Consider the following 72089-nt stretch of genomic DNA (forward strand, 5'->3'; position numbering starts at 1 on the left):
CCACCTACGCTGCCTCATATTCAGTTGTTTCTGATTAAATATGTGTTGAAGACTTTTGTGGTCGGTATATATAATACTTTTGACCCCATATAAGTAGTGCCTCCAAGTCTTTAATGCAAAAACAACCGCGCCTAATTCCAAATCATGCGTCGTATAATTTTGTTTGTGAATCTTCAATTGTCTAGACGCATAAGCAATCACCTTCGTTCGTTGCATTAATACACAACCGAGACCTTGCTTTGATGCGTTACAATAAATCACAAAATCATCATTCCCTTCAGGCAATGACAATATAGGTGCCGTAGTTAGCTTTTTCTTCAATAACTGAAACGCTTTCTCTTGTTCATCATTCCATTCAAATTTCTTCCCTTTATGCGTTAATGCAGTCAAGGGTTTTGCTATTCTGGAAAAGTCTTGGATGAACCTTCTGTAGTAACCAGCTAGTCCTAAAAACTGGCGTATGTGTTTCAGAGTTTTCGGGGTTTCCCACTTTTCAACAGTTTCTATCTTTGTCGGATCCACCTTAATACCTTCTTTGTTCACTATGTGACCGAGGAATTGAACTTCTTCCAACCAAAATGCACACTTTGAAAACTTAGCGTACAATTCTTCCTTCCTCAATACTTCTAACACCTTTCTCAAATGTTCACCGTGTTCTTGGTCATTCTTTGAGTAAATAAGTATGTCATCAATGAAAACAATGACAAACTTGTCAAGGTATGGTCCACACACTCGGTTCATAAGGTCCATGAACACAGCTGGTGCATTAGTTAAACCAAACGGCATGACCATAAACTCGTAATGACCGTAACGTGTTCTGAAAGCAGTCTTTGGAATATCATCTTCTTTCACCCGCATTTGATGATACCCGGAACGTAAGTCAATCTTTGAATAAATAGATGAGCCTTGTAGTTGATCAAATAAGTCGTCGATTCTCGGTAGTGGGTAGCGGTTCTTGATGGTAAGTTTGTTCAACTCTCGGTAGTCGATACACAATCTGAATGTACCATCTTTCTTCTTGACAAACAAAACAGGAGCTCCCCACGGTGATGTGCTTGGTCGAATGAAACCACGCTCTAAAAGTTCTTGTAATTGGCTTTGCAGTTCTTTCATCTCGCTGGGTGCGAGTCTGTAAGGAGCACGAGCTATTGGTGCAGCTCATGGTACAAGATCTATTTGAAATTCAACGGATCGATGTGGGGGTAATTGAAATGTCCCGTTCTTATTGATTAAAAACGTTCCATATTAATTGATTTCGTTGCGAGGTTTTGACCTCTATATGAGACATTTTTCAAAGACTGCATTCATTTTTAAAACAAACCATAACTTTTATTTCATAGATAAAGGTTTTAAAAAGCTTTACGTAGATTATCAAATAATGATAATCTAAAATATCCTGTTTACACACGACCATTACATAATGGTTTACAATACAAATATGTTACAACAAAATAAGTTTCTTGAATGCAATTTTTACACAATATCATACAAGCATGGACTCCAAATCTCGTCCTTATTTAAGTATGCGACAGCGGAAGCTTTTAATAATCACCTGAGAATAAACATGCTTAAAACGTCAACAAAAATGTTGGTGAGTTATAGGTTTAACCTATATATATCAAATCATAATAATAGACCACAAGATTTCATATTTCAATACACATTCCATACATAGAGATAAAAATCATTCATATGGTGAACACCTGGTAACCGACATTAACAAGATGCATATATAAGAATATCCCCATCATTCCGGGACACCCTTCGGATATGATATAAATTTCGAAGTACTAAAGCATCCGGTACTTTGGATGGGGTTTGTTAGGCCCAATAGATCTATCTTTAGGATTCGCGTCAATTAGGGTGTCTGTTCCCTAATTCTTAGATTACCAGACTTAATAAAAAGGGGCATATTCGATTTCGATAATTCAACCATAGAATGTAGTTTCACGTACTTGTGTCTATTTTGTAAATCATTTATAAAACCTGCATGTATTCTCATCCCAAAAATATTAGATTTTAAAAGTGGGACTATAACTCACTTTCACAGATTTTTACTTCGTGGGGAAGTAAGACTTGGCCACTGGTTGATTCACGAACCTATAACAATATATACATATATATCAAAGTATGTTCAAAATATATTTACAACACTTTTAATATATTTTGATGTTTTAAGTTTATTAAGTCAGCTGTCCTCGTTAGTAACCTACAACTAGTTGTCCACAGTTAGATGTACAGAAATAAATCGATAAATATTATCTTGAATCAATCCACGACCTAGTTTATACGTATCTCAGTATTGATCACAACTCAAACTATATATATTTTGGAATCAACCTCAACCCTGTATAGCTAACTCCAACATTCACATATAGAGTGTCTATGGTTGTTCCGAAATATATATAGATGTGTCGACATGATAGGTCGAAACATTGTATACGTGTCTATGGTATCTCAAGATTACATAATATACAATACAAGTTGATTAAGTTATGGTTGGAATAGATTTGTTACCAATTTTCACGTAGCTAAAATGAGAAAAATTATCCAATCTTGTTTTACCCATAACTTCTTCATTTTAAATCCGTTTTGAGTGAATCAAATTGCTATCGTTTCATATTGAACTCTATTTTATGAATCTAAACAGAAAAAGTATAGGTTTATAGTCGGAAAAATAAGTTACAAGTCATTTTTGTAAAGGTAGTCATTTCAGTCGAAAGAACGACGTCTAGATGACCATTTTAGAAAACATACTTCCACTTTGAGTTTAACCATAATTTTTGGATATAGTTTCATGTTCATAATAAAAATCATTTTCTCAGAATAACAACTTTTAAATCAAAGTTTATCATAGTTTTTAATTAACTAACCCAAAACAGCCCGCGGTGTTACTACGACGGCGTAAATCCGGTTTTACGGTGTTTTTCGTGTTTCCAGGTTTTAAATCATTAAGTTAGCATATCATATAGATATAGAACATGTGTTTAGTTGATTTTAAAAGTCAAGTTAGAAGGATTAACTTTTGTTTGCGAACAAGTTTAGAATTAACTAAACTATGTTCTAGTGATTACAAGTTTAAACCTTCGAATAAGATAGCTTTATATGTATGAATCGAATGATGTTATGAACATCATTACTACCTTAAGTTCCTTGTATAAACCTACTGGAAAAGAGAAAAATGGATCTAGCTTCAATGGATCCTTGGATGGCTCGAAGTTCTTGAAGCAGAATCATGACACGAAAACAAGTTCAAGTAAGATCATCACTTGAAATAAGATTGTTATAGTTATAGAAATTGAACCAAAGTTTGAATATGATTATTACCTTATATTAGAATGATAACCTACTGTAAGAAACAAAGATTTCTTGAGGTTGGATGATCACCTTACAAGATTGGAAGTGAGCTAGCAAACTTGAAAGTATTCTTGATTTTATGAAACTAGAACTTTTGGAATTTATGAAGAACACTTAGAACTTGAAGATAGAACTTGAGAGAGATCAATTAGATGAAGAAAATTGAAGAATGAAAGTGTTTGTAGGTGTTTTTGGTCGTTGGTGTATGGATTAGATATAAAGGATATGTAATTTTGTTTTCATGTAAATAAGTCATGAATGATTACTCATATTTTTTTAATTTTATGAGATATTTCATGCTAGTTGCCAAATGATGGTTCCCACATGTGTTAGGTGACTCACATGGGCTGCTAAGAGCTGATCATTGGAGTGTATATACCAATAGTACATACATCTAAAAGCTGTGTATTGTACGAGTACGAATACGGGTGCATACGAGTAGAATTGTTGATGAAACTGAACGAGGATGTAATTGTATGCATTTTTGTTAAGTAGAAGTATTTTGATAAGTGTATTGAAGTCTTTCAAAAGTGTATAAATACATATTAAAACACTACATGTATATACATTTTAACTGAGTCGTTAAGTCATCGTTAGTCGTTACATGTAAGTGTTGTTTTGAAACCTTTAGGTTAACGATCTTGTTAAATGTTGTTAACCCAATGTTTATAATATCAAATGAGATTTTAAATTATTATATTATCATGATATTATCATGTATGAATATCTCTTAATATGATATATATACATTAAATGTCTTTACAACGATAATCGTTACATATATGTCTCGTTTAAAAATCATTAAGTTAGTAGTCTTGTTTTTACATATGTAGTTCATTGTTAATATACTTAATGATATATTTACTTATCATAGTATCATGTTAACTATATATATATCCATATATATGTCATCATATAGTTTTTACAAGTTTTAACGTTCGTGAATCACCGGTCAACTTGGGTGGTCAATTGTCTATATGAAACATATTTCAATTAATCAAGTCTTAACAAGTTTGATTGCTTAACATGTTGGAAACATTTAATCATGTAAATATCAATCTCAATTAATATATATAAACATGGAAAAGTTCGGGTCACTACAGTACCTACCCGTTAAATAAATTTCGTCCCGAAATTTTAAGCTGTTGAAGGTGTTGACGAATCTTCTGGAAATAGATGCGGGTATTTCTTCTTCATCTGATCTTCACGCTCCCAGGTAAACTCGGGTCCTCTACGAGCATTCCATCGAACCTTAACAATTGGTATCTTGTTTTGCTTAAGTCTTTTAACCTCACGATCCATTATTTCGACGGGTTCTTCGATGAATTGAAGTTTTTCGTTGATTTGGATTTCATCTAACGGAATAGTGAGATCTTCTTTAGCAAAACATTTCTTCAAATTCGAGACGTGGAAAGTGTTATGTACAGTCGCGAGTTGTTGAGGTAACTCAAGTCGGTAAGCTACTGGTCCGACACGATCAATAATCTTAAATGGTCCAATATACCTTGGATTTAATTTCCCTCGTTTACCAAATCGAACAACGCCTTTCCAAGGTGCAACTTTAAGCATGACCATCTCTCCAATTTCAAATTCTATATCTTTTCTTTTAATGTCAGCGTAGCTCTTTTGTCGACTTTGGGCGGTTTTCAACCGTTGTTGAATTTGGATGATCTTCTCGGTAGTTTCTTGTATAATCTCTGGACCCGTAATCTGTCTATCTCCCACTTCACTCCAACAAATCAGAGACCTGCACTTTCTACCATAAAGTGCTTCAAACGGCGCCATCTCAATGCTTGAATGGTAGCTGTTGTTGTAGGAAAATTCTGCTAACGGTAGATGTCGATCCCAACAGTTTCCGAAATCAATAACACATGCTCGTAGCATGTCTTCAAGCGTTTGTATCGTCCTTTCGCTCTGCCCATCAGTTTGTGGATGATAGGCAGTACTCATGTCTAGACGAGTTCCTAATGCTTGCTGTAATGTCTGCCATAATCTTGAAATAAATCTGCCATCCCTATCAGAGATAATAGAGATTGGTATTCCATGTCTGGAGACGTCTTCCTTCAAATACAGTCGTGCTAACTTCTCCATCTTGTCATCTTCTCTTATTGGTAGGAAGTGTGCTGATTTGGTGAGACGATCAACTATTACCCAAATAGTATCAAAACCACTTGCAGTCCTTGGCAATTTAGTGATGAAATCCATGGTAATGTTTTCCCATTTCCATTCTGGGATTTCGGGTTGTTGAAGTAGACCTGATGGTTTCTGATGCTCAGCTTTGACCTTAGAACACGTCAAACATTCTCCTACGTATTTAGCAACATCGGATTTCATACCCGGCCACCAAAAATTTTTCTTGAGATCCTTGTACATCTTCCCCGTTCCAGGATGTATTGAGTATCTGGTTTTATGAGCTTCTCTAAGTACCATTTCTCTCATATCTCCAAATTTTGGTACCCAAATCCTTTCAGCCCTATACCGGGTTCCGTCTTCCCGAATATTAAGATGTTTCTCAGATCCTTTGGGTATTTCATCCTTTAAATTTCCCTCTTTTAAAACTCCTTGTTGCGCCTCCTTTATTTGAGTAGTAAGGTTATTATGAATCATTATATTCATAGATTTTACTCGAATGGGTTCTCTGTCCTTCCTGCTTAAGGCATCGGCTACCACATTTGCCTTCCCCGGGTGGTAACGAATCTCAAAGTCGTAATCATTTGTAATGACCCGGACTTTTTCGATCGATTTATACTTATAAGATTAATATTTACATAAATTAAACCTTACCAACATGATAAGCAATCCAAATTGTTGAGATTTATGTTTCCGAAAAGAGTTTTACACAACGTTTGACCGTCTAGTTTGACCGATGATATCACGAACTATACAATATACGATAATTATACGTTTGTGTATATATATGTATATATACATATTTAACATTATTAATGAATGTTTTAATACCTCATTTTGTATTAATAACAATAAGTTATAAGTATGTTTTGAAACTACTAACTTAAGTTTTCAAAACGATAACCATACGTAACGTTATTTGACATAAATACTTATAATCTATAATGTTTATACATATATCGTATAAGTAATGTATTTAATCACTTTTAAGGACTTAAATACATAAAACCATATAAGTTTATTCACAAAAGATAGCTATATTTGAATCCTCATTCCATTTTTCACAAAATTTCTATACGTATATCTAGAGTATAAGTACTCGTATCATACCTAGCTTCTATACGTATTTACTATTGGTATATACACATCAAATCACCACCAACCAGCCCTTGTTCAATGCCTTATGTATAAGGTAATTGCTTTTGTATGATTGTTTGACAAATACACAAGATTACAAACTAAAATTTTGTCCATGATCACCTTAAAATCACGTTTTTAAGGGAGGTAGGAGTATCATCATTTTGATTCATTTTCACTTCAATTATCTTAGCTAAAACACACACTCTTTCTTAACCTTTAAACTCCATAAACATTCAGCAAAGTTCCATGAAGATCTAGCTTCAAAAACCTTACTTAATCACCATAAGAAAACTCTTACAACAACACTTCAAGAAATCCTTCCAAGAACACAAACTTACTTCCAATCTTTCATCCAACTCCACCACTCTTTTGATTCTAGGTTTTTACTTCTCTTTTACAGCAACCTTGTCCAAGTAACTTGAGGTAGTAACTATGTTCATAACCTTATTCGATTCATATATATATAGCTATCTTATTTTGTGGTATAAAATTTTAACAACAAGAACATAGTTTGAATGTTTTCAAACTTGCTTGCAAACTAAATAGATCCTTCTCACTTAACTTTTAAAATACTTCAAGACCTGTAATATATCATAAATATATGCTAATTTAACAAGGTATAACTTGGTTTTTCAAAGAACACCTTAAAAACTGAATTTACGACGTCGGAGTGCAACCGGGGGCTGTTTTGGGTTGGATAATTAAAAACCATCTTAAACTTTGAATTGGAGGTTTATTTTCTGGAAAAATGATTTTTACTATGAATATGATAACACATAAAAATTTCATGATTTAACTCAAAGTATAAGTATTTTTAGAAAAATAATCATTTAAGGTTGTTTACATGATGGAAAATGATTAACTTCATAAGTTTCACTAAAGTTTGACCTATGACCTGTGATTTCGAATACAAACTAAGATATTTACAGTTCATAGTCTTAAAGAGGGACTCGATCCAAGGAAGTGGCAAGTTGAACCAACGAAAACGGAGTTGTAACGAAGAAATTACGACCAAAACAAAATCGGATATCTAAGACTAGTTTAGCTACGAAAATAATTGGAGAAAATTAAATAAATCACATTTTTTTAAAATAACATGATATTTTATATATATGTACTCATAATTTAATTTTATATGGTTCAGGATCACCCGTAAACAATACGAGAAGATTAATCATAAGATCCCATGATTGTACGCAACACGTCATTTGACAACACCGGTACTTTATGTACGCAACACGTCATTTGACAACACCGGTACCGTGGGTCAAGATTAATCTCGACCAATACATATACGATGGGGGTTTTTATTTATTTCATTGGGGGTTTATTAAACACCTAAAAATGAACCATTAAAATTGAATTACTAACATCGGACTGCTAACTACGGACTAAGGAATTATTAAAAGTATTAAAAGTATTATAAGTATATATATGTGACGTTTGTCTAAAAAGAAAAGGTATTGATATATTATATATGGATAGGTTCGTGATATCAATCGGAGACCAAGTCAAAATTACATATCTTCAAGACGAAAATGAGTATATAGTCCCACTTTTAAACTCTAAGTATTTCGGGATGAGAATACATGTATTTTATGTTTTACGTTATGGACACAAGTAACTGAAAAATATATTCTACGTTGAGTTGTACCACTGGCATACTTCCCTGTAGCTTGGTAACTGTTATTTACAGCGGTATTGTAAACGCGAATCCTGTTGATAGATCTATCGGGCCTGATAACCCCAACCGGACTGGACGACCAGTATTCAACGGTTGCACAGTACTTCGTTTTGTGACTACACTTGGTACGGTGTAGTAAGATTTCATAATAAAAGGAATATGCGACGTGATTAAATGTTAAGTATGGTTACCAAGTGCTCAACTACTTAGAATATTTTTATTAAAAAGTTTATATATGAAATCTTGTGGTCTATATATATATATATTGCTGCCGGCATTAAACCTATATCTCACCAACTTTATGTTGACGTTTTAAGTATGTTTATTCTCAGGTGATAACTAAAAGCTTCCGCTGCAACATGTTGAATTTAAGCAAGATCTTGAGTATGCATATTTGTGTCAAAAATAAAACTGCATATCCGAGGATTTGTAATGTAAAATATGCTAGAAATCGTATTGTTATCATCACATGTAAAGTTTGTAAGTCTAAGATTATCGCTAAACGATAATCATCTTTATATTGTCTAAATCTTGTATTAAAATAAGAGTTATGGTTTGTAATGTAAAATAAATGCAGTTGTTCTTTTAAAAATGTCGCATATAGAGGTCAATACCTCGCAATGAAATCATACGTTATTTAACTCGTTCTTATGGTTAAGGACGGGTTATGACATGTGGTATCAGAGCGGTGGTCTTAGCGAACCAGGTTTGCATTAGTGTGTCTAACTGATAAGTCGTTAGGATACATTAGTAAGTCTGGACTTTGACCGGGTCTGATTTAAAAACCATTGCTTATCATTGTTGGTTAAAATTTATATGTAAATATTATGTAGTACTAATGGGTTAGTTGTTATGTGATAGATGTCGGGCTCGAAACTTATTATCACATTCAGCGACTCCGAATCAGAATCTTCAGATGGCGTTTCAGTCATTAACCTATCCGATGACGAAAATAATATCTTTGGGGAAGACTCACAAATTCCGGATGAACCAACTATAGGGAACCCGGAAAGTGAACCCGAGGAGGAAAGTGAACCCGAGGAGGAAAGTGAACCCGAGGAAGAAATACAGGAAATTACGAAAGACAAGTTCGAATTAGGAAAGAAACGAAAGGCTAATGAATTAGAAAATTCAAATCCCGAGTTTAGTGAGGATGATGTGGCACCAACTCCACTAAACACTACCACCCCTATTCCCGCTATACCTATTCGTTCTATCCCGGCATCCAGTTCTTCAGCCCCACCGCCAAAATATAGGCAGACAGCTAGGATAAGCGTTAGGCCATTCCTTGAAACCTAAACGTCCTAGAAAATAGACCAAACGATGCGCTGCCGTATTAAACCATGGGATCATATAATGTTTTGTATAATATTATTAGAGTGGTTTGCTTAATGTTCGATGTAAGATAAGCATATGTAAAATAGTGAAGTATGAAATGCAATAATTTTCCATGGTTAAGTATTATTTAGATTGTAGTAATTGGTTCTGTACTAAGCTATTAAGTATGAACATTAACGGGTAGGTACTACCCTAGATATAATTATAAAATGCTAATAAGAAGAAAAGGCTTTTATAATAATACCTAGTTCATATTATTAACAAGCTATAATGTACTATAAATACACACTACATCTATAATATTCCATGTGAATAATTATTTTCTTTCATTAGGAAATGGCGCGATTGAATCGAATGACGGAATAAGAAGTCGAGGAATTCATCAACCAGCGAGTCAATGACAGAATGTTATGGGTCGAAGCTGCAAGTGCTGCTGCAGTTAACCCAAATCCTCGTGTAGGATGCACCTACAAGACATTTCAAGCTTGCAAGCCCTCATCATTCAGTGGAACGGAAGGACCGATCGGTTTAACCCGGTGGATAGAAAAGATGGAGACTGTGTTTAAAATCAGTGGTTGTGTTGAAAAGGACATGACCAAGTATGCATCGTGCACTTTACAAAATAGTGCACTCACGTGGTGGAAAAATTATGTGAAGGCTGTAGGAGGAGATGTAGCTTATGATACTCCATGGGAAGAATTCAAAACAATGTTAATCAACGAATATTGTCCAAGGAACGAGGTTAGGAAGTTGGAAGATGAATTACGAAGTCTGAAGGTTGTTGGTACTGAAATCACCAACTACAATCAGCGATTCATGGAATTAGTTTTGCTATGTCCTGAATTGGTTCCAACTGAAGAACGGAAGATTGAAATGTACAAAGATGGTTTGCCCACAAAGGTCAAGGCAAACGTTACAGCATCGAGACCTAAGATAATTCATGAAGCTATAACCATGGCAAACGAGCTAATGGATCAGGTCATCTTGGATAAGAAATCATCCAATACTGATGTGAAGGTATTGGGTAACAAAAGAAAGTGGAATGGAAATTATGATCGAGGTAACCAACAACAATCTTTTAAGAAACAAGAAATCACGAAAGGTGCGGGTAGTGGTTCAGGTTTTGGTTACAAAGGACAAAGTCCTTTATGCAACCGATGCCACAAACATCATTTTGGTTACTGTAGTGTGGTATGCAACAAGTGTAATCGACAGGGTCATCTTGCTGAAGATTGTAGGGCTCTCGTTACAAATACAAATGGTACCAAGACTCCTGCCACCAATGAAAATAGAACTTCTTTGGCTACCGTTACTTGTTTTGGGTGTGGAAAACAAGGTCACTATAAGAGCCAGTGCTCGAATCCAGAGAAGAATGTCGGACCTGCACGTGGGAGAGCATTTATTATTAATGCTAGAGAGGCACGTGAAGACCCAGAGCTTGTTACGGGTACGTTTACCATTAATAACTTATCAGCGTCTATTATATTTGATACTGGTGCCGATAGAAGTTACGTGTGTAGAAATTTTTACACTAAATTGAATTGTTCATCATTACCTCTAGATGCTAAGTACATGATTGAGTTAGCTAATGGTAAACTAATTAAAGCCGATAAAATTTGTCGTGATTGTGAAATAAATTTAGCCGGAGAAACGTTTAAAATTGACTTAATACCCGTAGAATTAGGAAGTTTTGATGTAATAGTCGGCATGGACTGGATGTCCAAAGTAGGAGCTGAAGTTGTGTGTGCCAAGAAGGCAATTCACATTCCTAGTAAGGATAAAATGCCGGTGATGATTTATGGAGAGAAGGGTAATTCAAAGCTAAAACTCATTAGCTGTTTGAAAGCCAAGAAGTGTTTAGAAAAGGGATGTTATGCTATTCTAGCACATGTTAATAAAGTCGAAAAGAAAGAAAAAGAGAAGTGCATCAACGATGTGCCTGTGGCAAGAGATTTTCCTGAAGTTTTTCCGGAAGAGTTGCCGGGATTACCTCCATTTAGATCTGTAGAATTTCAAATAGATTTAGTACCAGGAGCTGCACCAGTGGCTCGTGCTCCATATAGACTTGCACCGTCCGAATTAAAAGAACTTCAAAGTCAGTTAAAAGAATTACTAGACCGTGGATTCATACGACCAAGCACTTCACCGTGGGGAGCTCCAATTTTGTTTGTTAAGAAGAAAGATGGATCTTTTAGGATGTGTATAGATTATCGTGAATTAAATAAGTTAACTATCAAGAATCGGTATCCACTACCGAGAATTGATGACTTATTTGATCAACTGCAAGGATCATGTGTTTATTCGAAAATCGACCTAAGATCGGGTTATCATCAATTACGTGTCAAAGAAGAGGACATTCCGAAAACTGCTTTTCGGACACGTTACGGTCATTACGAATTTTTAGTCATGCCGTTTGGATTGACGAATGCGCCAGCTGTATTCATGGACCTCATGAATCGAGTTTGTAGTCCATATTTAGATAAGTTTGTTATTGTTTTCATTGATGACATTCTTATCTATTCCAAGAGTGAGCAAGAGCATGAGCAGCATTTAATTTTAATATTAGAGTTGTTGAGAAAAGAACAGCTATACGCTAAATTTTCTAAGTGTTCTTTCTGGTTGGAAGAAGTACAATTTCTTGGCCATGTTGTTAGTAGCAAAGGAATTCAGGTTGATCCAGCTAAAATTGAGGCCATTGAAAAATGGGAGACTCCTAAAACACCAATGCAGATACGCCAATTTTTGGGTTTAGCCGGTTACTATAGAAGGTTTATTCAAGATTTTTCCCGAATAGCTAAGCCGTTGACAGCATTAACGCAAAAAGGGAAGAAATACGAATGGACCTCGGAACAGGAGAACGCATTTCAATTACTGAAGAAGAAGTTAACTACGGTGCCTATTTTATCGTTACCTGAAGGGAACGATGATTTTGAAATATATTGTGACGCTTCGCGACAAGGTTTTGGTTGTGTTCTTATGCAACGAAAGAAAGTTATTGCATACGCATCCCGACAATTGAAGATTCACGAGTGGAATTATACGACGCACGATCTAGAACTGGGAGCAGTCGTGTTTGCGTTGAAGATATGGAGACACTACTTATATGGGGTTAGATGCACTGTGTTTACTGATCATAAAAGTCTGCAACATATTTTCGATCAAAAGCAGCTGAACATGAGGCAACGTAGGTGGGTCGAGCTGATAAACGACTACGATTGTGAGATTCGTTATCATCCCGGGAAAGCGAATGTGGTGGCTGACGCATTAAGCTGAAAGGAACGAGAACCAATTCGAGTACGAGCGATGAACATAAAAATTCGCATGAATCTCAACTCACAAATCAAAGAAGTTCAACGAGAAGCACTTACTAAAGAAAACATAAGAAATGAAATAATGAAGAAGTATGAGAAGTAACTCGTTATACGGGAAGATGGAATTCGATATTTTGCAAATATCGTATTTGGGTACCGAAGTTGGGTGGATTAAGGAAGTTGATATTGAACGAGGCACATAAGACAAGATACTCGATACATCCTGGAGTTGGAAAGATGTACCAAGATCTTAAGACACGTTATTGGTGGCCTAATTTAAAGACAGACGTTGCAACATATGTTGGGGAGTGTTTAACTTGTTCTAAGGTCAAAGCAGAACACCAAAAGCCGTCAGGGTTACTTCAACAACCAGAAATCCCAGAATGGAAATGGGATGGTATTACCATGGATTTCATCACGAAGTTACCAAAGACTGCCTGGGGATACGACACCATTTGGGTAATTGTTGATCGTCTTACCAAATCTGCACATTTCTTGCCTATAAAGGAAACGGATAGAATGGAGAAATTATTACGATTATATATAAAGGAAATAGTTTCAAGGCATGGAATACCTATTTCCATTATATCTGATCGTGATAGTAGATTTACCTTAAAGTTCTGGTAATCACTACAGGAGGCACTAGGAACTCGTTTGGATATAAGTACCACATATCATCCGCAAACCGACGGGCAGAGTGAAAGAACAATTCAGACTCTTGAAGACATGCTCAGGGCATGTGTGATCGATTTTGGAAACGGATGGGATAAATATTTACCATTAGCAGAATTCTCGTATAATAATAGTTATCATGCGAGCATTAAAGCTGCGCCATTCGAAGCATTGTACGAAAGGAAGTGTAGATCTCCTATTTGTTGGAATGAAGTAGGAGATCGACAATTAACTGGTCCCGAGATCATACACGAAACGACTGAGAAGATAGTACAAATTAAGGAGAGATTGAAAACAGCCCGTAGTCGCCAAAAGAGCTACGCCGATGTTTGAAGGAAACCATTAGAGTTTTAGATCGGTGACATGGTTATGTTAAAGGTGTCACCTTGGAAAGGTGTAATACATTTCGGTAAAAGAGGTAAACTGAACCCAAGGTATGTAGGCCCGTTCAAGATCATCGAACGCATTGGACCGGTAGCTTATCGACTCGAGTTACCGCAACAACTCGCCGGAGTACATAATACATTTCACGTCTCGAACCTTAAAAAGTGTCTTGCAAAGGAAGACCTCACCATTCCTCTTGAAGAAATTCAAGTTGACGAGAAACTACAATTCATAGAAGAACCAATCGAAATCATGGACCGTGAAGTTAAACGGCTCAAGCAGAGCAACATACCGATCATTAAAGTTCGTTGGAATGCACGAAGAGGTCCCGAGTTTACTTGGGAGCGAGAGGATCAAATGAAACAAAAATACCCGCATTTGTTTCCCGATGACGCAAAATAGGTACGATTTTAAAATTTCGGGACGAAATTTATTTAACGGGTAGGTACTGTAATGACCCGGACTTTTTCGATCGATTTATACTTATAAGATTAATATTTACATAAATTAAACCTTACCAACATGATAAGCAATCCAAATTGTTGAGATTTATGTTTTCGAAAAGAGTTTTACACAACGTTTGACCGTCTAGTTTGACCGATGATATCACGAACTATACAATATACGATAATTATACGTTTGTGTATATATATGTATATATACATATTTAACATGATTAATGAATGTTTTAATACCTCATTTTGTATTAATAACAATAAGTTATAAGTATGTTTTGAAACTACTAACTTAAGTTTTCAAAACGATAACCATACGTAACGTTATTTGACATAAATACTTATAATCTATAATGTTTATACATATATCGTATAAGTAATGTATTTAATCACTTTTAAGGACTTAAATACATAAAACCATATAAGTGTATTCACAAAAGATAGCTATATTTGAATCCTCATTCCATTTTTCACAAAATTTCTATACGTATATCTAGAGTATAAGTACTCGTATCATACCTAGCTTCTATACGTATTTACTATTGGTATATACACATCAAATCACCACCAACCAGCCCTTGTTCAATGCCTTATGTATAAGGTATTTGCTTTTGTATGATTGTTTGACAAATACACAAGATTACAAACTAAAATTTTGTCCATGATCACCTTAAAATCACGTTTTTAAGGGAGGTAGGAGTATCATCATTTTGATTCATTTTCACTTCAATTATCTTAGCTAAAACACACACTCTTTCTTAACCTTTAAACTCCATAAACATTCAGCAAAGTTCCATGAAGATCTAGCTTCAAAAACCTTACTTAATCACCATAAGAAAACTCTTACAACAACACTTCAAGAAATCCTTCCAAGAACACAAACTTACTTCCAATCTTTCATCCAACTCCACCACTCTTTTGATTCTAGGTTTTTACTTCTCTTTTACAGAAACCTTGTCCAAGTAACTTGAGGTAGTAACTATGTTCATAACCTTATTCGATTCATATATATATAGCTATCTTATTTTGTGGTATAAAATTTTAACAACAAGAACATAGTTTGAATGTTTTCAAACTTGTTTGCAAACTAAATAGATCCTTCTCACTTAACTTTTAAAATACTTCAAGACCTGTAATATATCATAAATATATGCTAATTTAACAAGGTATAACTTGATTTTTCAAAGAACACCTTAAAAACTGAATTTACGACGTCGGAGTGCAACCGGGGGCTGTTTTGGGTTGGATAATTAAAAACCATCTTAAACTTTGAATTGGAGGTTTATTTTCTGGAAAAATAATTTTTACTATGAATATGATAACACATAAAAATTTCATGATTTAACTCAAAGTATAAGTATTTTTAGAAAAATAATCATTTAAGGTTGTTTACATGATGGAAAATGATTAACTTCATAAGTTTCACTAAAGTTTGACCTATGACCTGTGATTTCGAATACAAACTAAGGTATTTACAGTTCATAGTCTTAAAGAGGGACTCGATCCAAGGAAGTGGCAAGTTGAACCAACGAAAACGGAGTTGTAACGAAGAAATTACGACCAAAACAAAATCGGATATCTAAGACTAGTTTAGCTACGAAAATAATTGGAGAAAATTAAATAAATCACATTTTTTTAAAATAACATGATATTTTATATATATGTACTCATAATTTAATTTTATATGGTTCAGGATCACCCGTAAACAATACGAGAAGATTAATCATAAGATCCCATGATTGTACGCAACACGTCATTTGACAACACCGGTACTTTATGTACGCAACACGTCATTTGACAACACCGGTACCGTGGGTCAAGATTAATCTCGACCAATACATATACGATGGGGGTTTTTATTTATTTCATTGGGGGTTTATTAAACACCTAAAAATGAACCATTAAAATTGAATTACTAACATCGGACTGCTAACTACGGACTAAGGAATTATTAAAAGTATTAAAAGTATTATAAGTATATATATGTGACGTTTGTCTAAAAAGAAAAGGTATTGATATATTATATATGGATAGGTTCATGATATCAATCGGAGACCAAGTCAAAATTACATATCTTCAAGACGAAAGTGAGTATATAGTCCCACTTTTAAACTCTAAGTATTTCGGGATGAGAATACATGTATTTTATGTTTTACGTTATGGACACAAGTAACTGAAAAATATATTCTACGTTGAGTTGTACCACTGGCATACTTCCCTGTAGCTTGGTAACTGTTATTTACAGCGGTATTGTAAACGCGAATCCTGTTGATAGATCTATCGGGCCTGACAACCCCAACCGGACTGGACGACCAGTATTCAACGGTTGCACAGTACTTCGTTTTGTGACTACACTTGGTACGGTGTAGTAAGATTTCATAATAAAGGGAATATGCGACGTGATTAAATGTTAAGTATGGTTACCAAGTGCTCAACTACTTAGAATATTTTTATTAAAATATTTATATATGAAATCTTGTGGTCTATATATATATATTGCTGCCGGCATTAAACCTATATCTCACCAACTTTATGTTGACGTTTTAAGCATGTTTATTCTCAGGTGATAACTAAAAGCTTCCGCTGCAACATGTTGAATTTAAGCAAGATCTTGAGTATGCATATTTGTGTCAAAAATAAAACTGCATATCCGAGGATTTGTAATGTAAAATATGCTAGAAATCGTATTGTTATCATCACATGTAAAGTTTGTAAGTCTAAGATTATCGCTAAACGATAATCATCTTTATATTGTCTAAATCTTGTATTAAAATAAGAGTTATGGTTTGTAATGTAAAATAAATGCAGTTGTTCTTTTAAAAATGTCGCATATAGAGGTCAATACCTCGCAATGAAATCATACGTTATTTAACTCGTTCTTATGGTTAAGGACGGGTTATGACATCATTCAACAATTCAATCCACCTACGCTGCCTCATATTCAGTTGTTTCTGATTAAATATGTGTTGAAGACTTTTGTGGTCGGTATATATAATACTTTTGACCCCATATAAGTAGTGCCTCCAAGTCTTTAATGCAAAAACAACCGCGCCTAATTCTAAATCATGCGTCGTATAATTTTGCTCGTGAATCTTCAATTGTCTAGAGGCATAAGCAATCACCTTCGTTCGTTGCATTAATACACAACCGAGACCTTGCTTTGATGCGTCACAATAAATCACAAAATCATCATTCCCTTCAGGCAATGACAATATAGGTGCCGTAATTAGCTTTTTCTTCAATAACTGAAACGCTTTCTCTTGTTCATCATTCCATTCAAATTTCTTCCCTTTATGCGTTAATGCAGTCAAGGGTTTTGCTATTCTGGAAAAGTCTTGGATGAACCTTCTGTAGTAACCAGCTAGTCCTAAAAACTGGCGTATGTGTTTCGGAGTTTTCAGGGTTTCCCACTTTTCAACAGTTTCTATCTTTGCCGGATCCACCTTAATACCTTCTTTATTCACTATGTGACCGAGGAATTGAACTTCTTCCAACCAAAATGCACACTTTGAAAACTTAGCGTACAATTCTTCCTTCCTCAATACTTCTAACACCTTTCTCAAATGTTCACCGTGTTCTTGGTCATTCTTTGAGTAAATAAGTATGTCATCAATGAAAACAATGACAAACTTGTCAAGGTATGGTCCACACACTCGGTTCATAAGGTCCATGAACACAGCTGGTGCATTAGTTAAACCAAACGGCATGACCATAAACTCGTAATGATCGTAACGTGTTCTGATTGCAGTCTTTGGAATATCATCTTCTTTCACCCGCATTTGATGATACCCGGAACATAAGTCAATCTTTGAATAAACAGACGAGCCTTGTAGTTGATCAAATAAGTCGTCGATTCTCGGTAGTGGGTAGCGGTTCTTGATGGTAAGTTTGTTCAACTCTCGGTAGTCGATACACAACCTGAATGTACCATCTTTCTTCTTGACAAACAAAACAGGAGCTCCCCACGGTGATGTGCTTGGTCGAATGAAACCACGCTCTAAAAGTTCTTGTAATTGGCTTTGTAGTTCTTTCATCTCGCTGGGTGCGAGTCTGTAAGGAGCACGAGCTATTGGTGCAGCTCCTGGTACAAGATCTATTTGAAATTCAACGGATCGATGTGGGGGTAATCCCGGTAATTCTTTCGGAAATACATCGGGAAATTCTTTTGCAATGGGAACATCATTGATGCTCTTTTCTTCAGTTTGTACTTTTTCGACGTGTGCTAGAACAGCATAGCAACCTTTTCTTATTAGTTTTTGTGCCTTCAAATTACTAATAAGATGTAGCTTCGTGTTGCCCTTTTCTCCGTACACCATTAAGGGTTTTCCTTTTTCTCGTATAATGCGAATTGCATTTTTGTAACAAACGATCTCTGCTTTCACTTCTTTCAACCAGTCCATACCGATTATCACATCAAAACTACTCTACTGGTATCAAATCAATCTTAAATGTTTCGCTAACCAGTTTAATTTCTCGATTCCGACATATATTATCTGCTGAAATTAATTTACCATTTGCTAATTCGAGTAAAAATTTTCTATCCAAAGGCGTCAATGGACAACTTAATTTAGCACAAAAATCTCTATTCATATAGCTTCTATCCGTACCCGAATCAAATAAAACGTAAGCAGATTTATTGTCAATAAGAAACGTACCCGTAACAAGCTCCGGGTCTTCCTGTGCCTCTGCCGCATTAATATTGAAAACTCTTCCGCGGCCTTGTCCATTCATGTTCTCCTGGTTCGGGCAATTTCTAATAATGTGGCCCGGTTTTCCACATTTATAACAAACTATATTGGCATAACTTGCTCCGACACTACTTGCTCCGCCATTACTCGTTCCGACACCATTTGTTCCTTTCGTTCTATTAACTCCTGGTCCGTAGACCTCACACTTCGCCGCGCTATGACCATTTCTTTTACACTTGTTGCAAAATTTGGTGCAGAACCCCGAGTGATACTTTTCACACCTTTGGCATAGCTGCTTCTGATTGTTGTTGTTGTTGCGGTTATTATTGTTGTTGGGATGATTGTTGTAGTTGCTGTTGCTGTTGTTGTTGTTGTTGTTGTTGTTGTTGTTGTTGGGCCGTTTGTTGTAGTTGCGATTGATGTTGCGATTGTTGGGATAATTGTTGCGATTATTGTTGTAATTGCTGTTGTTGTTGTATTGGTGATTCTTATCACCGTTTTCCTCCCACTTTCTTTTGACTTGCTTTACATTGGCCTCTTCAGCAGTCTGTTCTTTAATTCTTTCTTCAATCTGGTTCACTAGTTTGTGAGCCATTCTACATGCCTGTTGTATAGAGGCGGGCTCGTGTGAACTTATATCTTCTTGGATTCTTTCCGGTAATCCTTTCACAAATGCGTCGATCTTCTCTTCCTCATCTTCGAATGCTCCCGGACACAATAGGCACAATTCTGTGAATCGTCTTTCGTACGTGGTAATATCAAATCCTTTGGTTCGTAACCCTCTAAGTTCTGTCTTGAGCTTATTGACCTCGGTTCTGGGACGGTATTTCTCGTTCATCAAGTGCTTGAATGCTGACCACGGTAGTGCGTACGCATCGTTTTGTCCCACTTGCTCTAGATAGGTATTCCACCATGTTAACGCAGAACCTGTGAAGGTATGCGTAGCGTACTTCACTTTGTCCTCTTCAGTACACTTACTTATGGCAAACACCGATTCAACCTTCTCGGTCCACCGTTTCAATCCAATCGGTCCTTCGGTTCCATCAAATTCCAAAGGTTTGCAGGCAGTGAATTCTTTGTAGGTGCATCCTACACGATTTCCTGTACTGCTAGATCCAAGGTTATTGTTGGTATGTAGCGCAGCCTGTACTGCAGCTATGTTTGAAGCTAGAAAAGTACGGAATTCCTCTTCATTCATATTCACGGTGTGTCGAGTAGTCGGTGCCATTTCCTTCAAAATAGTTAAATGGAACAAATTAATCATACAGAATATTAAGAGTAGTTAATAGTATTTCGTAGCATAATATGAACTCATTTATAAAAGCTTTTTCTTCATATTAGCGTTTTATAAGTTTAAATTCGGGTAGTACCTACCCGTTAAGTTCATACTTAGTAGCTAATATACAATTCAACTACTACAATTCTATATGAAAAACTGATTATAATAATATTTCGCGTTCAAACTTTTACACAATATTTTACAAACATACAATACCGCTTATTTTACATATAGCATGAAATATAGCACACAATAAATTTGATACAAGATGGTTGTGAAGATAATTCTAGCTAGTACACAAGTCGTTCAGCAAAGGCAATAAAGACACGTAATTCATACGTCCAGAAACAAGTCATGCATTCTGGTTTTACTAGGACTACTTCCCATCCTTGGTCTTGTGGAACATAACTGTTATGGCCGTTGATAAGACAGCGTGTTGTAACGTCGTCAAAGGGACGAGGGTTACGTAATGTCCAACAGTCCCGTAATAATCTAAAAACCTCATTTCTTACCCCAATTACCGACTCCGTCACTTGTGGAAACGTTTTGTTTAATAGTTGTAGCCCGATGTTCTTGTTCTCACTTTGGTGAGAAGCGAACATTACTAATCCGTAAGCATAACATGCTTCTTTATGTTGCATGTTAGCCGCTTTTTCTAAATCACGAAGTCCAATATTCGGATATATTGAGTCAAAATAATTTCTTAACCCGTTGCGTAAAATAGCATTTGGGTTCCCCGCAATATATGCGTCAAAGTAAACACATCGTAACTTATGGGTTTCCCAATGTGATATCCCCCATCTTTCAAACGAAAGTCTCTTATAAACCAAGACATTCTTGGAACGTTCTTCGAATGTCTTACAAACTGATCTCGCCTTAAATAGTTGTGCCGAGGAATTCTGGCCGACTCTAGACAAGATTTCATCAATCATGTCTCCGGATAGGTCTCTTAAAATATTGGGTTGTCTATCCATTTTGTGTTTTTTAAACTGTAAAATAGACAAGAGTTAGATTCATAAAAAAATACTTATTAATACAAGCAATTTTTACATATATCATAAAGCATAAGAACACTATATTACATATATTACACCACACGAATACAACTATCTTATTCCGACTCGCTCGTTTCTTCTTCTTCAGTTTTGGTTAATTTTGCCAAGTTTCTAGGGATATATGATGTTCCCCTAATACTAACTGTCGTTTTCCACAACGGTTTAGAAAAACCTGGTGGTTTAGAGGTTCCCGGGTCATTGTTACAACTTAAGGACTTCGGGGGTTGACGATACATATAAAGTTCATCGGGGTTGGAATTAGATTTCTCTATTTTTATGCCCTTTCCCTTATTATTTTCTTTTGCCTTTTTAAATTCAGTTGGGGTAATTTCTATAACATCATCGGAATTCTCGTCAGAATCCGATTCATCGGAGAATTGGTAATCCTCCCAATATTTTGCTTCCTTGGCGGAAACACCATTGACCATAATTAACCTTGGTCGGTTGGTTGAGGATTTTCTTTTACTTAACCGTTTTATTATTTCCCCCACCGGTTCTACTTCTTCATCCGGTTCCGATTCTTCTTCCGGTTCCGATTCTTCTTCCGGTTCCGACTCTTCTTCCGGTTCCTCTTCGGGAACTTGTGAATCAGTCCACGAATCATTCCAATTTACATTTGACTCTTCATTATTATTAGGTGAGTCAATGGGACTTGTTCTAGAGGTAGACATCTATCACATAATATCAAACGCGTTAAGAGATTAATATATCACATAATATTCACATGTTAAAAATATATAGTTTCCAACAAAATTTGTTAAGCAATCATTTTTCAAGTAAACACGGTCGAAGTCCAGACTCACTAATGCATCCTAACAAACTCGATAAGACACACTAATGCAAAATTCTGGTTCTCTAAGACCAACGCTCGGATACCAACTGAAATGTCCCGTTCTTATTGATTAAAAACGTTCCATATTAATTGATTTCGTTGCGAGGTTTTGACCTCTATATGAGACATTTTTCAAAGACTGCATTCATTTTTAAAACAAACCATAACCTTTATTTCATAGATAAAGGTTTTAAAAAGCTTTACGTAGATTATCAAATAATGATAATCTAAAATATCCTGTTTACACACGACCATTACATAATGGTTTACAATACAAATATGTTACAACAAAATAAGTTTCTTGAATGCAGTTTTTACACAATATCATACAAGCATGGACTCCAAATCTCGTCCTTATTTAAGTATGCGACAGCGGAAGCTCTTAATAATCACCTGAGAATAAACATGCTTAAAACGTCAACAAAAATGTTGGTGAGTTATAGGTTTAACCTATATATATCAAATCATAATAATAGACCACAAGATTTCATATTTCAATACACATCCCATACATAGAGATAAAAATCATTCATATGGTGAACACCTGGTAACCGACATTAACAAGATGCATATATAAGAATATCCCCATCATTCCGGGACACCCTTTGGATATGATATAAATTTCGAAGTACTAAAGCATCCGGTACTTTGGATGGGGCTTGTTGGGCCCAATAGATCTATCTTTAGGATTCGCGTCAATTAGGGTGTCTGTTCCCTAATTCTTAGATTACCAGACTTAATAAAAAGGGGCATATTCGATTTCGATAATTCAACCATAGAATGTAGTTTCACGTACTTGTGTCTATTTTGTAAATCATTTATAAAACCTGCATGTATTCTCATCCCAAAAATATTAGATTTTAAAAGTGGGACTATAACTCACTTTCACAGATTTTTACTTCGTCGGGAAGTAAGACTTGGCCACTGGTTGATTCACGAACCTATAACAATATATACATATATATCAAAGTATGTTCAAAATATATTTACAACACTTTTAATATATTTTGATGTTTTAAGTTTATTAAGTCAGCTGTCCTCGTTAGTAACCTACAACTAGTTGTCCACAGTTAGATGTACAGAAATAAATCGATAAATATTATCTTGAATCAATCCACGACCCAGTGTATACGTATCTCAGTATTGATCACAACTCAAACTATATATATTTTGGAATCAACCTCAACCCTGTATAGCTAACTCCAACATTCACATATAGAGTGTCTATGGTTGTTCCGAAATATATATAGATGTGTCGACATGATAGGTCGAAACATTGTATACGTGTCTATGGTATCTCAAGATTACATAATATACAATACAAGTTGATTAAGTTATGGTTGGAATAGATTTGTTACCAATTTTCACGTAGCTAAAATGAGAAAAATTATCCAATCTTGTTTTACCCATAACTTCTTCATTTTAAATCCGTTTTGAGTGAATCAAATTGCTATGGTTTCATATTGAACTCTATTTTATGAATATAAACAGAAAAGGTATAGGTTTATAGTCGGAAAAATAAGTTACAAGTCGTTTTTGTAAAGGTAGTCATTTCAGTCGAAAGAACGACGTCTAGATGACCATTTTAGAAAACATACTTCCACTTTGAGTTTAACCATATTTTTTGGATATAGTTTCATGTTCATAATAAAAATCATTTTCTCAGAATAACAACTTTTAAATCAAAGTTTATCATAGTTTTTAATTAACTAACCCAAAACAGCCCGCGGTGTTACTACGACGGCGTAAATCCGGTTTTACGGTGTTTTTCGTGTTTCCAGGTTTTAAATCCTTAAGTTAGCATATCATATAGATATAGAACATGTGTTTAGTTGATTTTAAAAGTCAAGTTAGAAGGATTAACTTTTGTTTGCGAACAAGTTTAGAATTAACTAAACTATGTTCTAGTGATTACAAGCTTAAACCTTCGAATAAGAGAGCTTTATATGTATGAATCGAATGATGTTATGAACATCATTACTACCTTAAGTTCCTTGGATAAACCTACTGGAAAAGAGAAAAATTGATCTAGCTTCAACGGATCCTTGGATGGCTCGAAGTTCTTGAAGCAGAATCATGACACGAAAACAAGTTCAAGTAAGATCATCACTTGAAATAAGATTGTTATAGTTATAAAAATTGAACCAAAGTTTGAATATGATTATTACCTTGTATTAGGATGATAACCTACTGTAAGAAACAAATATTTCTTGAGGTTGGATGATCACCTTACAAGATTGGAAGTGAGCTAGCAAACTTGAAAGTATTCTTGATTTTATGTAACTAGAACTTGTAGAATATATGAAGAACACTTAGAACTTGAAGATAGAACTTGAGAGAGATCAATTAGATGAAGAAAATTGAATAATGAAAGTGTTTGTAGGTGTTTTTGGTCGTTGGTGTATGGATTAGATATAAAGGATATGTAATTTTGTTTTCATATAAATAAGTCATGAATGATTACTCATATTTTTGTAATTTTATGAGATATTTCATGCTAGTTGCCAAATGATGGTTCCCACATGTGTTAGGTGACTCACATGGGCTGCTAAGAGCTGATCATTGGAGTGTATATACCAATAGTACATACATCTAAAAGCTGTGTATTGTACGAGTATGAATACGGGTGCATACGAGTAGAATTGTTGATGAAACTGAACGAGGATGTAATTGTAAGCATTTTTGTTAAGTAGAAGTATTTTGATAAGTGTATTGAAGTCTTTCAAAAGTGTATAAATACATATTAAAACACTACATGTTTATACATTTTAACTGAGTCGTTAAGTCATCGTTAGTCGTTACATGTAAGTGTTGTTTTGAAACCTTTAGGTTAACGATCTTGTTAAATGTTGTTAACCCAATGTTTATAATATAAAATGAGATTTTAAATTATTATATTATCATGATATTATCATGTATGAATATCTCTTAATATGATATATATACATTAAATGTTTTTACAACGATAATCGTTACATATATGTCTCGTTTAAAAATCATTAAGTTAGTAGTCTTGTTTTTACATATGTAGTTCATTGTTAATATACTTAATGATATGTTTACTTATCATAGTATCATGTTAACTATATATATATCCATATATATGTCATCATATAGTTTTTACAAGTTTTAACGTTCGTGAATCACCGGTCAACTTGGGTGGTCAATTGTCTATATGAAACATATTTCAATTAATCAAGTCTTAACAAGTTTGATTGATTAACATGTTGGAAACACTTAATCATGTAAATATAAATCTCAATTAATATATATAAACATGGAAAAGTTCGGGTCACTACAGAAGCGGGTTTTGATCTTTGGCGTAGTTGATAAGTTTGTTCTCCTCATTCTTGGGTACACGGTGATACTAGTGGTAAGCTCTAACTCCGAATTTCATTTTCGTGTTCATCATTCAAATTTGGGGCTTTTGATTGTATGATTTGTAGATGGAACCCATTTAGTTGTTAATTGGAGATTAACACCAAGATTCGGGTTTGTAAGTGTTAAAGGCGGGTTTTGGGTTGGTTAATGATTTAACCACGTTTAAGACTTGAGAATGGTGTATAAATCACTAGTGTTAGTGATTATTGGTGTTTTGGAGACTTTTAGGGTTTTCGTGGTTGACTAACTTTGACTAGAGTCGAAATTAGGGTTTGTTGATGATTATAACCCGAATGTCAATTCGATGAGGTTTATAAACTTAAAATGGATTAAGTTGAAGTATAAAACAAAGTTAAATATGTTTTGGTGTCAAAACTTGTAATTGGTGAGATTTTGACTTAATGGGTCAAAATTAGGGTTTATTGTCAATTTTGAGAACGATAAGTGTTTAACACTTGTGTTCGGGTTTAATTGGCATATAAGGACCATTATCACTTGTGTTAGTGATTATTGGTTAGTTTGGGCGCGGTTTGTCCTTGGAAGTGCATTTGGGTCGAATTGCACTAAGTGTCGAATTGGGTTGGTTTGTAGATCTAATCTAAGTGTGTTGTTGAATTTGTGATAATGGATTAGGTACTTTCCATTGACGAGTTGAGAATTATTTGGAAGCGTTTCTTCAAGGTGACAAGGTGAGTGTTAATATCCTATATGCATATGTATGTGTAGGATGGGTGCGGGTCGGGTGAAGTGATTCTCGACTATTAGAGCTCACTTCACATATAGGTGGATTTGATAGAACTTTTGTATGAGTCCAATTGGCACGGTTGTGCGTTTTGGTTGACCACCTTTGGCGAGGTACATGTTTTGTGTGTACGTTATCACACGTGGTTGTGATGTGGATGTTATAACCCCAAATGGCGAAGGGTTGATATTGTCGTGACGTGGATAACCCCGATGTGGTGGATTTTATAATCCCGTGACCATGGGTTGAGTTGGAGAAGTGAATCGCGTGTAGTTCAGATTCACGATGACGCGTGTAGTTCGGTCATGTTATCTAAAATGAATCTCGTGTAGTTCGGATTCATGGTGAATTGTGTAGTTCGGTTATCTTATTGAGGTAGTAATCTCGTGTGGTTTCGGATTACTAAGGCTCGTGTAGTTCGGCCAACCTCGATGTTGTGAAGATAGTAATCTCGTGTGGGTTCGGATTACTAAGGCTCGTGTAGTTCGGCCAATCTTCATTGTGGCGTTTGGTATTCGGTAATGGGTTAAGGGGTTAACCTTATTCGTTTTATATTGTTCTATATATTAATGTAATGTTGTGTTGTAACTAACCCTCCGGGTGTAGCTTATTGGCGTTGTTCACATCATCGTTGGTGAACATATACTTTGTTGATATCTTTAGCTTGTTGCTTAGAGATCGTAAGGTATGCTTAGTGTAGTTGCCTTATACATGGATGCTTCGGTATGCGATATTTGATATTTGTGTGGCGTGTCCATTTTATACATATATATGTATGTAGTATATTATCATTCACTAAGCGTTAGCTTACCCTCTCGTTGTTGATATTTTTATAGGTTCGCATGCTTGGCGGCTCGGGTAAGCTTGGGGATTAGAGATCTTGGCTAGGTTGCTTAGAAGATCTTGCTTTTGCATTCGATTAGGATTTGGGTAGCGTAGTCCCAAATCACCATGCTCGATTTGGTTGGAAACTAAACTAGTCGGGTCGTGTATGTCCTTTTGGACAATAAATCAATGTATTAAATGTTTTAAGGTTATTAAACCTTCTATTGTAATTAAAGATGTTTAAGGAAACACAATTGGAACCTAAAGTATTATTTAACGCGTATTAAAAGGAAAAATTTTTATGGATCGGTTTTAATACGGGTTGGGTCGTTACAAGTGGTATCAGAGCATGGTCTAAGGGATTTAGGTGACTTGAGATAGGTGCCTAGACTTAGACTTTTGTGTGTGCTTATTTGTTGCGGGACTTGTAGGATTACGGGTCGGAATAGGTTATAGTTAGTGCCTTATTGTAGGTGGACTAACGTCGATATTGGTAATGCGGATATTATTAATATATTAATTGTGTTGTGATAATAATTCTCGCGTATGTGTATATCGCGTAGAATTTTGTTTGTGTTTGTTTATATCATCGAGCGAGACGGTCGTTGTACTAACGAGTTGATACGGCGTGTGTGCGTAATAAGGACTTGCAAACCTTATTACGGGTGCAAATCATGTCAAACAAGTGATGTACGATGAGTGTTTAGCAAGATGGACCGGTGTGGAGTGTGTGTTTTATACGTTCGTGATCTAATCGCTTTGCATTCCTTAGAATGGCGATGGGAAGTGGGATCGAGACGAACAATGCTGAGTTTAATACTAGAGTTGCGGCCGCTGTTGTGGAGCAAATGAGTGCATTTCGAGAAGAAATGGATAGGAAGTATTCCGAATCTCGGAGTAGTGGTGAAATGGAGCATTGTCTTAAGAGCTTCATGTGGAATAAACCCCCGATGTACGACGGAAAACCGGATCCTTTGGTGAGCACAACTTGGATCTCGGATGTCGAAGGGTGTTTTCGTACTATTGAATGCCCTCCTGAGAAGAGGACAAGACTCGCTACTAGTTTGTTGCGGGGTAGGGCGAATGATTGGTTGGATGGTAAGATTGATCTTGTCGGTGGTGAGTCGTTTATGGCTTTATCGTGGGACGAGTTTAAGAAGGTATTCTTCGAGGAGTTCCGAACTTCAGCCGATTTTTTAGAAATGCGTAATGAGTTGCGAAATTTGCAACAGGGTTCTATGGATTTGAATACTCTCAAGACGACCTTTATGGCGAAGGCTCGTTTTTTCCCGGAGTATTTGGGGAATGATAATTTGTTGATGCAGGATTTCTATCGAACCTTGAATGATGGCTTGAAGAGTAAGATTAGTCGGGGTTACGCGAAGTCGTTTGCGGAATTATTCGCAGTGGCTAGAGGTTTTGAGTCGTATTCGCGATCAAAGATTGGTGAACCTTCAAGTGAGAGAAGGGTTATTTCGTATGGTGCTCCGAGTAAGAGGACTAAGGGTCCGAGTGTGAGCACGGGTGGTACGCGGACGGGTATACCGGATTCTAGTTCGTCTCGATGTTAAAATTGTGGCGTGAGGGGTCACAAGTCTTGGGAATGTTCGGTGTAGTGACCCGAACTTTTCCATGTTTATATATATTAATTGAGATTGATATTTACATGATTAAATGTTTCCAACATGTTAAGCAATCAAACTTGTTAAGACTTGATTAATTGAAATATGTTTCATATAGACAATTGACCACCCAAGTTGACCGGTGATTCACGAACGTTAAAACTTGTAAAAACTATATGATGACATATATATGGATATATATATATACAGTTAACATGATACTATGATAAGTAAACATATCATTAAGTATATTAACAATGAACTACATATGTAAAACAAGACTACTAACTTAATGATTTTTAAACGAGACATATATGTAACGATTATCGTTGTAAAGACATTTAATGTGTATATATCATATTAAGAGATATTCATACATGATAATATCATGATAATATAATAATTTAAAATCTCATTTGATATTATAAACATTGGGTTAACAACATTTAACAAGATCGTTAACCTAAAGGTTTCAAAACAACACTTACATGTAACGACTAACGATGACTTAACTACTCAGTTAAAATGTATATACATGTAGTGTTTTAATATGTATTTACATACTTTTGAAAGACTTCAATACACTTATCAAAATACTTCTACTTAACAAAAATGCTTACAATTACATCCTCGTTCAGTTTCATCAACAATTCTACTCGTATGCACCCGTATTCGTACTCGTACAATACACAGCTTTTAGATGTATATACTATTGGTATATACACTCCAATGATCAGCGCTTAGAAGCCCATGTGAGTCACCTAACACATGTGGGAACCATCATTTGGCAACTAGCATGAAATATCTCATAAAATTACAAAAATATGAGTAATCATTCATGACTTATTTACATGAAAACAAAATTACATATCCTTTATATCTAATCCATACACCAATGACCAAAAACACCTAAAAACACTTTCATTCTTCAATTTTATTCATCTAATTGATCTCTCTCATGTTCTATCTTCAAGTTCTAAGTGTTCTTCATATATTCTACAAGTTCTAGTTACATAAAATCAAGAATACTTTCAAGTTTGCTAGCTCACTTCCAATCTTGTAAGGTGATCATCCAACCTCAAGAAATCTTTGTTTCTTACAGTAGGTTATTATTCTAATACAAGGTAATAATCATATTCAAACTTTGGTTCAATTTCTATAACTATAACAATCTTATTTCAAGTGATGATCTTACTTGAACTTGTTTTCGTGTCATGATTCTGCTTCAAGAACTTCGAGCCATCCAAGGATTCGTTGAAGCTAGATCCATTTTTTCTCTTTTCCAGTAGGTTTATCCAAGGAACTTAAGGTAGTAATGATGTTCATAACATCATTCGATTCATACATATAAAGCTATCTTATTCGAAGGTTTAAACTTGTAATCACTAGAACATAGTTTAGTTAATTCTAAACTTGTTCGCAAACAAAAGTTAATCCTTCTAACTTGACTTTTAAAATCAACTAAACACATGTTCTATATCTATATTATATGCTAACTTAATTATTTAAAACCTGGAAACACGAAAAACACCGTAAAACCGGATTTACGCCGTCGTAGTAACACCGCGGGCTGTTTTGGGTTAGTTAATTAAAAACTATGATAAACTTTGATTTAAAAGTTGTTATTCTGGGAAAACGATTTTTATTATGAACATGAAACTATATCCAAAAATTATGGTTAAACTCAAAGTGGAAATATGTTTTCTAAAATGGTCATCTAGACGTCGTTCTTTCGACTGAAATGACTACCTTTACAAAAACGACTTGTAACTTATTTTTCCGACTATAAACCTATACTTTTTCTGATTAGATTCATAAAATAGAGTTCAATATGAAACCATAGCAATTTGATTCACTCAAAACGGATTTAAAATGAAGAAGTTATGGGTAAAACAAGATTGGATAATTTTTCTCATTTTAGCTACGTGAAAATTGGTAACAAATCTATTCCAACCATAACTTAATCAACTTGTATTGTATATTATGTAATCTTGAGATACCATAGACACGTATACAATATTTCGACCTATCATGTCGACACATCTATATATATTTCGGAACAACCATAGACACTCTATATGTGAATGTTGGAGTTAGCTATACAGGGTTGAGGTTGATTCCAAAATATATATAGTTTGAGTTGTGATCAATACTGAGATACGTATACACTGGGTCGTGGATTGATTCAAGATAATATTTATCAATTTATTTCTGTACATCTAACTATGGACAACTAGTTGTAGGTTACTAACGAGGACAGCTGACTTAATAAACTTAAAACATCAAAATGTATTAAAAGTGTTGTAAATATATTTTGAACATACTTTGATATATATGTATATATTGTTATAGGTTCGTGAATCAACCAGTGGCCAAGTCATACTTCCCGACGAAGTAAAAATCTGTGAAAGTGAGTTATAGTCCCACTTTTAAAATCTAATATTTTTAGGATGAGAATACATGCAGGTTTTATAAATGATTTACAAAATAGACACAAGTACGTGAAACTACATTCTATGGTTGAATTATCGAAATCGAATATGCCCCTTTTTATTAAGTCTGGTAATCTAAGAATTAGGGAACAGACACCCTAATTGACGCGAATCCTAAAGATAGATCTATCGGGCCCAACAAGCCCCATCCAAAGTACTGGATGCTTTAGTACTTCGAAATTTATATCATATCCGAAGGGTGTCCCGGAATGATGGGGATATTCTTATATATGCATCTTGTTAATGTCGGTTACCAGGTGTTCACCATATGAATGATTTTTATCTCTATGTATGGGATGTGTATTGAAATATAAAATCTTGTGGTCTATTATTATGATTTGATATATATAGGTTAAACCTATAACTTACCAACATTTTTGTTGACGTTTTAAGCATGTTTATTCTCAGGTGATTATTAAGAGCTTTCGCTGTCGCATACTTAAATAAGGACGAGATTTGGAGTCCATGCTTGTATGATATTGTGTAAAAACTGCATTCAAGAAACTTATTTTGTTGTAACATATTTGTATTGTAAACCATTATGTAATGGTCGTGTGTAAACAGGATATTTTAGATTAACATTATTTGATAATCTACGTAAAGCTTTTTAAACCTTTATTGATGAAATAAAGGTTATGGTTTGTTTTAAAATGAATGCAGTCTTTGAAAAACGTCTCATATAGAGGTCAAAACCTCGCAACGAAATTAATTAATATGGAACGTTATTAATCAATAAGAACGGGACATTTCAGTTGGTATCCGAGCATTGGTCTTAGAGAACCAGAATTTGCATTAATGTGTCTTATCGAGTTTATTAGGATGCATTAGTGAGTCTGGACTTCGACCGTGTTTACTTGAAAAATGATTGCTTAACAAATTTTGTTGGAAACTATATATTTTTAACATGTGAATATTATGTGATATATTAATCTCTTAACGCGTTTGATATTATGTGATAGATGTCTACCTCTAGAACAAGTCCCATTGACTCACCTGATAATAATGAAGAGTCAAATGTAAATTGGAATGATTCGTGGACTGATTCACAAGTTCCCGAAGAGGAACCGGAAGAAGAGTCGGAACCGGAAGAAGAATCGGAACCGGAAGAAGAATCGGAACCGGATGAAGAAATAGAATCGGTGGGGGAAATAATAAAACGGTTAAGTAAAAGAAAATCCTCAACCAACCGACCAAGGTTAATTATGGTCAATGGTGTTTCCACCAAGGAAGCAAAATATTGGGAGGATTACCAATTCTCTGATGAATCGGATTCCGACGAGAATTCCGATGATGTTATAGAAATTACCCCAACTGAATTTAAAAAGACAAAAGAAAATAATAAGGGAAAGGGCATAAAAATAGAGAAATCTAATTCCAACCCCGATGAACTTTATATGTATCGTCAACCCCCGAAGTCCTTAAGTTGTAACAATGACCCGGGAACCTCTAAACCACCAGGTTTTTCTAAACCAATGTGGAAAACGACGGCTCGTATTAGGGGAACATCATATATCCCTAGAAACTTGGCAAAACGAACCAAAACCGAAGAAGAAGAAACAAGCTAGTCGGAATAAGATAGTTGTATTCGTGTGGTGTAATATATGTAATATAGTGTGCTTATGCTTTATGATATATGTAAAAATTGCTTGTATTAATAAGTATTTTTTTTATGAATCTAACTCTTGTCTATTTTACAGTATAAAAACACAAAATGGATAGACAACCCAATATTTTAAGAGACCTACCCGGAGACATGATTGATGAAATCTTGTCTAGAGTCGGTCAGAATTCTTCGGCACAACTATTTAAGGCAAGATCAGTTTGTAAGACATTCGAAGAACGTTCCAAGAATGCCTTGGTTTATAAAAGGCTTTCGTTCGAAAGATGGGGGATATCACATTGGGAAATCCATAAGTTACGATGTGTTTACTTTGACGCATATATTGCGGGGAACCCAAATGCTATTTTACGCAATGGGTTAAGAAATTATTTTGACTCAACATATCCGAATATTGGACTTCGTGATTTAGAAAAAGCGGCTAACATGCAACATAAAGAAGCATGTTATGCTTACGGATTAGTAATGTTCGCTTCTCACCAAAGTGAGAACAAGAACATCGGGCTACAACTATTAAACAAAACGTTCCCACAAGTGACGGAGTCGGTAATTGGGGTAAGAAATGAGGTTTTTAGATTGTTACGGGACTGTTGGACATTACGTAACCCTCGTCCCTTTGACGACGTTACAACACGCTGTCTTATCAACGGCCATAACGGTTATGTTCCACAAGACCAAGGATGGGAAGTAATCCTAGTAAAACCAGAATGCATGACTTGTTTCTGGACGTATGAATTACGTGTCTTTATTGCCTTTGCTGAACGACTTGTGTACTAGCTAGAATTATCTTCACAACCATCTTGTATCAAATTTATTGTGTGCTATATTTCATGCTATATGTAAAATAAGCGGTATTGTAAGTTTGTAAAATATTGTGTAAAAGTTTGAACGCGAAATATTATTATAATCAGTTTTTCATATAGAATTGTAGTAGTTGAATTGTATATTAGCTACTAAGTATGAACTTAACGGGTAGGTACTACCCGAATTTAAACTTATAAAACGCTAATATGAAGAAAAAGCTTTTATAAATGAGTTCATATTATGCTACGAAATACTATTAACTACTCTTAATATTCTGTATGATTAACTTGTTACGATTTGACTATTTTGAAGGAAATGGTACCGACTACTCGACACACCGTGAATATGAATGAAGAGGAATTCCGTACTTTTCTAGCTTCAAACATAGCCGCAGTACAGACTGCGCTACATACCAACAATAACCTTGGATCTAGCAATACAGGAAATCGTGTAGGATGCACCTACAAAGAATTCACTGCCTGCAAACCTTTGGAATTTGATGGAACCGAAGGACCGATCGGATTGAAACGGTGGACCGAGAAGGTCGAATCGGTGTTTGCCATACGTAAGTATACTGAAGAGGACAAAGTGAAGTACGCTACGCATACCTTCACAGGTTCTGCGTTAACATGGTGGAATACCTATCTAGAGCAAGTGGGACAAGACGATGCGTACGCACTACCGTGGTCAGCATTCAAGCACTTGATGAACGAGAAGTACCGTCCCAGAACTGAGGTCAATAAGCTCAAGACAGAACTTAGAGGGTTACGAACCCAAGGATTTGATATTACCACGTATGAAAGACGATTAACAGAATTGTGCCTATTGTGTCCGGGAGCATTCGAAGATGAGGAAGAGAAGATCGACGCATTTGTGAAAGGATTACCGGAAAGAATCCAAGAAGATATAAGTTCACACGAGCCCGCCTCCATACAACAGGCATGTAGAATGGCTTACAAACTAGTGAACCAGATTGAAGAAAGAATTAAAGAACAGACTGCTGAAGAGGCCAATGTGAAGCAAGTCAAAAGAAAGTGGGAGGAAAACGGTGATAAGAATCACCAATACAACAACAACAACAATTACAACAATAATCGCAACAATTATCCCAACAATCGCAACATCAATCGCAACTACAACAAACGGCCCAACAACAACAACAACAACAACAACAACAACAACAACAACAACAGCAACTACAACAATCATCCCAACAACAATAATAACCGCAACAACAACAACAATCAGAAGCAGCTATGCCAAAGGTGTGAAAAGTATCACTCAGGGTTCTGCACCAAATTTTGCAACAAGTGTAAAAGAAATGGTCATAGTACGGTGAAGTGTGAGGTCTACGGACCAGGGGTTAATAGAACGAAAGGAACAAATGGTGTCGGAACGAGTAATGGCGGAGCAAGTAGTGTCGGAGCAAGTTATGCCAATGTAGTTTGTTATAAATGTGGAAAACCGGGCCACATTATTAGAAATTGCCCGTACCAGGAGAACACGAATAGACAAGGCCGCGGAAGAGTTTTCAATATTAATGCGGCAGAGGCACAGGAAGACCCGGAGCTTGTTACGGGTACGTTTCTTATTGACAATAAATCTGCTTACGTTTTATTTGATTCGGGTGCGGATAGAAGCTATATGAGTAGAGATTTTTGTGCTAAATTAAGTTGTCCATTGACGCCTTTGGATAGTAAATTTTTACTCAAATTAGCAAATGGTAAATTAATTTCAGCAGATAATATATGTCGGAATCGAGAAATTAAACTGGTTAGCGAAACATTTAAGATTGATTTGATACCAGTAGAGTTAGGGAGTTTTGATGTGATAATCGGTATGGACTGGTTGAAAGAAGTGAAAGCAGAGATCGTTTGTTACAAAAATGCAATTCGCATTATACGAGAAAAAGGAAAACAATTAATGGTGTACGGAGAAAACGGCAACACGAAGCTACATCTTATTAGTAATTTGAAGGCACAAAAACTAATAAGAAAAGGTTGCTATGCTGTTCTAGCACACGTCGAGAAAGTACAAACTGAAGAAAAGAGCATAAATGATGTTCCCATTGCAAAAGAATTTCCCGATGTATTTCCGAAAGAATTACCGGGATTACCCCCACATCGATCCGTTGAATTTCAAATAGATCTTGTACCAGGAGCTGCACCAATAGCTCGTGCTCCTTACAGACTCGCAACCAGCGAGATGAAAGAACTGCAAAGCCAATTACAAGAACTTTTAGAGCGTGGTTTCATTCGACCAAGCACATCACCGTGGGGAGCTCCTATTTTGTTTGTCAAGAAGAAAGATGGTACATTCAGGTTGTGTATCGACTACCGAGAGTTGAACAAACTTACCATCAAGAACCGCTACCCACTACCGAGAATCGACGACTTATTTAATCAACTAAAAGGCTCGTCTGTTTATTCAAAGATTGACTTACGTTCCGGGTATCATCAAATGCGGGTGAAAGAAGATGATATTCCAAAGACTGCTTTCAGAACACGTTACGGTCATTACGAGTTTATGGTCATGCCGTTTGGTTTAACTAATGCACCAGCTATGTTCATGGACCTTATGAACCGAGTGTGTGGACCATACCTTGACAAGTTTGTCATTTTTTTCATTGATGACATACTTATTTACTCAAAGAATGACCAAGAACACGGTGAACATTTGAGAAAGGTGTTAGAAGTATTGAGGAAGGAAGAATTGTACGCTAAGTTTTCAAAGTGTGCATTTTGGTTGGAAGAAGTTCAATTCATCGGTCACATAGTGAACAAAGAAGGTATTAAGGTAGATCCGGCAAAGATAGAAACTGTTGAAAAGTGGGAAACCCCGAAAACTCCGAAACACATACGCCAGTTTTTAGGACTAGCTGGTTACTACAGAAGGTTCATCCAAGACTTTTCCAGAATAGCAAAACCCTTGACTGCATTAATGCATAAAGGGAAGAAATTTGAATGGAATGATGAACAAGAGAAAGCGTTTCAGTTATTGAAGAAAAAGCTAACTACGGCACCTATATTGTCATTGCCTGAAGGAAATGATGATTTTGTGATTTATTGTGACGCATCAAAGCAAGGTCTCGGTTGTGTATTAATGCAACGAACGAAGGTGATTGCTTATGCGTCTAGACAATTGAAGATTCACGAGCAAAATTATACGACGCATGATTTGGAATTAGGCGCGATTGTTTTTGCATTAAAGACTTGGAGGCACTACTTATATGGGGTCAAAAGTATTATATATACCGACCACAAAAGTCTTCAACACATATTTAATCAGAAACAACTGAATATGAGGCAGCGTAGGTGGATTGAATTGTTGAATGATTACGACTTTGAGATCTGTTACCACCCGGGGAAGGCAAATGTGGTAGCCAACGCCTTGAGCAGAAAGGACAGAGAACCCATTCGAGTAAAATCTATGAATATAATGATTTACACTAACCTTACTACTCAAATAAAGGAGGCGCAACAAGGAGTTTTAAAAGAGAGAAATTTAAAGGATGAAATACCCAAAGGATCAGAGAAGCATCTTAATATTCGGGAAGACGGAACCCGGTATAGGGCTGAAATAATTTGGGTACCAAAATCTGGAGATATGAGAGAAATGGTACTTAGAGAAGCTCATAAAACCAAATACTCAATACATCCTGGAACGGGGAAGATGTACAAGGATCTTAAGAAATATTTTTGGTGGCCAGGTATGAAAGCCGATATTGCTAAATACGTAGGAGAATGTTTGACATGTTCTAAGGTCAAAGCTGAGCATCAGAAACCATCAGGTCTACTTCAACAACCCGAAATTCCAGAATGGAAATGGGAAAACATTACCATGGATTTCATCACTAAATTGCCAAGGACTGCAAGTGGTTTTGATACTATTTGGGTAATAGTTGACCGTCTCACCAAATCAGCACACTTCCTGCCAATAAGAGAAGATGACAAGATGGAGAAGTTAGCACGACTGTATTTGAAGGAAGTCGTCTCCAGACATGGAATACCAATCTCTATTATCTCTGATAGGGATGGCAGATTTATTTCAAGATTCTGGCAGACATTATAGCAAGCATTAGGAACTCGTCTAGACATGAGTATTGCCTATCATCCACAAACTGATGGGCAGAGCGAAAGGATGATACAAACACTTGAAGACATGCTACGAGCATATGTTATTGATTTCGGAAACAGTTGGGATCGACATCTACCGTTAGCAGAATTTTCCTACAACAACAGCTACCATTCAAGCATTGAGATGGCGCCGTTTGAAGCACTTTATGGTAGAAAGTGCAGGTCTCCGATTTGTTAGAGTGAAGTGGGGGATAGACAGATTACGGGTACGGAGATTATACAAGAAACTACCGAGAAGATCATCTAAATTCAACAACGATTGAAAACCGCCCAAAGTCGACAAAAGAGCTACGCTGACATTAAAAGAAAAGATACAGAATTTGAAATTGGAGAGATGGTCATGCTTAAAGTTGCACCTTGGAAAGGCGTTGTTCGATTTGGTAAACGAGGGAAATTAAATCCAAGGTATATTGGACCATTCAAGATTATTGATCGTGTCGGACCAGTAGCTTACCGACTTGAGTTACCTCAACAACTCGCGGCTGTACATAACACTTTCCACGTCTCGAATTTGAAGAAATGTTTTGCTAAAGAAGATCTCACTATTCCGTTAGATGAAATCCAAATCAACGAAAAACTTCAATTCATCGAAGAACCCGTCGAAATAATGGATCGTGAGGTTAAAGGACTTAAGCAAAACAAGATACCAATTGTTAAGGTTCGATGGAATGCTCGTAGAGGACCCGAGTTCACCTGGGAGCGTGAAGATCAAATGAAGAAGAAATACCCGCATCTATTTCCAGAAGATTCGTCAACACCTTCAACAGCTTAAAATTTCGGGACGAAATTTATTTAACGGGTAGGTACTGTAGTGACCCGAACTTTTCCATGTTTATATATATTAATTGAGATTGATATTTACATGATTAAATGTTTCCAACATGTTAAGCAATCAAACTTGTTAAGACTTGATTAATTGAAATATGTTTCATATAGACAATTGACCACCCAAGTTGACCGGTGATTCACGAACGTTAAAACTTGTAAAAACTATATGATGACATATATATGGATATATATATACAGTTAACATGATACTATGATAAGTAAACATATCATTAAGTATATTAACAATGAACTACATATGTAAAACAAGACTACTAACTTAATGATTTTTAAACGAGACATATATGTAACGATTATCGTTGTAAAGACATTTAATGTATATATATCATATTAAGAGATATTCATACATGATAATATCATGATAATATAATAATTTAAAATCTCATTTGATATTTTAAACATTGGGTTAACAACATTTAACAAGATCGTTAACCTAAAGGTTTCAAAACAACACTTACATGTAACGACTAACGATGACTTAACTACTCAGTTAAAATGTATATACATGTAGTGTTTTAATATGTATTTACATACTTTTGAAAGACTTCAATAAACTTATCAAAATACTTCTACTTAACAAAAATGCTTACAATTACATCCTCGTTCATTTTCATCAACAATTCTACTCGTATGCACCCGTATTCGTACTCTTACAATACACAGCTTTTAGATGTATATAATATTGGTATATACACTCCAATGATCAGCTCTTAGTAGCCCATGTAATTCACCTAACACATGTGGGAACCATCATTTGGCAACTAGCATGAAATATCTCATAAAATTACAAAAATATGAGTAATCATTCATGACTTATTTACATGAAAACAAAATTACATATCCTTTATATCTAATCCATACACCAACGACCAAAAACACCTACAAACACTTTCATTCTTCAATTTTCTTCATCTAATTGATCTCTCTCAAGTTCTATCTTCAAGTTCTAAGTGTTCTTCATATATTCTACAAGTTCTAGTTACATAAAATCAAGAATACTTTCAAGTTTGCTAGCTCACTTCCAATCTTGTAAGGTGATCATCCAACCTCAAGAAATCTTTGTTTCTTACAGTAGGTTATCATTCTAATACAAGATAATAATCTTATTCAAACTTTGGTTCAATTTCTATAACTATAACAATCTTATTTCAAGTGATGATCTTACTTGAACTTGTTTTCGTGTCATGATTTTGCTTCAAGAACTTCGAGCCATCCAAGGATTCGTTGAAGCTAGATCCATTTTTTCTCTTTTCCAGTAGGTTTATCCAAGGAACTTAAGGTAGTAATGATGTTCATAACATCATTCGATTCATACATATAAAGCTATCTTATTCGAAGGTTTAAACTTGTAATCACTAGAACATAGTTTAGTTAATTCTAAACTTGTTCGCAAACAAAAGTTAATCCTTCTAAATTGACTTTTAAAATCAACTAAACACATGTTCTATATCTATATTATATGCTAAATTAATGATTTAAAACCTGGAAACACGAAAAACACCGTAAAACCGGATTTACGCCGTCGTAGTAACACCGCGGGCTGTTTTGGGTTAGTTAATTAAAAACTATGATAAACTTTGATTTAAAAGTTGTTATTCTGGGAAAACGATTTTTATTATGAACATGAAACTATATCTAAAAATTATGGTTAAACTCAAAGTGGAAATATGTTTTCTAAAATGGTCATCTAGACGTCGTTCTTTCGACTGAAATGACTACCTTTACAAAAACGACTTGTAACTTATTTTTCCGACTATAAACCTATACTTTTTCTGATTAGATTCATAAAATAGAGTTCAATATGAAACCATAGCAATTTGATTCACTCAAAACGAATTTAAAATGAAGAAGTTACGGGTAAAACAAGATTGGATAATTTTTCTCATTTTAGCTACGTGAAAATTGGTAACAAATCTATTCCAACCATAACTTAATCAACTTGTATTGTATATTATGTAATCTTGAGATACCATAGACACGTATACAATGTTTCGACCTATCATGTCGACACATCTATATATATTTCGGAACAACCATAGACACTCTATATGTGAATGTTGGAGTTAGCTATACAGGGTTGAGGTTGATTCCAAAATATATATAGTTTGAGTTGTGATCAATACTGAGATACGTATACACTGGGTCGTGGATTGATTCAAGATAATATTTATCGATTTATTTCTGTACATCTAACTGTGGACAACTAGTTGTAGGTTACTAACGAGGACAGCTGACTTAATAAACTTAAAACATCAAAATGTATTAAAAGTGTTGTAAATATATTTTGAACATACTTTGATATATATGTATATATTGTTATAGGTTCGTGAATCAACCAGTGGCCAAGTCTTACTTCCCGACGAAGTAAAAATCTGTGAAAGTGAGTTATAGTCCCACTTTTAAAATCTAATATTTTTAGGATGAGAATACATGCAGGTTTTATAAATGATTTACAAAATAGACACAAGTACGTGAAACTACATTCTATGGTTGAATTATCGAAATCGAATATGCCCCTTTTTATTAAGTCTGGTAATCTAAGAATTAGGGAACGGACACCCTAATTGACGCGAATCCTAAAGATAGATCTATCGGGCCCAACAAGCCCCATCCAAAGTACCTGATGCTTTAGTACTTTGAAATTTATATCATATCCGAAGGGTGTCCCGGAATGATGGGGATATTCTTATATATGCATCTTGTTAATGTCGGTTACCAGGTGTTCACCATATGAATGATTTTTATCTCTATGTATGGGATGTGTATTGAAATATGAAATCTTGTGGTCTATTATTATGATTTGATATATATAGGTTAAACCTATAACTCACCAACATTTTTGTTGACGTTTTAAGCATGTTTATTCTCAGGTGATTATTAAGAGCTTCCGCTGTCGCATACTTAAATAAGGACGAGATTTGGAGTCCATGCTTGTATGATATTGTGTAAAAACTGCATTCAAGAAACTTATTTTGTTGTAACATATTTGTATTGTAAACCATTATGTAATGGTCGTGTGTAAACAGGATATTTTAGATTATCATTATTTGATAATCTACGTAAAGCTTTTTAAACCTTTATTGATGAAATAAAGGTTATGGTTTGTTTTAAAATGAATGCAGTCTTTGAAAAACGTCTCATATAGAGGTCAAAACCTCGCAACGAAATCAATTAATATGGAACATTTTTAATCAATAAGAACGGGACATTTCATTCGGTGCCAAAGGGTGATGGCATGGTGTGCTTCAATTGCCACGAAGAAGGACATCGTAAGTCGAAATGTCCCAAGTTAGCGGGGACAGGTGTGGCAAGGAGACGTTAAGGTACGTTTCGTTTTAATAAATATGTTCTTTGATTATTTATTAAGTGCTGTTGAATTTGAGTTTGTAAAATGCCTTGTGTTGTGCATATTGTTGTTATGGGTGACGTTCCTAATGGAAGTACCCTATAGTGATGTTGTGATTAATGGGCGAAGGGCGTAAGACTTGGTGCAACCAAGCATTCCTTAGTATTTGGGAGATGTTTCTACCAAGCCATGGAAATGGGTTTTGGTGTTCGATTGTTAAGCGCGTGTTCGCTATAGTGTGGAAGTTGATGAACCATGAGGTTCGTCGGGTGGTTGGAAAACCTTGAGATCGAGTGTTTTGAATCTCGATGTATGTTGGTAATGGAGTATATAAGACGCGACATTAGGTGCCACTTTTATACCTACTAGCGTGGAGTTCAACTCCGATAGTGTTGTGGTTACATTGTACTTAGGGTACCGGAGTGAAACCCTTAGGTACATATATATATATGTGTATATATATATATATATATATATGTATATATATATATATATATATATATATATATATATATATATATATATATATATATGTATATATATGTATATATATGTATATATGTATATATGTATATATATATATATATATATATATATATATATATATATATATATATATATATATATATATATGACTAGGTGGAAATTGACAAACTAGAGCAATTGGATGATTGCAGGGTGTGGTTTGTGTAATCGTGGTACACTTTTTGTTCGAAGTGTTTAAGGATTGATTGAAATCCTTCGTGTGCTCAAGGCTGGAGCAAGATATGGTGATGGGTCGTGTGAGCCCAATCGTTTGTAAAGTCTACCTTTGGTAGCGTTATACGGTTGTACGAGTTGTGGATATGGAATGTAGTTCCAAGTGGGGGAGTTACACTCCCGCACTAGGAAGTTTTAGTGTGAGATTTCGGATGATGCTTTTGGTAGATCCGGAAAATGATGTCGAGACCTGGATTTGGTCGATTTGTGGTAGATTACAATTTCGGATAAATTGTACTTATGGTTTGGATTTAAATTACCACCGAGGTGGTAATGTGGAAAATCTCGTTGAGAGATAAAGGACGTGTTTGGCAAGCAGGGTGAAATCCCTCGGTTAAGGGATGTGCGTGCCAGGTTCTCTTATGGAGAATTGTTGTTTTGTGCCTATGTGCGATATAGGTGGTTCTTGCTTGATTGTGTTGGCGTTGTGTACGCGTACGTATGGTGATGGTTAGTGGTATCCGTTAGGATTCACTATGGTGTAGCAGTGCGTTATGTTATACTACTCGTTGATCGAGGCCAAAAGAGCGTGTGTTGATGGTTAGTGTATTCCGTTAGGATGCACTATGGTGTAGCTGTGCGCGATGTTACACTACTCGTCGTGATGGAGGCCAAAAGAGCGTGTGTGATGGGAGTAGTGTTATATCGGCATGGTATAACATTATCGGGAAATGCGAGTACCGGTGGGAAATGCGAGTACCATTCCTGTGTTGAGATTGTGGATCGCGTGTGTTTGCGGATTCACGATGACGCGTGTGGTTTCGGTCATCTTATTGTGGAAGTGAGTCGCGTGTAGTTCGGATTCACAAATGACTCGTGTGGTTTCGTTCATTGTATTGAGGAGTGAGTCTCGTGTAGTTCGGATTCACAAATGACTCATGTAGTTCGGTCATTCCTCTGGGATAGTGACTCTCGTGTAGTTCGGATTCACTAAGGCGCGTGTAGTTCGGCCAATCCCGATTGTTGTTGTGGTGAAGGTAGTGAGTCACGTGTAGTTCGGATTCACTAAGACGCGTGTGTTTTCGGCCAGCCTTCGTGTTGTTGATCTGTCAGTTGTTTTATACACCAATGGTGGGGTCGTGAGGACCGTGCGTTGTGGGAACTATCAGTTATTTATACGCCGATGGTGGGGTCGTGAGGACCATGTTGTATGATTAGTGAGGCGATAGCCGTGTTTCGCTCACATGATGTTACAGGTGTGACGATAGTTGATTTTGTACACCTTGAGATTTGCATTCCCATAGTCGTTTTGGGCGCTATCGGTTTTAGCCGTTGGATTATGATGTTACGATAGTTGCGTATTGGTCGTATTGCGCACTACAAGGGATGTTTAGTGATTGGTGTTATCCGTCAGGATTCGTTTGGTTCGGTCTTCATCGCTTCGGGTTGTTGACCTTAGGTTGAGACTTGGTTGTTTTTAGCGTCGTACTCGGTAAGGGTATGCTAAGGAATTGGTATCTCGATACGAGATTGGTTGAGTTTTCCCAATGTGAGGGATTGAGCAAGTTTTAGTACTCGGATTGTGGATTTGATAAATCGCGGGTGACGATTTAGTTGTTAAAGGCAATTCAGTGGGAAGAATTGCTTAGGAAAGTCGGTTGGGACTTATGTTTGAGGACCGTGAAGTGTGGTCCGTTTGGTTAAGTGACGAGGATCACGAGGACGTGATTGAATCTAAGTGGGGGAGAGTTGTAACACCCCGTTTTCCCCGTATATGATTTATAGGTAAATTGGGTATGTACGAATGGTGTAAGAAAGGTTCGGGGCATTTTCTAGTATTAAAGCTTTGGGTGCGAGAAGTTATGACAGGTCACGCCTTGGGTCGCGGCGCGACACAGAAGGCCGCGGCGCGGCATTACACTAGAATCAGGATCAGAAAGCTTGTAAACAAAGTCACCAGTTCGAGACAATCGTCGCGGCGCGGCAATACGGGCAGACTGGCATTTTAGTCTTTTTGCGTTTGAGCCAGATTTGGGGTTTTAACCTCATCCACTCATTCTTTTTCTTATTTTCTTTTATCTTTTCTTTTCATTTTCTCTCAAGAAAACTCAAACACCCAAGTGATTCAAGTGGGATTTTGGAAAGGAAGAAGCGGGTTTTGATCTTTGGCGTAGTTGATAAGTTTGTTCTCCTCGTTCTTGGCTACACGGTGATACTAGTGGTAAGCTCTAACTCCGAATTTCATTTTCGTGTTCATCATTCAAATTTGGGGCTTTTGATTGTATGATTCGCAGATGGAACCCATTTAGTTGTTAATTGGAGATTAACACCAAGATTCGGGTTTGTAAGTGTTAAAAGCGGGTTTTGGGTTGGTTAATGATTTAACCACGTTTAAGACTTGAGAATGGTGTATAAATCACTAGTGTTAGTGATTATTGGTGTTTTGGAGACTTTTAGGGTTTTCGTGGTTGACTAACTTTGACTAGAGTTGAAATTAGGGTTTGTTGATGATTATAACCCGAATGTCAATTCGATGAGGTTTATAAACTTAAAATGGATTAAGTTGAAGTATAAAATAAAGTTAAATATGTTTTGGTGTCAAAACTTGTAATTGGTGAGATTTTGACTTAATGGGTCAAAATTAGGGTTTATGGGCAATTTTGAGAACAATAAGTGTTTAACACTTGTGTTCGGGTTTAATTGGCATATTAGGATCATTATCACTTGTGTTAGTGATTATTGGTTAGTTTGGGCGCGGTTTGTCCTTGGAAGTGCATTTGGGTCGAAATTGCACTAAGTGTCGAATTGGGTTGGTTTGTAGATCCAATCTAAGTGTGTTGTTGAATTTGTGATAATGGATTAGGTACTTTCCATTGACGAGTTGCGAATTATTTGGAAGCGTTTCTTCAAGGCGACAAGGTGAGTGTTAATATCCTATATGCATATGTATGTGTAGGATGGGTGCGGGTCGGGTGAAGTGATTCTCGACTATTAGAGCTCACTTCACATATAGGTGGATTTGATGGAACTTTTGTATGAGTCCAATTGGCACGGTTGTGCGTTTTGGTTGACCACCTTTGGCGAGGTACACGTTTTGTGTGTACGTTATCACACGTGGTTGTGATGTGGATGTTATAACCCCAAATGGCGAAGGGTTGATATTGTCGTGATGTGGATAACCCCGATGTGGTGGATTTTATAATCCCGTGACCGTGGGTTGAGTTGGAGAAGTGAATCGCGTGTAGTTCGGATTCACGATGACGCGTGTAGTTCGGTCATCTTATCTAAAATGAATCTCGTGTAGTTCGGATTCATGGTGACTCGTGTAGTTCGGTCATCTTATTGAGGTAGTAATCTCGTGTGGTTTCAGATTACTATGGCTCGTGTAGTTCGGCCAACCTCGATGTTGTGAAGATAGTAATCTCGTGTGGGTTCGGATTACTAAGGCTCGTGTAGTTCGGCCAATCTTCATTGTGGCGTTTGGTATTCGGTAATGGGTTAAGGGATTAACCTTATTCATTTTATATTGTTCTATATATTAATGTAATGTTGTGTTGTAGCTAACCCTCCGGGTGTAGCTTATTGGCGTTGTTCACATCGTCGTTGGTGAACTTATACTTTGTTGATATCTTTAGCTTGTTGCTTAGAGATCGTACGGTATGCTTAGTGTAGTTGCCTTATACATGGATGCTTTGGTATGCGGTATTTGATATTTGTGTGACGTGTCCATTTTATACATATATATGTATGTAGTATATTATCATTCACTAAGCGTTAGCTTACCCTCTCGTTGTTGATATTTTTATAGGTTCGCATGCTTGGCGGCTCGGGTAAGCTTGGGGATTAGAGATCTTGGCTAGGTTGCTTAGAAGATCTTGCTTTTGTATTCGATTAGGATTTGGGTAGCGTAGTCCCAAATCACCATGCTCGGTTTGGTTGAAAACTAAACTAGTCGGGTCGTGTATGTCCGTTTGGATAATAAATCAATGTATTAAATGTTTTAAGGTAATTAAACCTTCTATTGTAATTAAAGATGTTTATGGAAACACAATTGGAACATAAAGTATTATTTAACGTGTATTAAAAGGAAAAAATTTTATGGGCCGGTTTTAATACGGGTTGGGTCGTTACATAAAGGAGGCGCAACAAGGAGTTTTAAAAAGGGAAATTTAAAGGATGAAATACCTAAATGATCGGAGAAGCATCTTAATATTCGGGAAGATGGAACCCGGTATAGGGCTGAAAGAATTTGGGTACCAAAATTTAGAGATATGAGAGAAATGGTACTTAGAGAAGCTCATAAAACCAGATACTCAATACATTCTGGAACGGGGAAGATGTACAAGGATCTCAAGAAACATTTTTGGTGGCCAGGTATGAAAGCTGATGTTGCTAAATACGTAGGGGAATGTTTGACGTGTTCTAAGGTTAAAGCGGAGCATCAGAAACCATCAGGTCTACTTCAACAACCCGAAATCCCGGAATGGAAATGGGAAAACATTACCATGGATTTCATCACTAAATTGCCAAGGACTGCAAGTGGTTTTGATACTATTTAGGTAATATTTGATCGTCTCACCAAATCAGCACACTTCCTGTCAATAAGAGAAGATGACAAGATGGAGAAGTTAACACGACTGTATTTGAAGGAAGTCGTCTCCAGACATGGAATACCAACCTCTATTATCTCTGATAGGGATGGCAGATTTATTTCAAGATTCTGGCAAACATTACAGCAAGCATTAGGAACTCGTATAGACATGAGTACTGCCTATCATCCACAAACTGATGGGCAGAGCGAAAGGACGATACAAACGCTTGAAGACATGCTACGAGCATGTGTTATTGATTTCGGAAACAGTTGGGATCGACATCTACCGTTAATAGAATTTTCCTACAACAACAGCTACCATTCAAGCATTGAGATGGCGCCGTTTGAAGTACTTTATTGTAGAAAGTACAGGTCTCCAATTTGTTGGAATGAAGTGAGGGATAGACAGATTACGGGTCCGGAGATAATACAAGAAACTACCGAGAAAATCATCCAAATTTAACAACGATTGAAAACCGCCCAGAGTCGACAAAAGAGCTACGAGGACAGTAAAAGAAAAGATATAGAGTTTGAAATTGGAGAAATGGTCATGCTTAAGGTTTCACCTTGGAAAGGTGTTGTTCGATTTGGTAAACGGGGGAAACTAAATCCAAGGTACATTGGACCATTCAAGATTATAGATCGTGTCGGACCAGTAGCTTACCAACTGGAGCTACCTCAACAACTCGCAGCTGTACATAACACTTTCCACGTCTCGAATTTAAAGAAATGTTTTGCTAAAGAAGATCTCACTATTCCGTTGGACGAAATCCAAATCAATGAAAAACTTCAATTCATTGAAGAACCCGTCGAAATAATGGATCGTGAGGTTAAGAGACTTAAGCAAAACAAGATACCGATTGTTAAGATTCGATGGAATGCTCGTATAGGACCCGAGTTCACCTGGGAGCGTGAAGATCAGATGAAGAAGAAATATCCGCATCTATTTCCAGAAGATTCGTCAACACCTTCAACAGCTTAAAATTTCGGGACGAAATTTATTTAACGGGTAGGTACTGTAGTGACCCAAAATTTTCCATGTTTATATATATTAATTGAGATTGATATTTACATGACTAAATGTTTCCAACGTGTTAAGCAATCAAACTTGTTAAGACTTGATTAAATGAAATAAGTTTCATATAGACAATTGATCACCCATGTTGACCGGCGATTCACGAACGGTACAAAATTTTAAAAACTACATGTTGTGGTATATATATAGACATATATATATGGTTGACATAAGATTATGATGAGTAAGTATCGCACTAAGTATATTAACAATGTGTGATATACATAAGAAATGAGATTACTAAGTTAAGAAACTCGAAATGATATATATAACGATTATCGTTATGATAACGTCTACTAAATACATATGTATCATATTAAGATATTTATACACTATATTTAACATGATAAAATGATATTTAAATATATCATAAAGTGTCTTAACAATGAACTACATATGTAAAAACAAGACTACTAACCCAAGAATTACGAAACGAGACTTATATGTAACGATTATCTCTGTAACGATATTTTAATGTATATATCATATTAAGAGATATTCATACATCATAATATCATGATAATATAATAATTTAACATCTCATTTGATATAATAAACATTGGGTTAACAACATTAATTGAGATCGTTAACTTAAAGGTTTTAAAACAACACTTACATGTAACGACTAACGAAGACTTAACGACTCCATCAGAATGTATATACATGTTGTGTTTTGATATGTATTCTTACACTTTTGAAAGACTTCAAGACATATATCAAAATACTTCTACTTAACTAAAATGCTTAAAATTACATCCTCGTTCAGTTTCATCAACAATTCTACTTGTATGCACCCGTATTCGTACTCGTACAATACACAGCTTTTAGATGTATGTAATATTGGTATGTACACTCCAATGATTAGCTCTTAGCAGCCCATGTGATTCACCTAACACATGTGGGAACCATCATTTGGTAACTAGCATGAAATATCTCATAAAATTACAAAAATATGAGTAATCATTCATGACTTATTTACATGAAAACAAAATTACACATCCTTTATATCTAATCCATATACCAACGACCAAAAACACCTACAAACACTTTCATTCTTCAATTTTCTTCATCTAAGTGATCTCTCTCAAGTTCTATCTTCAAGTTCTAAGTGTTCTTCATAAATTCCATAAGTATAGTTTCATAAAAATCAAGAATACTTCCAAGTTTGCAAGTCTACTTCCAAGCTTTCTAATCCATTCCAAGTAATCATCTAAGATCAAGGAACCTTTGTTATTTACAGTATGTTATCTTTCTAATTCAAGATAATATTCATATTCAAACTTTGATTCAATTTCTACAACTATAACAATCTTATTTCGAGTGAAAATCTTACTTGAACTGTTTTCGTGTCATGATTCTGTTTCAAGAACTTTCAAGCCATCCAAGGATCCTTTGAAGCTAGATCCATTTTTCACATTTCCAGTGGTTTTATCCAGAAAACTTGAGGTAGTAATGATGTTCATAACATCATTCGATTCATACATATAAAGCTATCTTATTCGAAGGTTTAAACTTGTAATCACTAGAACATAGTTTAGTTAATTCTAAACTTGTTCTCAAACAAAAGTTAATCCTTATAACTTGACTTTTAAAATCAACTAAACACATGTTCTATATCTATATGATATGATAACTTAATGATTTAAAACCTGGAAATAAGATGAACACCATAAAATCGGATATACGCCGTCGTAGTGAAATCGGGGGCTGTTTTGGTTTAGTTAATTAAAAATTATGATAAACTTTGATTTAAAAGTTTTTCTTCTGGGAAAATAATTTTTCTTTTGAACATGAAACTATATCCAAAAATCATGATTAAACTCAAAGTGGAAGTATGTTTTCTAAAATGGTCATCTAGACGTCGTTCTTTCGACTGAAATGACTACCTTTACAAAAATGACTTGTAACTTATATTTCCGACTATAAACCTATACTTTTTTCTATTTAGATTCATAAAATAGAGTTCAATATGAAACCATAGCAATTTGATTCACTCAAAACGGATTTAAAATGAAGAAGTTATGGGTAAAACAAGATTGGATAATTTTTCTTGTTGTAGAACGCGAAAATTGGTAACAAATCTATATTAATCATATCCTAGCTAACTTATATTGTATTATACATGTATTCTAATATATTATGTAATCTTGGGATACCATAGACACGTATGCAAATGTTTTGACATATCATATCGACCCATGTGTATATATTATTTGGAACAACCATAGACACTCTATATGCAGTAATGTGGGAGTTAGCTATACAGAGTTAAGGTTGATTTCAAAAATATATATACTTTGAGTTGTGATCTAGCCTGAGACGTGTATACACTGGGTCGTGGATTGATTCAAGATAATATATATAAATTTTTTTCTGTACATCTAACGTTGGACAACTAGTTATAGGTTACTAACGAGGACAGCTGACTTACTAAACTTAAAACATCAAAATGTATTAAAAGTGTTGTAAATATATTTTGAATATACTTTGATATATATGTACATATTTGTTATAGGTTCGTGAATCGACCAGTGGCCAAGTCTTACTTCCCGATGAAGTAAAAATCTGTGAAAGTGAGTTATAGTCCCACTTTTAAAATCTAATATTTTTGGGATGAGAATACATGCAGGTTTTATAAATGATTTTTATCTCTATGTATGAGATGTATATTGAAATATGAAATCTTGTGGTCTATTATTATGATTTGATAACATATAGGTTAAACCTATAACTCACCAACATTTTTGTTGACGTTTTAAGCATTTTTATTCTCAGGTGATTATTAAGAGCTTCCGCTGTTACATACTAAAATAAGGACAAGATTTGGAGTCCATGCTTGTATGATATTATGTAAAAACTGCATTCAAGAAACTTATTTTTGATGTAATATATTCTTATTGTAAACCATTATGTAATGGTCGTGTGTAAACGGTATATTTTAGATTATCATTATTTGATAATCTACGTAATGATTTTAAACCTTTATCGATAAAATAAAGGTTATGGTTGTTTTAAAAATGAATGCAGTCTTTGAAAAACGTCTCATATAGAGGTCAAAACCTCGCGACAAAATCAATTAATATGGAACGTTTATAATCAATATCAACGGGATATTTCAAGCACTACCGTTGGAGTTGGTAAAACAATATGCTTCTCATCGATCGTTTTTGTTGGTTCAACGGTTTTGGTTGGTGGAGATTTAGACTTTCGACTTACAAAGGTGATCGATTTTTCATCATTACTAAGTGTCATTCTACCCTCTCTTACATCAAATAATGCCCCGATGGACGCTAAGAATGGTCGACCTAAAATTAGAGGAATGTTTGAGTCCTTTTCTATGTCAATGACAATAAATTCGACTAGAAAGGTTAAATTACCTACTTGAACGGGTAGGTTGTCAGCAATTCCAACTGGGTGCCTAATGGTTTGATCAAAGAGTCGGACACTCATATCTATTGGACTTAACTCACCTACTCCTAATCTCTTATATAATGAAAGAGGCATAACACTCACACTCGCACCTAAATCTGCTAGTGCATCATACATGACATAATCACTAAGTAGACAAGGAACAATAAATTCACCCGGATCACCTACCCTGGGTGGAGGTTTTGGTGGAACTGTCTTCACCGGGTTTATCTTTACGGTTTTTATTTCTTGTACTTTCTTATTCTTCTTCTTCTTTCCAGAGGTATCACAAACTTTATTACCTATTACTTGCTTATACTTAACTCCTTTTCTTGGAAACGGGATGGGTGGTCTGTATGGTGCCACCACTGGCTTTACATATTTGGGTGGTGGTGGTGTTGTAACTTCATCATTGTTACTCACATCTAAAACCTTCCCATCTTCTGATGCTGGTTTTTCAGAATTCGTTGAAACCATATTAACATTCTCATTCTGAGGATTTACTTCAGTATTACTCGGTAGCTTTCCTTGTTCCCTCTCACTCATTATGCTAGCAAGAGTACCTACGTGTTTTTCTAGATTCAAAATGAAAGCTTGTTGAGTTCTTAATGACTGATCAAACCTCTCATTTGTTTGGGTTTGAGTTGTAATAAATTGTGTTTGAGATTCCATTAGCTTTGCCATCATTTCTTCTAGATTTGGCTTTTTCTCTTCGGTTTGTTGTGGTGATTTATACAAGCCAGGTCTTTGTTGATTGAAAGTGTTGTTTTGAGTTGGTTGGTTATTCGGACCTTGTTGGTTGTACGAGTTATTGTTGGGTCCATTTGGATTGTAAAGAATGTTTTGATTTCGATTGAAGTTTGGCCTTGGCGGTTGATAATTATTTCCCGGCCTTTGGTTCATGTTGGAAACATTCTCTCGTTGTTCCATCGTTTGTTCAATGTGACAATCTTTCGTTAAGTGTGGTCCACCGCATTGCTCACAACTGATTCGTATTGCGTGAATATCTTTATTCATCTTTTCCATTCATCTCTCGAAAGCATCTATTTTTGCGGAAACGGAATCAAAGTCATGGCTAGAATCGGCTCTAGCCGCTTTAGATGAACGAAAGATATATTTTTCTTGGTGCCACTCATGTGAGTGGGAGGCTGTGTTATCAATAATTTTGTGAGCTTCGGTTGCGGTTTTATTCATAATGGAACCACCAGCTGCTATGTCGATGTCTTTTTGTGTAGTAATGTCGCATCCTTGTTAGAATATTGTACTATTTGATAAGTGTCTAAACCATGTTACGGACATCCTCTTAACAACTTTCCAAATCTTGTCCACGCCTCATATAAAGTTTCATTTGGCTTTTGCGTGAATATAACTATTTCTCCTTGAAGTCTCACGGCCTTAGATGCCGGAAAGAATTGTTTAAGAAAATTTTCAACTAAAACATTCCTTGTATCAATCGCCCCTTCAGGTAACGATTCTAACCAATCTTTGGCTTCTCCCTTTAAAGTCCAGGGAAATAACATGAGATAGATCTGTTCATCCTCAACTTCTCTGATTTTGAATAGAGTACAAATCCTATTAAAGGTTCAAAGATGTTCGTTTGGATCTTCCTTCGGCGTACCACTATATTGGCATTGATTAGTTACCATGTGTAGGATTTGTCCTTTGATTTCATAATCTGGTGCATTAATGTCTGGCTTAATAATGGCGTGTCCTTGGCCCGTACGTTTGGCTCTCATTCGATCTTCCATACTTAGAGGTTCCGTTACTTTTATAATTGAAATTGTTGAATACGAATCACTAGAGGATTCTGATTTAATGGTTTCTTCCTCGACAATCTCTGGATGAGTAATTTGTGGTTCAGAAGGAATGATTAGTGGTTCAGGATCTCTGAATTGTCCCTGAATATCCTCCGGATTCTCAATTGTGAGGTCGGGTTCAAAAAATGGATTATCGAAAATTTGAATTGGAGTACTTGGTCGACTTGATGACGATTCTAAAGAAAAATCAACGGCGACAATATTGGCTAGATGTCTTGATCGAGTTATAGGTGGTGAACGTATGAAAGGTGGTGAACGTTTTGCTCGGTGCATTCACAGAATATCCTATTAGTTATAAAAATAAAAAAAATTGGTGAACGTATGAAAGGTGGTGAACGTTTTGCTCGGTGCATTCACAGAATATCCTATTAGTTATAAAAATAAAAAAAATTATATAAGTTATCAAATTAATAGACTTTTCTGATTTTGATCACGTTTCGAATAGCCAAAAGATGCAGCAGGTAGCCAGGACCCTTTAAATCGGAAGCCCACAACTCGCCACTAACAAATCCAACTATTACTACGAACCAGAAAATTTTGGATGTCTATTAATTTAACCACTTAAAATAATTTTTGGTCGAAATTTTGAAATAAAAATCTATGTCCTAAAAACTAGAGCGTAGAAATGAAAAAGAAAAAGCGCGTCGAAAAATAAGAGGTCGAAAAATAATCGTCGAAAAATAAAATAAACTTACAAATTAAAGTTTTACGTCTAAAGCTTAGCGTCTACAAACTTACAACTAAAAGTTGCGACTAAAGTCTAAAAATCTAAAGGTAATAAAGCTTAAATTAAAAACACTTTTTAATTTTATAGACAAAATCTTAAAAATATATTTTATTACAATTTTTTTATTTTTATATTTTTAAAATTTTTTTTAACGATTTTAATATTTTTTTTTAAAATTTTTTTTCTCCTTTTTTTTACGAAATTAATAATTTATTTTTTTTATTTTTTTACGTTTTAATTTTTTTTAAATTTTTTTTTATTTTTTTAAAAAAACGAGATTTTTTTTCTTATTATTATTTTTTTAAATAATTTTTTTTTAAATTTTTCGATTTTATTTTTTAAAAATTTTTTTAATTATTTTTTTTTAATAACCACGAGTCCCCGGCAGCGGCGCCAAAAACTTGATGTTAAAGCGAAGGTGTACGAAATATATTATTATTTTAATATGAAATATGATACAAACTACACAAGTTTTATTTAATTTACGGATGGGATATACTTAAACCTTGCTACAACACTTATAGGCTGTGTACCTAATCGTAGAGTAGTTTAGCTTTTAGTAAGTCCGATTCGTTCCACAGGGAGCTAGTGATTACGTACTATATTTTTAACAACTATATTTATACAAATATACATATATTTATACATAGTAATAATAATATAAAAAGGGGGGCTTTACTGTTTAATGACCGTTTTGTCGATTTAATATTTTTAAGTGTAAAGATAAATGACAATAATTAAAGTGCGTAAAATAAATAAATAAAGATAAATAAAATAACAGTAAATAAAATTGCGATAGAATATGAAATAAAAGAATTATGCTTATTTAAACTTCCGTAATCATGATTTTGACGTTTTGATTTTAATTAATTGTTACCCGGGTTAATTGTTCTTTGTCATGGTTTATTTGATACCTATCTGGTTTTTGTCCATAATAGTTCGGTCATAAATATAAAGTGCGAGTGTCCTCGTCAAATTACCCTTATACCCGAAGTCAAATATTCTCACTAATTAAGGATTTAAACTGTGACGCAGTTATCACTTCTGTCAACAATTACACCAGTTATCACTGTAAGTAATCCACCCCTGTTTTAATTATATATGAGTATTAATTTACCCACTTGATCAGTTTGAATAATCAATTACCCAACCCGAATAATTAATTAAATGATTATAATAGATTCCATATGAACGTCACTAAATAGGACAACAATAATCATTATTAATTATTAGGTTAATTAATTTTAAGATAGGTTCGAAAGACTCCAATGAGTTGTCACTCAATTAGACAATACCCCCATCTATTAATAGTCAATAGTACAATTTCCACAAGTGTCGGTCTTTTGCCCAAACCTTAATTATGGTCCAAAGTTCAATAACTGTAGTGACCCGAACTTTTCCATGTTTATATATATATATTAAATAAAATTGTTATTTACATGATTAAGTGTTTCCAACATGTTAAGCAATCAAACTTGTTAAGACTTGATTAATTGAAATAGGTTTCATATAGACAATTGACCACCCAAGTTGACCGGTGATTCACGAACGTTAAAACTTGTAAAAACTATACGATGACATATATATGGTTATATATATAGTTAACATGATTTTATTATAAGTATGTATCTCATTAGTTATTTTAACAATGAGTTATATACATAAAAATGAGACTATTAATCTAAGAAACTCGAAAACGATATATATAACGATTATCGTTATAACAACGTCTTACTAGGTACATATGAATCATATTAAGATATTGATACACTTGGTTAATTATGTTAAATGATAAGTAAATATATTATTAAGTGTATTAACAATGAAATACATATGTAAAAATAAGACTACTAACTTAATGATTTCGAAACGAGACATATATGTAACGATTATCGTTGTAAAGACATTTACCTGTATATATATCATACTAAGATATATTATATATCATAATATCATGATAATATAACAATTAACATCTCATTTGTTATAATAAATAATGGGTTAACAACATTCAACAAGATCGTTAACCTAAAGGTTTCAAAACAACATTTACATGTAACGACTAACGATGACTTAACGACTCAGTTAAAATGTATATACATGTAGTGTTTTAATATGTATTCATACACTTTTGAAAGACTTCAATACACTTATCAAAATACTTCTACTTAACAAAAATGCTTACAATTACATCCTCGTTCAGTTTCATCAACAATTCTACTCGTATGCACCCGTATTCGTACTCGTACAATACACAGCTTTTAGATGTATATACTATTGGTATATACACTCCAATGATCAGCTCTTAGCAGCCCATGTGAGTCACCTAACACATGTGGGAACCATCATTTGGCAACTAGCATGAAACATCTCATAAAATTACAAAAATATGAGTAATCATTCATGACTTATTTACATGAAAACAAAATTACATATCCTTTATATCTAATCCATACACCAACGACCAAAAACACCTACAAACACTTTCATTCTTCAATTTTCTTCATCTAATTGATCTCTCTCAAGTTCTATCTTCAAGTTCTAAGTGTTCTTCATAAATTCCAAAAGTTCTAGTTTCATAAAATCAAGAATACTTCCAAGATTGCAAGTTTACTTCCAAGTTTTCTAAATCCATTCCAAGTAATCATCCAAGATCAAGAAACCTTTGTTACTTATAAAAGGTTATCTTTCTAATACAAGGTAATAATCATATTCAAACTTTAATTCAATTTCTATAACTATAACAATTTTATTTCCAGTGGAAATCTTACTTGAAATTGTTTTCGTGTCATGATTCTGCTTCAAGAACTTTCAAGCCATCCAAGGATCCTTTGAAGCTAGATCTATTTTTCTCATTTTCAGTAGGTTTATCCAAGGAACTTGAGGTAGTAATGATGTTCATAACATCATTCGATTCATACATATAAAGCTATCTTATTCGAAGGTTTAAACTTGTAATCACTAGAACATAGTTTAGTTAATTCTAAACTTGTTCGCAAATAAAAGTTAATCCTTCTAACTTGACTTTTAAAATCAACTAAAAACATGTTCTATATCTATATGATATGCTAACTTAATTATTTAAAACCTGGAAACACGAAAAACACCGTAAAACCGGATTTACGCCGTCGTAGTAACACCGCGGGCTGTTTTGGGTTAGTTAATTAAAAACTATGATAAACTTTGATTTAAAAGTTGTTATTCTGGGAAAATGATTTTTATTATGAACATGAAACTATATCCAAAAATTATGGTTAAACTCAAAGTGGAAGTACGTTTTCTAAAATGGTCATCTAGACGTCGTTCTTTCGACTGAAATGACTACCTTTACAAAAACGACTTGTAACTTATTTTTCTGACTATAAACCTATACTTTTTCTGTTTAGATTCATAAAATAGAGTTCAATATGAAACCATAGCAATTTGATTCACTCAAAACGGATTTAAAATAAAGAAGTTATGGGTAAAACAAGATTGGATAATTTTTCTCATTTTAGCTACGTGAAAATTGGTAACAAATCTATTCCAACCATAACTTAATCAACTTGTATTGTATATTATGTAATCTTGAGATACTATAGACACGTATACAATGTTTCGACCTATCATGTCGACACATCTATATATATTTCGGAACAACCATAGACACTCTATATGTGAATGTTGGAGTTAGCTATACAGGGTTGAGGTTGATTCCAAAATATATATAGTTTGAGTTGTGATCAATACTGAGATACGTATACACTGGGTCGTAGATTGATTCAAGATAATATTTATCGATTTATTTCTGTACATCTAACTGTGGACAACTAGTTGTAGGTTACTAACGAGGACAGCTGACTTAATAAACTTAAAACATAAAAATATATTAAAAGTGTTGTAAATATATTTTGAACATACTTTGATATATATGTATATATTGTTATAGGTTCGTGAATCAACCAGTGGCCAAGTCTTACTTCCCGACGAAGTAAAAATCTGTGAAAGTGAGTTATAGTCCCACTTTTAAAATCTAATATTTTTGGGATGAGAATACATGCAGGTTTTATAAATGATTTACAAAATAGACACAAGTACGTGAAACTACATTCTATGGTTGAATTATCGAAATCGAATATGCCCCTTTTTATTAAGTCTGGTAATCTAAGAATTAGGGAACAGACACCCTAATTGACGCGAATCCTAAAGATAGATCTATTGGGCCTAACAAACCCCATCCAAAGTACCAGATGCTTTAGTACTTCGAAATTTATATCATATCCGAAGGGTGTCCCGGAATGATGGGGATATTCTTATATATGCATCTTGTTAATGTCGGTTACCAGGTGTTCACCATATGAATGATTTTTATCTCTATGTATGGGATGTGTATTGAAATATGAAATCTTGTGGTCTATTGTTACGATTTGATATATATAGGTTAAACCTATAACTCACCAATATTTTTGTTGACGTTTAAAGCATGTTTATTCTCAGGTGCATACTAAGAGCTTCCGCTGTTGCATACTAAAATAAGGACAAGATTTGGAGTCCATGTTTGTATGATATTGTGTAAAAACTGCATTCAAGAAACTGATTTCGATGTAACATATTTGTATTGTAAACCATTATTTAATGGTCGTGTGTAAACAGGATATTTTAGATTATCATTATTTGATAATCTACATAAAGCTTTTTAAACCTTTATTTATGAAATAAAGGTTATGGTTTGTTTTAAAAATGAATGCAGTCTTTGAAAAACGTCTCATATAGAGGTCAAACCTCGCAACGAAATCAATTAATATGGAACGTTTTTAATCAATAAGAACGGGACATTTCAGTTGGTATCCGAGCGTTGGTCTTAGAGAACCAGAAAATTTGCATTAGTGTGTCTTATCGAGTTTGTTAGGATGCATTAGTGAGTCTGGACTTCGACCGTATTTTCTTTAAAATGATTGCTTAACATTTTTGTTGGAAACTATATATTATTAACATGTATATATTATGTGATATATTAATCTCTTAACATGTTTGATATTGTGTGATAGATGTCTACCTCTAGCACAAATCCCATTGACTCACCTAATAATAATGAAGAGTCAAATGTAAATTGGAATGATTCGTGGACTGATTCACAAGTTCCCGAAGAGGAACCGGAAGAAGAGTCTGAACCGGAAGAAGAATCAGAACCGGAAGAGGAGGAACCGGAGGAGGAAATAGAACCGGTGGGGGAAATAATAAAACGGTTAAGTAAAAGAAAATCCTCAACCAACCGACCAAGGTTAATTATGGTCAATGGTGTTTCCGCCAAGGAAGCAAAATATTGGGAGGATTACCAATTCTCCGATGAATCGGATTCTGACGAGAATTCCGATGATGTTATAGAAATTACCCCAACTGAATTTAAAAAGGCAAAAGAAAATAATAAGGAAAAGGGCATAAAAATAGAGAAATCTAATTCCAACCCCGATGAACTTTATATGTATCGTCAACCCCCGAAGCCCTTAAGTTGTAACAATGACCCGGGAACCTCTAAACCACCAGGTTTTTCTAAACCAATGTGGAAAACGATGGCTCGTATTAGAGGAACATCATATATCCCTAGAAACTTGGCAAAACGAACCAAAACCGATGAAGAAGAAGAAACGAGCGAGTCGGAATAAGATAGTTGTATTCGTGTGGTGTAATATATATAATATAGTGTGCTTATGCTTTATGATATATGTAAAAATTGCTTGTATTAATAAGTAATTTTTTTTATGAATTTAACTCTTGTCTATTTTACAGTTTAAAAACACAAAATGGATAGACAACCCAATATTTTAAGAGACCTACCCGGAGACATGATTGATGAAATCTTGTCTAGAGTCGGTCAGAATTCCTCGGCACAACTATTTAAGGCGAAATCAGTTTGTAAGACATTCGAAGAACGTTCCAAGAATGTCTTAGTTTATAAGAGACTTTCGTTTGAAAGATGGGGGATATCACATTGGGAAACCCATAAGTTACGATGTGTTTACTTTGACGCATATATTACGGGGAACCCAAATGCTATTTTACGCAACGGGTTAAGAAATTATTTTGACTCAATGTATCCGAATATAGGACTTCATGATTTAGAAAAAGCAGCTAACATGCAACATAAAGAAGCATGCTATGCTTACGGGTTAGTAATGTTCGCTTCTCACCAAAGTGAGAACAAGAACATCGGGCTACAACTATTAAACAAAACGTTCCCACAAGTAACGGAGTCTGTAATTGGGGTAAGAAATGAGGTTTTTAGATTGTTACGGGACTGTTGGTCATTACGTAACCCTCATCCCTTTGACGACATTACAACACACTGTCTTATCAACGGCCATAACGGTTATGTTCCACAAGACCAAGGATGGGAAGTAGTCCTAGTAAAACCAGAATGCATGACTTGTTTCTGGACGTATGAATTACGTGTCTTTATTGCCTTTGCTGAACGACTTGTGTACTAGCTAGAATTATCTTCACAACCATCTTGTATCAAATTTATTGTGTGCTATATTTCATGCTATATGTAAAATAAGCGGTATTGTAAGTTTGTAAAATATTGTGTAAAAGTTTGAACGCGAAATATTATTATAATCAGTTTTTCATATAGAATTGTAGTAGTTGAATTGTATATTAGCTACTAAGTATGAACTTAACGGGTAGGTACTACCCGAATTTAAACTTATAAAACGCTAATATGAAGAAAAAGCTTTTATAAATGAGTTCATATTATGCTACGAAATACTAATAACTACTCTTAATATTCTGTATGATTAACTTGTTCCATTTGACTATTTTGAAGGAAATGGCACCGACTACTCGACACACCGTGAATATGAATGAAGAGGAATTCCGTACTTTTCTAGCTTCAAACATAGCCGCAGTACAGGCTGCGCTACATACCAACAATAACCTTGGATCTAGCAGTACAGGAAATCGTGTAGGATGCACCTACAAAGAATTCACTGCCTGCAAACCTTTGGAATTTGATGGAACCGAAGGACCGATCGGATTGAAACGGTGGACCGAGAAGGTCGAATCGGAGTTTGCCATAAGTAAGTGTACAGAAGAGGACAAAGTGAAGTACGCTACGCATACCTTCACAGGTTCTGCGTTAACATGGTGGAATACCTATCTAGAGCAAGTGGGACAAGATGATGCGTACGCACTACCGTGGTCAGCATTCAAGCACTTGATGAACGAGAAGTACCGTCCCAGAACCGAGGTCAATAAGCTCAAGACAGAACTTAGAGGGTTACGAACCCAAGGGTTTGATATTACCACGTACGAAATACGATTCACAGAATTGTGCCTATTGTGTCCGGGAGCGTTCGAAGATGAGGAAGAGAAGATCGACGCATTTGTGAAAGGATTACCGGAAAGAATCCAAGAAGATATAAGTTCACACGAGCCCGCGTCTATACAACAGGCATGTAGAATGGCTCACAAACTAGTGAACCAGATTGAGGAAAGAATTAAAGAACAGATGGCTGAAGAGGCCAATGTGAAGCAAGTCAAAAGAAAGTGGGAGGAAAATGGTGATAAGAATCACCAATACAACAACAACAACAATTACAATAATAATCGCAACAATTATCCCAACAATCGCAACATCAATCGCAACTACAACAAACGGCTCAACAACAACAACAACAACAACAACAACAACAACAACAACAACAACAACAGCAACTACAACAATCATCCCAACAACAATAACAATCGCAACAACAACAACAATCAGAAGCAGCTATGCCAAAGGTGTGAAAAGTATCACTCGGGGTTCTGCACCAAATTTTGCAACAAGTGTAAAAGAAATGGTCATAGCGCGGTGAAGTGTGAGGTCTACGGACCAGGGGTTAACAGAACGAAAGGAACAAATGGTGTCGGAACGAGTAATGGCGGAGCAAGTAGTGTCGGAGCAAGTTATGGCAATGTAGTTTGTTATAAATGTGGAAAACTGGGCCACATTATTAGAAATTGCCCGAACCAGGAGAACACAAATGGACAAGGCCGCAGAAGAGTTTTCAATATTAATGCGACAGAGGCACGGGAAGACCCGGAGCTTGTTACGGGTACGTTTCTTATTGACAATAAATCTGCTTACGTTTTATTTGATTCGGATGCGGATAGAAGCTATATGAGTAGAGATGTTTGTGTTAAATTAAGTTGTCCATTGACACCGTTGGATAGTAAATTTTTACTCGAATTAGCAAACGGTAAATTAATTTCAGCAGATAATATATGCCAGAATCGAGAAATTAAACTGGGTAGCGAAATATTTAAGATTGATTTGATACCAGTAGAGTTAGAGAGTTTTGATGTAATAGTTGGCATGGACTGGCTGAAGAAGGTGAAAGCAGAGATCGTATGTTATAAAAATGCAATTCGCATTGTACGAGAAGAAGGAGAACCCTTAATGGTGTACGGAGAAAAGGGCAACATGAAGCTACATCTTATTAGTAATTTAAAGGCACAAAAACTAATAAGAAAAGGTTGCTATGCTGTTCTAGCACACGTCGAGAAAGTACAAACTGAAGAAAAGAGCATCAATGATGTTCCCGTCGCAAAAGAATTTCCCGATGTATTTCCAAAAGAATTACCGGGACTACCTCCACATCGATCTGTTGAATTTCAAATAGATCTTGTACCAGGAGCTGCACCAATAGCTCGTGCTCCTTATAGACTCGCACCCAGCGAGATGAAAGAACTGCAAAGCCAACTGCAAGAACTATTAGAACGTGGTTTCATTCGACCAAGCACATCACCATGGGGAGCTCCTGTTTTGTTTGTCAAGAAGAAGGATGGTACATTTAGGTTGTGTATTGACTACAGAGAGTTGAACAAACTTACCATCAAAAACCGTTATCCACTGCCGAGAATTGACGACTTATTTGATCAACTACAAGGCTCGTCGGTTTATTCGAAGATCGATTTACGTTCTGGATATCATCAAATGCAAGTAAAGGAGGATGATATTCCAAAAAATGCTTTTAGGATGCGTTATGGTCATTACGAGTTTATGGTTATGCCGTTTGGATTGACTAACGCACCAGCTGTGTTCATGGACCTTATGAACCGAGTGTGTGGGCCATATCTTGACAAGTTTGTCATTGTTTTCATCGATGACATACTTATTTACTCAAAGAATGATCAAGAGTACGAAGAACATTTGAGAAAAGTGCTAGAAGTATTGAGGAAAGAAAAACTGTACGCTAAGTTTTCAAAGTGTGCATTTTGGTTGGAAGAAGTTCAATTCCTCGGTCACATAGTGAACAAAGAAGGTATCCAGGTGGACCCGACAAAGATCGAAACTGTTGAAAAGTGGGAAACCCCAAAAACTCTGAAGCATATACGTCAATTTTTAGGATTGGCTGGTTACTACGGAAGATTCATCCAAGATTTCTCCAAAATAGCAAAACCCTTGACTGCATTAACGCATAAAGGGAAGAAATTTGAATGGAAGGATGAACAAGAGAAGGCGTTTCAATTATTGAAGAAAAAGCTAACTACGGCACCTATATTGTCATTGCCTGAAGGGAATGATGATTTTGTGATTTATTGTGACGCATCAAAGCAAGGTCTCGGTTGTGTATTAATGCAACGGACGAAGGTGATTGCTTATGCGTCTAGACAATTGAAGATTCACGAGCAAAATTATACGACGCATGATTTGGAATTAGGCGCGGTTGTTTTTGCATTAAAGACTTGGAGGCACTACTTATATGGGGTCAAAAGTATTATATATACCGACCACAAAAGTCTTCAACACATATTTAATCAGAAACAACTGAATATGAGGCAGCGTAGGTGGATTGAATTGTTGAATGATTACGACTTTGAATTCGTTACCACCCGGGGAAGGCAAATGTGGTAGCCGACGCCTTGAGCAGAAAGGACAGAGAACCCATTCGAGTAAAATCTATGAATATAATGATTCACACTAACCTTACTACTCAAATAAAGGAGGCGCAACAAGGAGTTTTAAAAGAGGGAAATTTAAAGGATGAAATACCTAAAGGATCAGGGAAGCATCTTAATATTCGGGAAGACGGAACCCGGTATAGGGCTGAAAGAATTTGGGTACCAAAATTTGGAGATATGAGAGAAATGGTACTTAGAGAAGCTCATAAAACCAGATACTCAATACATCCTGGATCGGGGAAGATGTACAAGGATCTCAAGAAACATTTTTGGTGGCCGGGTATGAAAGCTGATGTTGCTAAATACGTAGGAGAATGTTTGATGTGTTCTAAGGTCAAAGCTGAGCATCAGAAACCATCAGGTCTACTTCAACAACCCGAAATCCCGGAATGGAAATGGGAAAATATTACCATGGATTTCATCACTAAATTGCCAAGGACTGCAAGTGGTTTTGATACTATTTGGGTAATAGTTGATCGTCTCACCAAATCAGCACACTTCCTGCCAATAAGAGAAGATGACAAGATGGAGAAGTTAGCACGACTGTATTTGACGGAAGTCGTCTCCAGACATGGAATACCAATCTCTATTATCTCTGATAGGGATGGGAGATTTATTTCAAGATTCTGGCAGACATTACAGCAAGCATTAAGAACTCGTCTAGACATGAGTACTGCCTATCATCCACAAACTGATGGACAGAGCGAAAGGACGTTACAAACGCTTGAAGACATGCTATGAGCTTGTGTTATTGATTTCGGAAACAGTTGGGATCGACATCTACCGTTAGCAGAATTTTCCTACAACAACAGCTACCATTCAAGCATTGAGATGGCACCGTTTGAAGCACTTTATGGTAGAAAGTGTAGGTCTTCGATTTGTTGGAGTGAAGTGGGGGATAGACAGATTACGGGTCCGGAGATAATACAAGAAACTACGGAGAAAATCATCCAAATTCAACAAAGATTGAAAACCGCCCAGAGTCGACAAAAGAGCTACGCGGACAGTAAAAGAAAAGATATAGAGTTTGAAATTAGAGAAATGGTCATTCTTAAGGTTTCACCTTGGAAAGGCGTTGTTCGATTTGGTAAACAGGGGAAACTAAATCCAAGGTACATTGGGCCATTCAAGATTATAGATCGTGTCGGACCAGTAGCTTACTAACTGGAGCTACCTCAACAACTCGCGGCTGTACATAACACTTTCCACGTCTCAAATTTGAAGAAATGTTTTGCCAAAGAAGATCTCACTATTCCGTTGTACGAAATCCAAATCAATGAAAAACTTCAATTCATTGAAGAACCCGTCGAAATAATGGATCGTGAGGTTAAGAGACTTAAACAAAACAAGATACCGATTGTTAAGGTTCGATGGAATGCTCGTAGAGGACCCGAGTTCACCTGGGAGCGTGAAGATCAGATGAAGAAGAAATACCCGCATTTATTTCCAGAAGATACGTCAACACCTCCAACTGCTTAAAATTTTGGGACGAAATTTATTTAACGGGTAGGTACTGTAGTGACCCGAACTTTTCCATGTTTATATATATATTAAATAAAATTGTTATTTACATGATTAAGTGTTTCCAACATGTTAAGCAATCAAACTTGTTAAGACTTGATTAATTGAAATAGGTTTCATATAGACAATTGACCACCCAAGTTGACCGGTGATTCACGAACGTTAAAACTTGTAAAAACTATACGATGACATATATATGGTAATATATATAGTTAACTTGATTTTATTATAAGTATGTATCTCATTAGGTATTTTAACAATGAGTTATATACATAAAAATGAGACTATTAATTTAAGAAACTCGAAAACGATATATATAACGATTATCGTTATAACAACGTCTTACTAGGTACATATGAATCATATTAAGATATTGATACACTTGGTTAATTATGTTAAATGATAAGTAAATATATTATTAATTGTATTAACAATGAAATACATATGTAAAAATAAGACTACTAACTTAATGATTTCGAAACGAGACATATATGTAACGATTATCGTTGTAACGACATTTAACTGTATATATATCATACTAAGATATATTATATATCATAATATCATGATAATATAACAATTTAACATCTCATTTGTTATAATAAATAATGGGTTAACAACATTCAACAAGATCGTTAACCTAAAGGTTTCAAAACAACATTTACATGTAACGACTAACGATGACTTAACGACTCAGTTAAAATGTATATACATGTAGTGTTTTAATATGTATTCATACACTTTTGAAAGACTTCAAGACACTTATCAAAATACTTCTACTTAACAAAAATGCTTACAATTACATCCTCGTTCAGTTTCATCAACAATTCTACTCGTATGCACCCGTATTCGTACTCGTACAATACACAGCTTTTAGATGTATGTACTATTGGTATATACACTCTAATGATCAGCTCTTAGCAGCCCATGTGAGTCACCTAACACATGTGGGAACCATCATTTGGCAACTAGCATGAAATATCTCATAAAATTACAAAAATATGAGTAATCATTCATGACTTATTTACATGAAAACAAAATTACATATCCTTTATATCTAATCCATACACCAACGACCAAAAACACCTACAAACACTTTCATTCTTCAATTTTCTTCATCTAATTGATCTCTCTCAAATTCTATCTTCAAGTTCTAAGTGTTCTTCATAAATTCTAAAAGTTCTAGTTTCATAAAATCAAGAATACTTCCAAGATTGCAAGTTTACTTCCAAGTTTTCTAAATCCATTCCAAGTAATCATCCAAGATCAAGAAACCTTTGTTACTTACAGTAGGTTATCTTTCTAATACAAGGTAATAATCATATTCAAACTTTAATTTAATTTCTATAACTATAACAATCTTATTTCGAGTGAAAATCTTACTTGAAATTGTTTTCATGTCATGATTCTGCTTCAAGAACTTTCAAGCCATCCAAGGATCCTTTGAAGCTAGATCTATTTTTCTCATTTTCAGTAGGTTTATCCAAGGAACTTTAGATAGTAATGATGTTCATAACATCATTCGATTCATACATATAAAGCTATCTTATTCGAAGGTTTAAACTTGTAATCACTGGAACATAGTTTAGTTAATTCTAAACTTGTTCGCAAATAAAAGTTAATCCTTCTAACTTGAATTTTAAAATCAACTAAACACATGTTCTATATCTATATGATATGCTAACTTAATGATTTAAAACCTGGAAACACGAAAAACACCGTAAAACCGGATTTAAGCCGTCGTAGTAACACCGCGGGCTGTTTTGGGTTAGTTAATTAAAAACTATGATAAACTTTGATTTAAAAGTTGTTATTCTGTTAAAATGATTTTTATTATGAACATGAAACTATATTCAAAAATTATGGTTAAACTCAAAGTGGAAGTACGTTTTCTAAAATGGTCATCTAGACGTCGTTCTTTCGACTGAAATGACTACCTTTACAAAAACAACTTGTAACTTATTTTTTTGACTATAAACCTATACTTTTTCTGTTTAGATTCATAAAATAGAGTTCAATATGAAACCATAGCAATTTGATTCACTCAAAATGGATTTAAAATAAAGAAGTTATGGGTAAAACAAGATTGGATAATTTTTCTCATTTTAGCTACGTGAAAATTGGTAACAAATCTATTCCAACCATAACTTAATCAACTTATATTGTATATTATGTAATCTTGAGATACCATAGACACGTATACAATGTTTCGACCTATCATGTCGACACATCTATATATATTTCGGAACAACCATAGACACTCTATATGTGAATGTTGGAGTTAGCTATACAGGGTTGAGGTTGATTCCAAAATATATATAGTTTGAGTTGTGATCAATACTGAGATACGTATACACTGGGTCGTGGATTGATTCAAGATAATATTTATCGATTTATTTCTGTACATCTAACTGTGGACAACTAGTTGTAGGTTACTAACGAGGACAGCTGACTTAATAAACTTAAAACATAAAAATATATTAAAAGTGTTGTAAATATATTTTGAACATACTTTGATATATATGTATATATTGTTATAGGTTCGTGAATTAACCAGTGGCTAAGTCTTACTTCCCGACGAAGTAAAAATTTGTGAAAGTGAGTTATAGTCCCACTTTTAAAATCTAATATTTTTGGGATGAGAATACATGCAGGTTTTATAAATGATTTACAAAATAGACACAAGTACGTGAAACTACATTTTATGGTTGAATTACTGAAATCGAATATGCCCCTTTTTATTAAGTCTGGTAATCTAAGAATTAGGGAACAGACACCCTAATTGACGCGAATCCTAAAGATAGATCTATTGGGCCTAACAAACCCCATCCAAAGTACCGGATGCTTTAGTACTTCGAAATTTATATCATATCCGAAGGGTGTCCCGGAATGATGGGGATATTCTTATCTATGTATCTTGTTAATGTCGGTTACCAGGTGTTCACCATATGAATGATTTTTATCTCTATGTATGGGATGTGTATTGAAATATGAAATCTTGTGGTCTATTGTTACGATTTGATATATATAGGTTAAACCTATAACTCACCAATATTTTTGTTGACGTTTAAAGCATGTTTATTCTCAGGTGAATACTAAGAGCTTCCGCTGTTGCATACTAAAATAAGGACAAGATTTGGAGTCGATGTTTGTATGATATTGTGTAAAAACTGCATTCAAGAAACTGATTTCGATGTAACATATTTGTATTGTAAACCATTATTTAATGGTCGTGTGTAAACAGGATATTTTAGATTATCATTATTTGATAATCTACGTAAAGTTTTTTAAACCTTTATTTATGAAATAAAGGTTATGGTTTGTTTTAAAAATTAATGCAGTCTTTGAAAAACGTCTCATATAGAGGTCAAAACCTCGCAACGAAATCAATTAATATGGAACGTTTTTAATCAATAAGAACGGGACATTTCAATAACCCCGTCTTAATATTTAGTCAAACATCACGATTACTTCGATTTAAATATGCATAATAATAACTTAGTTACGAGACATTAATTTAAAAAAAAGAAAGAACATAGCTTACAGTGATTATTTTCGCGTAGCGTTACACGGACAGAGTTTCGACTTATAAACCTTAAAGCATTTGCTACAATAACCTTATTATTATTATTAACTTAATATTAAAATTATAATAAAATATATTACATATAGAGATTGAGAGATTGGAAAAGGTGTAATTCACTTCGCAGAATGCATGGCCTTTTATAGACGGATTTGAGTACTATACTTAGGTGGAATGTTAGCTGGCTACCATTCAAAGTTGAATCAATAATATCTCGTTGCGAATTATTGATTTGAAATTTTCACTTATGACCCTTTAACTATGCTCAATTATCAACTTTTAATTATTTATTATTATTCATATTATGAATTATTTAAATATTATATTATATTCTTGTGCATAGTTGACTTGTACTTTCAGCTCCGTTGCGTCGCGCGTTGAAAGTTGGTTCATGTCTCGGTTCCAGATTTTCGAACGCCTTTTCGTAGAATTTAATATCTTGTACTTTACGTTTTGCGGCTTGTACTTTTGTAATTTTGAGACGTTTCTCATCAATAAATTGAACCACTTGAATTGTACTTTGTACTTTTTAGCTTTTTGGTCATTTGCGTCTTCAAATCGTTGTTTTCTTCTTTTGTCTTCGCACTTATTTATTTAAACGATTATTACATAAAAATAAAACAATAGTAACTAAAAAATTTACATATTGGAAGGATATTGATACTAAATATATGTTCATTTAGAGCGCTATCAGCCACCAAAAGTGTGCTTTTAGATCTTGATACATCTTTCCAGCTCCTGGATGTATCGAGTATCTCGTCTTATGTGCCTCATCCAAAACCAATTTTCTAAACCCTTTAAACTTCGGTACCCAAATGCGTCCAGCGAAGTATCGGGTTCCGTCTTATCGTGTAACATGCTGTTTATCTAACCCTTTAAGCATCTCATTTCCAAAGTTTTTTTCAGAAAGAGCTCCTTGTTGAGCCTCCTTAATTTGGGTAGTGAGGTTCGTACGAATCTTCATATTCATTGCTCGTACTCGAATCAGCTATCTTTCCTCCCTGCTTAAAGCATCTGCTACTACATTTGCTTTCTTGGGATGATAGCGAATTTTACAATCATAGTCGTTTATCAGCTCGACCCACCTACGTTGCCTCATGTTCAGTTGTTTTTGGTTGAAGATATGTTGAAGGCTTTTATGATCGGTATACACAATACATTTAACCTCGTACAAGTAGTATCTCCAAATCTTTAATGCAAACACCACTGCTCCCAATTCTAGATCATGAGTCGTATAATTTTGTTCATGAATCTTTAGTTGTCGGGATGCACCTGCAATAACCTTCTTTCGTTGCATGAGGACACAACTAAAACCTTGTCGCAAAGCGTCACAGTAAATTAAAAAATCATTGTTTCCTTCAGGTAACGATAGAATAGGCGATGTAGTCAACTTCTTCTTCAATAATTGAAATGCGGCTTCCTGCTCAGAAGTCCATTCGTACTTCTTCCCTTTATGTGTTAATGCTGTCAATGGTTTGGCTATCCGTGAAAACTCTTGAATAAACCTTCTGTAATAGCCAGCAAGACCCAAAAATTGGCGTATTTGCGTTGGAGTCTTTGGGGTTTCCCATTTTCAATGGCTTCGACCTTCGCGGGATCGACCTAAATTCCTTGACTGCTAACGATGTGTCCAAGGAACTGTACTTCTTTTAACCAAAATGCGCACTTAGAAAACTTTGCGTATAACTATTATTTCTTCAACAGTTCCAGCACCAACCTTAAATGTTGCTCATGTTCTTGTTCATTTTTGGAATAAATAAGAATATCATCAATAAAGACGATAACAAACTTATCCAAATATGCACTGCATACCCGATTCATGAGGTCCATGAATACAGCTGGTGCGTTTGTTAGCCCGAACGGCATGATTAAAAATTCATAATGACCGTAGCGTGTCTGAAATGCGGTTTTCAGAATATCTTCTTCTTTGACACGCAACTGATGATATACCGATCTTAGATCAATTTTGGAGTAAACACGTGATCCTTGCAGCTGATCAAACAAGTCATCAATTCTCGGTAATGGGTACCGATTCTTGATAGTTAACTTGTTTAATTCGAGGTAATCTATACACATTCGGAAGGATCCATCTTTCTTCTTGATGAATAAAATCGGAGCTCCCCACGGTGAAGTGCTCGGTCGAATGAATCTACGGTCTAGTAATTCTTGTAACTGGCTTTGTAACTCTTTCATCTCAGACGGTGCAAGTCTGTATGGAGTGCGAACAACTGGTGCAACTCCTAGTACTAGATCTATTTGAAATTCTACACATCTAAATGGAGGTAATCCCGGCAACTCTTCCAGAAAGACTTCAGGAAAATCTCTTGCCACAGACACGTCGTTGATGCTCTTCTCTTTTTCCTTCGTTTCGGCTTTATTAACATGTGCTAAGATAGCATAACACCCTTTCTTTAAGCACTTTTGGAATTTCAAGCAACTAATGAGTTTTAGCTTTGAGTTACCCTTCTCACCATAAATCATTACTGACGTTTTATCCTTACGAGGAATGCGAATTGCCTTCTTGGCACACACAACTTCAGCTCCTATTTTGGACATCCAGTCCATGCCGATTATTACATCAAAACTTCCTAATTCTACGGGTATCAA

This window comes from Rutidosis leptorrhynchoides, chromosome 1 (genome assembly GCF_046630445.1).
Source record: "Rutidosis leptorrhynchoides isolate AG116_Rl617_1_P2 chromosome 1, CSIRO_AGI_Rlap_v1, whole genome shotgun sequence".
In the NCBI taxonomy this organism is placed as follows: Eukaryota; Viridiplantae; Streptophyta; class Magnoliopsida; order Asterales; family Asteraceae; genus Rutidosis; species Rutidosis leptorrhynchoides.